The sequence below is a fragment of the Cupressus sempervirens genome, chromosome 1 (assembly GCF_028749045.1).
Source record: "Cupressus sempervirens isolate cs-2001-9-10 chromosome 1, ASM2874904v1, whole genome shotgun sequence".
NCBI classification, from domain to species: Eukaryota; Viridiplantae; Streptophyta; class Pinopsida; order Cupressales; family Cupressaceae; genus Cupressus; species Cupressus sempervirens.
The window spans coordinates 174,372,062-174,444,150 of record NC_143118.1 but is presented as its reverse complement, the minus strand read 5'-3'; the positions used below and the strand labels follow the sequence as shown (position 1 = coordinate 174,444,150).

Sequence of the window (72,089 nt, the reverse complement as noted above, 5' to 3'; positions counted from 1 at the left end):
TTTGACCCCTAGGGACATATGTCGTCATCTAATGGGTCAAAGGGGGTCATAGGTCACCCTATGAGCCCCTTTGACTGATAAGAATGATTCTACTATGTCCCTAGGGGTCCTATGACCACTAGAGACATATGTCATCATTTAATGGGTCAAAGGGGGTCATAGGTCAACCTATGACCCCCTTTGACCCATATGAAGCATTCTAATATGTCCCTCGGTGTCCTAGGACCCCTAAGGACATATGTCGTCATGTAATTGTCGAAGGGGGTCATAGTTCACCCTATGACCCCCTTCAAACTATATGAAAGATTCTAATATGTCCCTACGGGTCTTAAAACCCTTAGGGACATATTATCATCGTGCAATGTGTCGAAGGGGGTCATATGTCACCCTATGATCCCCTTCGACCCATATGAATGATTCTAATATGCCCTTCGGGGTCTTAGGACCCTAAGGAGATATGTCATCGTGGAATGTGTCAAAGGTGGTCATTGGTCACCCTATGACCCCCTTCGACTCATATGAATGATTCTAATATGTCACTAAGTGTCCTAGGACCTCTAGGGACAAATTTCGTCTTGTAATATGTCGAAAGGGTTCATAGGTCATCCTGTGACCCCCTTTGACCCATATAAACTATTCTAATATGTCCCTAGGGGTCCTAAGATCCCTTAGGGACATATGTCATCATGGAATGTGTCGAAAGGGGTGATAAGTCATCATATGAACCCTTTTGACCCATATAAATGACTCCACTAGAAATAATATAGTAAAAATAATAATAATATATATTATATTTATAGATAATAATAATAATAATAATAACATAATATATTATTATATATTAATAGATTATATATTATATCTTTACATTACGTTATATATATATATAATATTATATTATATTTTTATATAATATATAGATTATATATTATTTTATATATAATAGTTATGTTATTATACTATATATTTATAGGTTATATATTATATCTTTACACAGTTCGTAACTCAAATTAGTTATATCACTTACAAATTTATTTTTCCCTCTAATTTTTGTGCCTTTTCCCTCCAATTTTTACGCCACCGATATCCGATATGAGATCCGATATCCGATCTCAAATCGAATATCCAATAAGGCTTGGGCCTTACTTTCCAGGTTTGGTTCCTGGATAGGTGAAAAAAAGTCAAAGCGGATTTTGAAGCGCTTTTAGACGTGTTCAAACTCTATTTTTTTCACATTGCCACTTTTTTGCACACCATGATCCTGCACATACCCTCCAACCCTATTAAGAGTTGTGGAAGGCAACTAAACCCACTATCCAAATAGTTTTAGGATCAAACCAATGAACCCACTATCCAATTGATATTGATACTATTCCTTTCAAAATAATAGATGTGTGACAATCTTTTGCTTTTTCCTCTATCTAGTACATCAAACTACTTCACCTTTAGTTCATGCAATTAGATCTAGAACTATGTATCTATCAATAATAACCCTTGAGGTCACTTACATGCATTAGTAGATTTGTTTGTTCTTCTACTTCATAATTCACAAGTTCTCTCTACTTCTCAATCACAATCATGATAATTAAAACTTGGAAAACAAATTTCCTTTATACCACACTCAATATTGGTTCCTTGAGTTAGCTCCATACTTGATTTTAAGTTAATTAAATGAAATACACATTGAATTAATGTTGTCAGCCTACAGTTATACACAAAAACATTCATATGTACAACTTCCATACCTGTGCACTTGTTGATGTTAGAAGTAGTTAGTGTTCTACCTCAATTAACTGTGCAACCCTTAATTCCAAATACAATGCTCTAAACTATTTTTGCACTGCTCTATTTTCTTGCCTTTCTTTGTAAATTATCAATATCTTTCATATGCTCTGTGCACTTTCCCACATGTCAAATAAATACTATAGTATATGTTGGTAATTTCACATAGGCAGATATGCAATGTGATGTCTTTAATACATTAGTCTCAGTCATCTACTCTGATAGTCTTATACAATCTTATTGCTATCTTGTCATCAATAACAAACAATATTCTACAATGCTCCCCCATAGCAACAACAACATCATTCATGCTAACATGTATTAGTATCATGATCATATTTGGGCAATGTAATGACCTCATCTAGACTCACTAGAGTATATAGTGACTCAAACTTCTGATCCATCAACTGTGATCGAGAGGTGCTAACACTCAAAAATGATATTTGCAATTGTTTCCCCTTAGCACTTTGTCTAGGTGTTTGTTGTTCAGTGGAAGTGCTCTCCTATTGAGTAGATTTGACCTGTTGAACATGTGTAACATTTAATTTATCAATATGAACAACACTTGACAATTGAATGAGGGATTGGATAACCTCTTTTTCCTTAGGCTTCTTAGTCTCTACCAATTTGGATGGTTCAACCTACTTATTTCCTCTATAATAAGATCTAAGGCATCTTGTGCAGATTGTTCTATTTCACCTTTATCCTCTACTTTCCCTTCAATTACATGAGTGAGCTTGGGTAGCACAATAATGATCACTTTTCCTTAATGCTCGACATTCATGTCTAGAACAACTATGGCTAATTTAACTTGAAAACCATTAGTTGATGCACTATCAATTCATGAATAATCTTGCAATGTAGAAAAACTAGATTGGTTCATGGGAGAGGGGTCCCTAAGGTGTTTCTTCCTACATTCTTCCAATATTCATCAGATAAGATATTCTAATTCTGTGGTGATGAATCGGGAACATCCTCTATAGTGACAACATCTTCTTGTTCACACTCTCCTTCCTTTATACTTGTTACCACTACTAGATTATCTAGTACATCATAATCTTCTTGATTATCTATCATAATAACATCTCTCTCTCATTCCCCTTTCTCATCTACTACCGATCGAAGCAATTATCCAAAAGTTTTCTTTTATATCAAAATTCTCTCTTGTTCAATATCATCTAATTTATTCCTTAAAATTATTGTATGCCCTTACTTTTGGCACAAATTTATTTGCAAAATATCTTAGGAAAATGGACACATATGTCTTCTCTAAGTCATACATTGTTTGCACCAATATGGTTTTCCTATTCATTGTTCAGTGGATAATGCCCACACTTTGCATCTAATTTATTTTATAGATCTTTAGGAATACATTTGCCTAATTCTATAGGAATATGTGTTAATGTTTCCATCATATTTAGCATGGCCTTTTCAACTTTCTCTCAATCTTCCTTATTTAAAGAATCATATTAAATTGTTTTAAAACTAGCTATGCTAATTGAGTTTCTAATATTTGTACATACTTGATCAATTATTATAAGAGATCATCTGGGTACAATTTGAAGCTCTCTCATAGCATTAGACTCTTTTTTCACTCCTTCATTCTCACCCTCATCACGTGTGACAACCAACTTCTTTCTTGGCCTCTATTGTGGACTTTTCTCAGTTCATTTTCCTTATTTTCTCTTTGGTAGCATTTTCTTTGTCTTAGAACCTAGGAGTTGTGTTGCCATGGATATTGTGATTATCATCCTCTTAGGCTTAGGTTTAGGAGGTTTAACTCTCTTCTTTTCACTCTTCTTAAGATCCTTCTCCGCTTTAGGATCAACAAGATCACAATATTCTTCTACTTAATTTCCTTGGGCTCATCAAAAACTAACTCTTTACCCGTAGATTCTTCCTCCACTTCTTCTTCATGAGAATCTTCTATAGGAATTACAATAGGAAAGGTAAACTTCTGAGGGGGGGGGGAGTGAATCAGTAGTTTAAACTTGGACCCATAAATCTTTCACCACACATCCATTTCATGCATTCATTGAGTAAATTGAAACAACATATAAAGCATATACAGCTAAGTCATAGAAACAGGTCAACATTCACACACATAACACTAGATATGATTACCCTGAAACCCTCCAAGTGAGAAGGTAAAACTGGGGTGGGTATGACACCCACAAATCTTCACTACTATAGAAATAAAGTGTATCCAATGAAGGTTACAATGTTTTGACCATGAATCATGATCTACCCTATGAGAGGTCAGCCCTATTAAATGCTTACAAAGACTATTAGGCCTCACCTTGTTAGAGAATTTCAACACATTGCTAGAAGTACACCTTGTTAGAGGACTTCATCTTACAACTAAATAAGCACTCTATTAAAGGATTTCATATAGCCTATTAAGACTACTATATTAAAATATTTGACTAAAATTACGTGTTAAAATATCTCACCATAGATCTTGTAGTTGGCACCTGATTTCTTGATAAAAAAATCACCTCTATACAATGTATTCTTGATCCTTATTGATTAGATGTATCAATGTTGTATCCTTTTCTCTATCCTCTGTTATGCTCTAACTGATTTTGTAATTCACTCTTTCTTCATAACTTCAAAGTCACCTTGAATGCTCTATATGTGCATGCAAACTATCCTCTTTACTCCTACTCTCCTTCATTGATCATTCATCCATAAAGAATTTAGGGCATCATCCTCTTTAAGAAGACTTTGGTGGCTTAGGGTTAGGTATGAATCTATAGCTGAGATTCATCCATTTTTCTACTTAATCCTTCCCTTTTTTTATTTGTTTCATGTAATTGCATAGGGAACCTAAATGTAGATTCATCATTATCTCCAAAATATCATAATTTACCTTTAGATCAGCTCAAAAAAAGTTTAGATAGTTGTTTGTGCCATTACAAACAAATATGTCAAAATTGTGTCACTCAGCATATCACCTTTCTCTAATGCTCGATATGCACTAATATCTCTGTTGTGACTCAACATCTGCATTACTTGGCATCCACTATTTACTCAACTCTTGAATCACTTAGCATGGTCTATCTACTCAACACTTGAGTGACTCGGAACATGAGTGACTCAACACTCACTATGACTCAGCATGGTCTAATATTTACATGTTGTGCTTGACATGTATCACTATTTTGGCATGAACTAAGTAAATGGCTTAAGTGTGTTGACACTCACTTTTCAAAACCAATCTAAGATCAAAAATATTCCCCTTTGACATAAGTGTCAAAAACACTTGAATATACATTATCATCCTTGATCTCTCAAGCATAACATATCCATGACTTGGCTTATATACAGAACTTAAAAATTTCAAAATTTGCAATAACTTGTATACCTCAAATTTTGATAACTCCCCCTGAGTTGATATGATTATTTTGTAATCAAAATTGTGTGTTCCTATCTGAGTAAATATGTCTCTTCTAATACACTTTGACTTCAATGTGTTGTGTTACTGATACTCTTTCCTATGATATCTCTTGTACTTTTATGCTCTTCCCATTTCTTAGTTTCCTTATGTCTCCCCCCTTTTTTAATTCTTCCCAAAAGTATATCTCCCTCTTATCTTATTCTCCCTCAAAATGTATATCTCATTCTTCTTCCCCTTTTTGACACTTATGTCAAATGGGCTATACACTTATTGTGTGTTTGTCCAAAAAGGATTTATTGACATCCAATATGATCTTGAGGGCTACATCCTAGTTATCACATGCAACATCCAATGACTTGAGATGGATCGCAAGCTCGACAGCAAGGTGGACTAGACCATCTAAACTAGAAAGGTTGGGGTCTTTCATCAGTAAAGTTTCAACATAGTCTAGCTCCTTATGAAATATTTCTATGTGTGGGATGATAGTTGCTTGTATGCTAGTCAATTTGGCTCTTATGTTAGCCTCATCTATTGTCAATATGGGTATCTAACTCTATGTTTAAAGTAGTGTTCTAAAATGCTTCTCACTCTAAGCTAGATTCAATGGTAACCTAATGAAGAAATTTGGCTCTCCAAGCTCAAAATGTGACTCCTGGTCTCTTGGGAAAAGAGTGTTGGATTACATAATTTTGTGTACAATGAGAAGATGTTCTCAGGTACCTTCATCACATCCTCAACCTTAGTTGCTAATGCAACTTGTTGTAGTGCTATCTCACCAGATATTTTCTCATTCACTTTATTTTGGAGCTTCTTTTCTGACCATTCTAAAATTTTGGCATTTGTATCAAGATATTCATTACTAAACTTTTCCACTATATCTATTAGTTTTCCCATTAGTGGCTTGGTCTCTCTAGGAGTTGGTAGAATAAATGCACCTAGAAAGATGTCCTCAATATCTTGAAGTGCATGTTGTCCTTGTGTTGTAGGTGCAAATAAGTCTATTTTACCTATTTCTTTCTATTTTGTATTGATGTCTTATTCTTTTTTTGACTTCTCAATAGTATCAACCTTGATAGATGTAACTTTAAGAATTTGAACCAAAGATTGTACACTAGTAACTGAAGGGATGATAGAAGGTGGTTCTTGTGCGTTCACCTTTTCTCTTGTAATATTAGTTACTGACTTTTGTAGTTCTTCTACACTAACCAAAACTAGATTGCCACAAAGTTTGGCCTACAATGTAGATTGATCCAATATTTTCTTTAAATCTTCTTCAATAAGAGGATTGATATTTTGAGTTGATAGATTAGATAAATCCTTGATTGTTTTTGTTTTAGTTGTCTTGGTTGTGTCATGTGGAGGACTGGTAGTTGATAGTTGTATGTCATGCACAAGCTTAGTTGTTTCCTTCTCATCTTCTTCCATTTCTATCTCTCCTCCAACTATGTTATCTTTTTCATGATCTTCTTTATCATCATCTTTAACCTCTGAAGGTTCAACTTCTCCTTTCTTAACTATGGTTAAACCATAAATGAGTTTACATGTCTGTGTTGATTTCTCAACATCTTCAATATTGTTTTGTAAAATGCTAAAGGCTTTATATTTAGATGTGAACCTAACTACATATTCCTTTATAGCCTTTACAACTTTTCCCTTAGTAAAATTAGGCATTACTTGGGCTAGTGTTTTCTCCCTTATTTGTCTTTCCAAATTTAGAAAATAATGCCATTTTTTCTCAACTATGTCATATAGACTTTTAGGAACTAATTTGTCAAATTCTAAGCGCATTGTCCTAAATTTTGACATTATGGCATATAGGGCCTCTTCCACTTGGTTTTTCTCCTCTTTACCCAATTTATCAAACTCAACATAACTAAAACCTAATAGATCTACATTGTTCTTAAAATTTCACATAAATTCTCAATATTTGAGTGAGGATTGTGACTTACCACCTTAAATTGGTTGTTTTCATCTAACTCTACCTTCTCTTCATTAGAATCTAGTTGTGCCACATGTTGAACTTCTTTGTCTTTTCTAACTTTGACCTACTTACTCTATTTTTCTTGTCTTTTCTTTGGTCTTTTGTGTTGTAGCATGTGTGCGCTCTCTTGTTGTAGGTATAGTGGGCTTTGGTTGACTTGGTTTAACAAGTTTCTTTGTTCTTTCCATAGGCTATGCCTTGGCCTTACTTTTCTTTTTCTTGGTAGGAGGAGGTGCTTCCTTGGCACGTTTAGTCTCCTCCTCTTCTTTATCTTCTCCCATGCCATGTGTTAGTGGTAGAGGATCTTGTGCTTGAGTTCCTTCTTCCTCTTAATCCTATTCTTCTTATTTCTCTTCCTCCTTAGCACCCTCTCCAAATTTTTCTTTAAACTTCCTTACCAGCTTGTCCTTCTTCTTAATTTTAGAGGCAATCTTCAATTCCATGGAAATGTTTGATTTTACCATCTCATAGTTTCCAAAAACTTTTGTAGTCTTAACTACTTCTTTTGCTAGTAGTGTTGTTATAACTACCGAGGCTTCATCTACATTTACCTCATACCCTAAGGGACTCAACCATCTTACCCTTGGTGTGGTGGCTTGCACAAAAGTATAATCAACATCCACAAGAAAACATAATAATATCCTAAATAGTATAATGTTTCTCAACCAAAGATAATAGTATCCTAAATCTCTGCTTGATTAACTTTTTAAAATCTTAAAAGTAACTAGTCGTTAAGGATTCAAAATTTTATCCTAGCTGCTCCATGTATTTACTAATTTGTACTACAACTAATCTGTTGGTCTTCCATCCAATAGTACCAAATGAGGGGAACGCGTTTTATACATAAAAGAATATAAAAATCAATATTGAACTAAATTTAGATTGTGCACTCTAGGTTTCCCTAATTGCTCCAAGGTTCTCCATCAATTGTTGTAATTGTAGTTCTGCTAGATCGTATATATGATCTTTCTTGACAATCTTATATCCAACACCCATAGCTATGCAAGGTACATTATTCAATCTACTAGATTGATAGAACCTCTATAATATAACCCTTACAACAAAGTTAACAAGAGGATCTATAAATATTGAATCTATAGTCATACCTCTTTTATTCTGGACAACTCTAGTATTCTTCTTAATTGCTTCCTTGGAATCACTTCCTAAAGTCTTAGATCGATCTAGGGTTGGGTAGCCAGTAACTCTATGAATTATCCTCTTTGTAATTTTGATAGGTCCACTTTCCAGCCATAATGAACCATCATGTATTTAGATACATACTATTCATATCCATTCTGTCTTAAATATGTTTGGGAAAACTAGGGCTCCTGTTAAACCCTTTTTCTCAATAATTTTGCACTCTTCTTTCAAAACACCATTTTCACATAACCTATTGTATGAACCTTTGATTTACATGTCACCAATACTTCCTATCTTGAAGTTATAATATTTCCTCACATCTTGTACCATTATTATATTTGGTGGGATCATTGACAATGCGCCAGAAGGGTCTTGTTTATATGTGATGTCGGGAATGGCTTTAAACATGGGTTTTTTAACTTTATTACTCACTAAGAGAATGTTTAAAACCTCCTTCCCTTTAACATTTTTTGAAGTTATTTCCATTGTGTGAAAGTAAGGTTTATGAAAATTACAATTTTGTAGCTTGGTTCTTGATAAATACCTTTGGAAATATGACAAATTGGTGTGAGATCATTGCTAAAATCTCTTGATAATGCTTCGATGAATTTCTAGATTGTCTTCTACTCTACTCACTCTTTCTTGAATTTGAAATAATGAAAAATGATAAAAAAAAATTGTTCAAATACCCTTTAAAACCCTTGCATTTAATGTTGAGTGCGTGTACAACTGTAAGCTCGATAGCAACCAATTTTAGGCTCACTCGACATCCATTGATATTTCCATCAATTGGCAACCTATGAGTTTGGCATCAACTAGCCAAATTTGCTAGCTCAACATCTTCTAGCATTCCACTCGACATACATAGGAAATATTTCATGCTTGGCAACAACATGAAAAACTTAAAGATTTATCTTGAGTTTCTTTCAACATCTTGTATCTTTATTCATGCCAATGTAGTCTCTTTAGTAATATTTTCTTTTGGAGCTAATGCATGATATAGTCATTAAATATCAATCCCGCATACCTCTTGAGTGTTTAGTTTGATGAGGTGTGATCACATGACCCATTGGGTGAAGCGGCCCCTTCTCCATTTGATGTGCTACAATCAACTTTCTTTTTCCATGTCTTATTCATCTCATCTCTGATGTGTTCAAATTTTGCCTTGCCTTTTCCTTTATCAAATTCACAACTTGGTACCTTTGACCTAGTTGGACAATATCTATTAATGTGACTAGTCTTCAAATAGCTGAAACATGTGGTTTGGCTCAACCACCTTTTGTAATTTCCTCTAAAGTGTCCTAATACAATTCTTAGCAACATGTCCATATTCTTGACAATACTGACAATTGTATCTTGTATTATAATCCCAATTATAATAATTTTCATTGTTCTTTACCTTTTCTTGCTTGTTTGATGACCACATGGGTTTAGATCTGCATTCAAATGCTCTATGTCCATACTTCTAATAGTTGTATCAATATCCTTCAAATATTTGTGTATGCATGGTCTTCGTTCTACATTCATGTAGTTGGCGACCTTGCTTGTTACACTTATGACAATGAGTCATGTTCATAGGCTTGACATTCTAACTTCCTATCTTTTTTCTTCACACATTAGTAATATGTCCTTTCTTACCACAATTATGACAAGTAGGTTTGGAGTTCATACCTTTTTTGTTCCTTTCTTCTACACTTTTAGATGATTCTCCTTCTTTAGTGCTTGTATATATGAGTCCAGATGTATCATTCGTGAATTTAAGGGATCTCAATAATTTCTCAAAGTATTTGAAGGTTTCGTTTGGTTTTTTGAAACTTTTAGCCAATTTCTTTTCTCTCTTTAGGTCACTCTACAATTTCTCATTCTGAAACTTCAATGTAGTTGTCTCAATGTCCTTGACATTCAGTTCATAGTTGGCATTCATCATTTGACTTAGAGTATCCAATTGCATGTTGGAAATCTTGGTTAGCTTTATCAACTTCTCTTCCAATTTGTTGACTAGAATTATTTTGTCTTCTTCAATCATGGCTTTGTCTTCCATAGATTTCTTTTTTTTTTTTAGTTATGTAATATAGAAGTATGGCTTGTGATTCTTTCTCTAACTTGAGATTTTTGATTTCCTCAGCTTAGACTCTATTCTTTTCCATTAGATCTACAATTGTTGCATCAAATTCATTGGAGTCTCCATCTGCAAATAGCTCAGTAGTGTCTATCTCTTTTTTTATGTATCATTCTCCACAATAGTAATTTATTTCCTTCTCTTCAAGGATTTATATAGTTCCTCTCTTGTTTCATTTAGTTGATGTAGTATGAGATGTGTTTCAATCTCTTGGTTCTCAGTGGTCTTTCCCAACTTGTAGACTTCAATTTCAAGATCTTTCTTCAAAGTTGCAAAGATTTTCTTTTAGATAACAAGGCTTTGATACCAATTGTTGGAATTACAATAGGAAAGGTAAACTTCAAGGTTAGGGGGGGTGTGAATGAGTAGTTTAAACATGGACCCATAAAACTTTCACCACCCATCCATTTCATGCATTCAATGAGTTAACTGAAATAACATATAAAGCATATACACCTAAGTCATATAAACATGTCAACATTTACACACATAACACCATATATGATTACCCAAAAACCCTCCAAGTGAGAAGGTAAAACTGGGATGGGGATGACACCCACAAATCTTCACTACTATAGTAATAAAGTGTATCCAATGAAGGTTACAATGTTTTGACCATGAATCATGATCTACCCTATGAAAAGTTTGCCTTTTTAAAGGCTTACAAAGACTCTTAGGTCTCACTTTGTTAGAGGATTTCAACACCCTATTGGAAGTGTGACTTGTTAGTGGATTTTAACTTACATCTATGTAAGCACCCTGTTAAAGGATTTAATACAACTTGTTAGGACTACTCTCTTAAGAGATTTGACTAAAATCACCTGTTGAAATCTCTTAGCATAGATCCTATGGTTGGCACTTGATTACCTCATAATAGATCACCTCTATGCAATATCTTATTGATCCTTATTGATCAGATGTATCAATGTTGTATCCTTTTCTCTATCCTCTATTCTACTCTAACTGATTCTACAATTCACTCTTTCTTCATAACTTCTAAGTCACCTTGAATGCTCTATTTGCACATGCAAACTATCCTCTTTTCTCTTTCTAATCTCCTTCACTGATCATTCATCTACAAAGAGTTTAGGGATTCATCCTCCTTAAGAAGACTTTGGTGGCTTAGGGTTAGGTATGAATCTACGACTCAAATTCATCTATTTTTTTGCTTAATCCTTCCCTTTTTTTGATTGGCTGCATGTAATTGCATAGGGAATCCAAATATAGATTCACCCTTATCTCCAAAATATTATATAATTTACCTTTAAGTCAGCTAAAAAATGGTTTACATCGTTGTTTGTTCCACTGAAATCAAATATGTTAGAACTATGTCATTCGACATCTAAAGTCTCTAATGCTTAGCATGCACTAATCTATCTATTGTGACTTAGCACCTGCATTACTCAACATCCACTATTTACTTGGCTCCTAAATCACTCAGCATGGTCTATATGCTCAACACTTGAGTTACTCGACAAATGAGTGACTCAACACATGAGTGACTTGGCATGGTCTAATATTTACATGTTGTGCTCAACATGTAAATTACTAGTTTAGTATGAACTAAGTAAATAGCTTAAGTGTGTTGAAACTCACTTGTCAAAGCCAATCTAAGATAAACATCTTCATCCTCATTAGAATATTCATCTTCACCTTTTCCCTCTACTATATTGAGTGGTCCTTCACGAAGTTTTCCCTCAAGATATGTCATCATCTTTTTTCTTTTCTTATCCATCTTGGGCACTCTAGTTTGCATCATCATTATGATCTTGGCTAACACATAATTGATGAAGGGCTTGAAATTCTTATCCATTTCTTTAGATAAAAGTGTAGTAACTATTGTAGTGACTTCATCAACATTTACTTTATATTGCATTGGTCATAACCATGCAACCCCTAGTAACACTACATGTGTATAAGTGTAATCTATTTTTACCATAAAATGAATATCTTCATAGGAATGATCTACTATAGATTTTGGGATCCTCATTCTATTCTTCAACTTTCCCATATACTCATCATAGTAACTATTAATTATAGTCTCAAAATTTTCACCAATTTTTTCAATGAAAACATTAATTTTCTTGGTGACAAGTCTCATCCTATCCTGCACAATAGTTGCAATAGTAGAAAATTAATCGCGTACATTTTAAAATATAAAAAATAGCAAAGATCCAAACTTATAAGAAGTATTCTTGGCTTTCCTTATTGCTCCAAGATTTTCTAATAGCTATTGTAGTTGCAACTCAACCAGGTCATAACTATGATCTTTCTTTACAATTTTGTAAGCTAGGTTGACTGTGATGCATGAAATACTATTTAGGTGGCTTGAGTAATATAGGTTTTCTACAACTATATGCATTACAAATTCAACAATAGGATCCTTAATTCCATTGATCAACCTTTGGTGGCTATTCCACTTGGCCATTGTCTGATCCTTAATGATGTTCTTCACTACACATCTCACTATCTTTATCCTATCTAGGGTTGGATAACTAGTTACTCAAAAAATTATTGCTTTATTTTTACTTGACTATTCCTCCCTCTAACTATAATTTCATATCATACACTTATCTCAATAAAATATTTATCCATTCCACTTCGAATACTTTAGGAAATGCTAGGGCACAAGTAAGCCCTTTCTTGGAAACTATCTTGTACTCATCTTTTAGAATTCTACTATCACATAACTTTTCATATGTAGCTTGCAACTCATAATCTCCAATATTTGTAATTTTACACATGTAACATGATCATACATCATGAACCATCAAAAATATGTGTGGAATCAATGACAGGGCACTAGATTCATCTCCAATCATCATCTCCACTCATCACAATAATAGGGTAAGCCTTAATATTAGGTGGATGACATTGGTCATTCATCATAATTTGTGTGTTACTTTCTTTTAACATCTCTTTTTTGGTTGAAGAAATAGATGACACCATTTCAAAAATAAGGTGTTGAAACTTAACTTCAACAACTTTAAAAGCAACCAAACTTAACAATACAAACTTTACTTACTTCATTCTATAGCTTTGCCAATGGCAATCTGAGCTTCACTCATACTTTTTGTAAAATTGCCTTTGAATTTCCTAGATGCTCTAAATCACTTGGTAAATGAAATTGAGCTTTGAAAATTCAATATAAACCTTCAATTTTTCCAATTAGGTCTATAATAAATGCATTATACTCTATTTAGTACATCACAACTATCTTTACCTTTACATAATATTGTGTTCGCATTTTTTTCCTTTGATCACTCGATCTCCATTTCTTAGCTCAATCAATAAATCAACTTAGTTGTGTCTAAATGCCTAGCTCATGTGGCATTCATTAGTACCTATAGGAAATAAAAATGATGTTCAACATCTACATTGCATATGAATTCTTTTTCTCAATTATTCTTAGATCTATTCTAGTGCATCTCAATTCATGCAAATATGGACTTTTAATCACATTTCTTGTTAGGAACTAGTGTGTAATTTATCATTCAAGTGTAACTTAACAATACAAACTTTACTTGCTTTACTCTACAACTTTGCCAATGGCAATCTAAGATTCACTCATACTTTTGCTTAAATTGCCTTTGAATTGCCTAGACACTCTAAATCACTTGGTAAATGAAATTGAGCTTTGAAAATTCAATATAAACCTTCAATTTTTCCAATTAGGTCTATAATAAATGCATTATACTCTATTTAGTACATCACAACTATCTTTACCTTTACATAATATTGTGTTTGCATTTCTTTCCTTTGATCACTCAGTCTCCATTGCTTAGCTCAATCAATAAATCAACTTGGTTGTGTTTGAATGCCTAGCTCATGTGGTATTCCTTAGTACCTATAGGAAATAAAAATTATGCTCAACATCTAAATTGCATATGAATTCTTTTGCTCAATTATTTTCTCAGATCTATTCTACTGCATGTTGATTCATGCAGATATGGACTTTTAATCACATTTCTTGTTAGGAACTAGTGTGTAATTTATCATTCAAGTGTATAGTTCCTTGCATACCTTCTTTTCTTAATTAGAATTTGTGTGATCACCTAATCCATTGAATTGGGTGATCTTAGCTTCTCTTGATCCACTACTTCCAACTTCTATTTTTTCTCTTTGAGTTTCACCGATATCTTTCTTTATTTTCTCTAGGTCAATTTTTCCTTTTTCTTTGATGTCTTTATTATTTGGTATTGGTGCTTGGGTATCTGAGTTCTTACTAACATGTCCAACCTTGTGACAACTAAAGAAAACTAGACTTCCACTCAACCATTTCTTGTAATTACCTCTAAAATGTGTCCTACTACAATTTTCTATAATGTGACCATATTCTACATAATAATGACAACTATACCATGTGTTATAATCCCAATTATAAGAGTTTACTTTGTTAGGTGCATGTTCTTTCTTCTTACATGTCTAGTTAGATTTTTCTTTCAATCTAAAGTCTTGAGCTCTATACCTATACTTTTGACATATGTAGCAATATCATTCAAATCTAGGTATACTAGGTGTATCACTTGCCTTTGATTTGTATTCATGTGCTTGATGCCATTATTTCTTGCAATTAAAATAGTTACTAGTAAACTTAGGTTTAGAGTTTTTCTTACTAGCCTTGCCTTTGCAAATGTTTTCTATGCATCCCAACTTACCAAAATGATGACATGTAGGTTTTCCTTTTGGTTTAGCATTTTTTTTCTCTCCACTCTTGGATGATTCTCCTTCCTTTGTAGATGAAGAGTGCTTGATATGTCCTAGACAAAAGTATCACTAGATGACCTTGGTGGTCTCATATGAAAGTTGTTCAAAGTATCCTCACTCTACTAAGTTCCCTCCACCTATCTACTGAAACAAACTTATTGAAAGGTTTTAAAAAATGGAAGATAGGAAAAAAAAGCTCCTTAGTCTTGGTGGTAATGTTCAGTTGAAAAGGTACTTCCTTCAAAGGATCCTTGTCTTCTTACTCTCTCTACTTATTATTCATGCATCTATCATTTCCACTAATAATAAAATCCAAAAATATTTTCTCTAGTCAACCTTAGAGCTGAAAAGAAGACTTGCATGGGTTAGTTGGGGTCTATGTATCACAAGCAATAATAATATACAAAAATATCTAGTTGTTGAAGTTGGATGGAATCTTATGGAAGGAAATAAAGAACGAGATAGTATCTTAAGGTCCATGTACCTAAATTATGACAATTTAGATTCATTCCTCTTGTGTGACGATACCAATGGTTTCTCTACTTGATGGAGTCTTGAAAGAACAATTAATTTCCTAAGGATGAAGGAAACTTATTAGAAATGTTAGGCCGATTAGTTTTTGGAATGAGCTATGGACTTGGGATTCTCCTCTTTGGGATTTTCTTCCCTCCCCTTACATTAAACAACACTTTTCTAAATTTTTGGATCATAATGTGGGAAAATACCTTAGCTAGAATGAGGGAAAGGGTACATGAAAATATTTATTACATATGTTAAGTTAGGGAATATTGATATTCAAAGAAATGGTTTGCTTAAGAAAACTGATGTTGGGAGAATTTCTACTATGTTTCCTTCTATAATTTTCTTTAGCCATACTACATAGGAGAAATAAGTTTTAAAATATAAAAAGTTAAATTATTTCTCTATTAGCTCACCTTATAGGTTTATCTAAGGAGACTCTTCTCATGTCACTACTTGTGAGAATTTATAGAATCCCAAACCAATTCTAAAGATTGACTACTTCTTATACGTAGAAACACATGGATCATATTGAAGATTGACATTATTGATAAAAAAAGGACTTGAAATGTTCAAAATATGTTTTGCATATTATAACATAACAAACAAGAGAAAACTTGAATGACAATTCCTAGAAAAATGGAAAGTTTTTTTCTTACTTAAATGACCATAGGATCAAATTCAGATTTTCACTATCAAGAGATTTTATATAATATACATTGGCCCAAAATATGGAAGAGGAAAAATACCAAATGGAATCCTCTTGATGTTGGCTGGGTTGAATGGAATACTAATATCCACTTTAAGTGGAGTCATTAGAGTCTAAAAAGAAAAAAATGATATTGGGATTAGGTAAATATTTTGGATTGAAGACTAATGAATTTTCTAGATATACTAATATGTGGTCTTACATTCAAATTTTGGTAAGGATGGGGAAGAAAAAAGTGGTTGATGAAGGAGACTCAAAATTGGTTATTGATTTCCTTCGAAACAAGGCTTTTTGTACTTAGTAGATTATAGATATTCTGGAAGACTACAAAAGAATTCTAGAATTTTTTGACATTTCCATCATTCATCATTCCCTAAAAGAGGAAATAAAGTCACAAAAATTATGGTAAATTGGTAGCTTAATAAGGTAAAATTAGTTTGTATGGATCATTTGAAGAACCTTTAGGCTTAAAATCTAACGTTATTAATGATATTCAACTATTTGATGTTGGTTTGGAATACGTGGGGTTCTCTCTTATAATTAAAAGGTTTAGGTTTAAATCAACTATGGTGATAAGAAAGAAAATCTATATTTTCATCGAGAAACAGAAAAAATTAGGAAGACCTGTATCATCTTCAAATGGATGAACATGCCTTTAAAGACCTTTTAGCTTCCTCTTCATAATACCCTCTTTGGAGCATGGATATTCCTATGCTCAATGTCCCTTTCCCTTCTCTTCTTCCATCTTTTCACCTTATCTCTTTAATACCTGCCCCTTCTTTCTATGGCACCTAGGACTTGACCTCTAGAACCAGGTTGACCTAGTCCAAGTCAACCTAATCCTCCCTAACTAACCTATCCTAGACCAGGTTGACCTAGTTCCTAAAAGTTCTAGAGCTCAAGGCCCAAAAGGCCTTAGGTGTTTAATTAATGTTTTACCATTACCCAGTTGGCTTGTATTATTTTCCCATCAAAAAATTGATATACAAGGAGACAAGTAGGGGCTTTATTTTGATAATCATAATCACAATTCATTTCCAAGATTTTAATGTCTTCCTCTCAAGTGAACATTTCTTCTTTTTTCATTCAAGGAGTTCAAGTATTCAAGTCTTTCAAGCATTTAACAAAGAATATTTCTATCTAGTGTTAAAGGATCCTTTGTGAACATTTACTCTTCAAGATCTAGCTTATTGTTGGACATCAAGGGATGAGATTTACATTGAGGCATTCACCATCTTCTTCATTAATGCACTTTTATATCCATGGCACTATGATGAGATTATGATGGATCCATTGTAAAGAGTATAGCCACCCTTAATTTTTAATTCAAGATATAAAATAATTTTACATACAAAATCCTCGCAAAAAAGCATTTCAAGCAAAGTGAATCTTAACATTTATCTTCTCTTTTAGTCATTTACTTTTACATTTCTTAATTATGGTTAATTCCTTAAGCTAGGGCTTGACCAAGGAAGTCCCTCATCAAATCCCAACCACCAAACCTTTCTTTTTTGTGTTGATTTGTAGGTTGGGATTGAATATTATTATATATCTAGAACCTATTATTCATAAGATTTCTAGAGTCCTCAATTGGAGATCGCCAAACTATGCCAACCTAGTCATAAGACATCTTCCCATGTTGACCTACTCTTTCATTATCAATTTATGGAGACATTTTTGGGTTTTGTTCCTTTGTCATTTTATTTTGAGATATGCAAATGGATATTCAAATACACTTTTGATCCGCAAGTTTTGGAGTGAAAATACATCTTCCTCTATGCATTTCATATTTAATCTTTACCGTAGATCTACATCCTAATTATGCTAATTGTCTTTACATAGCATCTAGATTAATATTATTTAAGTAATTTGTTCAAATTTTCATTCATGTTATCCTATTAAGGGCCTAAGAGAGTATATTTACTCATATTGAATTCCCCTTTATATCTTAAATTTAGTATTAGCACCTTTCTTCCTTTGGGTTCTAGCTAATCTATTTTGGATCACAAGTGGAATCATATCATTTTCCTCTTTCCCTCATAATCATATTTGAATGGCTTAGTGACCCTATGAGTGGAAACTTACATTTTATTTAAATTCTTCTAGTTTACCACTAAATAGAAGGTATCTAAGAAGGAACATCAATATCATTTATGAGGGCAAGAATTCCAAATATATTCTTCTTGAATGAATATAAATCACACTTTTCCTTCAAGCTAAAGATAAATTAATGAGGACAATTTAATATGAATATATTTGTCATTCATTATGGTACAGGGGAATTATTACATGAATGAGTTCATAATAAGGAACATTATAAGTAATTATTTCAAGATAAAAATTAGAGAGGTTAAAATGAGAAATTACACTTCAAAATTCAAAAAGGGAGTTGAATGGATTTTGGTCATGCCAATAATCCTCCAAAAGGCACCATACATCTTTACAAGTACAAGATGTTAATTACCCAACAATCTTGCTCAGATTTAAAAGTCTTAACAAATGTGGTTATTTCTTAGCCTAAGTTTTTTTCATCTATTGTGTGAATATATCTATATTTTTCTATTTTTCTTATGTTGTGAACGTTTAAAATGGGGGTTTCCTAATCTACGCATGGTGAAAAGTTTATCTAACTAGGATTACAATAAAATGCATAAAATGGGTGGGTCAATAAAGAATATTGAACCTAGGGATTGTAAATATTTTTCACAAAATGATATTTGGGATATCTTTGGTGGGGTGGGCTTGTCTCTGTGTTTACTAAAAAGGAATGGTTTTAATAGCCAATTATCCATGAAATTTGTCAATTCATCACATGAAGGCCAAGTGATGATAAAAATTGTCAAATTTATGGTAACATTAGGGAAAATTAAACAAGTTAATAGTATTTAGTTTGATGGTGAGAGGGTGGAGAGAAGTAGCATGCCATATTAAAAATATTAGTGGGAGATATTCTTTGAGAAATAGACAAAACTAGTTGTGGTTCTATCGGGAGACAAGTAAGCAAGAAATTATCTTCTCCTCTCTAATCTCTTGTTTGCCTCCTTGTGATAAATTTATTTACTCTTGAAGTTTGAATCACCGAGCTCCATAGTTACCAATTTCCTATTCATAACCATACAAGAAATAAGGAAAAAATTAATCTATCCTTCTTCATATTCTTATACATTTATAATAGGACTAGAAAAGGTATAGACCCCTCTTTACAATAAGGGTTGATGTATATCCTTTATCAACATGTGTTTAACCATGATCCTTTAATAAGGATTGAGAAGAATTAAGTGATGTAGGGTTTGGTAAACAAAATAGAAAATTTGGAAAAAACCACAAATAACATGGTTATAAATTTAAAAAATCTTTCGAAGGCAATGGTCAAGAGCATGAACTAAAATTTTGGCAATGTACATTTGAATGCTAAAAATATTATGGCATTGGACCTAGATGACCCTAAGGTAGTGGAAGAGTCTCTTCATAGTAAAATAATAACCAACTTCATGATAAGAAAGATGAGCTTAAGAAAAAGGATATCAAAGAGACTATGGATAAGATCAAGGAAATGTAATAGGAGATGGCTTTGGAGCTTTCTTAATTCTTAGTTAGTTAGTGATCTTTATTACTATCATTTATTATCTTTTTTGAGTCTAGGGGGTGGGTCTATAGCTATGCTTTGATAATGTTTCTATGTTTAAGCATTGTGTTGGTTCTATGGTATATTTTTTGATGTTGGGAGATGTTCATTTTTATTTTTAGTACTATTTGAATGAGTAATATTTCATATTGTTATGTACTTATTGTTGGCATTTGGGTCCTTTGTTGTAAACCTATTTTAATCCTTAGTTGAAAACATGATCCGTACATTATTATTTTTTAAAATTCACTCACTCAAACTAAAAACCCTAAAGATAAGTGTTTACTGAGTTCTATTATCACAAAAGCTTGCACCCTTGCCTAAATATTTTACCTCAAGGAAACCTTGTCAAACATGAAAAAAATCTCTAAGTTGTGGTACTTGAACTATGAGATTAAGTCTCTAAAGAAGTTTGGCTTCTTTGCTATCAAGGTGCACCTAACTACTCTTTGAGAGGAAAAGAGAGAAGGAATGCATGAAAGAAGACTACCTAATCTAATATAAAGGGGTAATACACCAAAATAGTTGTTCAATCTTATCTCTACCTAAATTTGCACAATTCACCAACATAACCTCAAAGTATATAGGTTCAATCCTTGCTTTATCCAAGAACCCCATGCAGATCAAAAAATAAAGCTATGTTGTAAGGAAGAGACTTACTCTACATTATTTAAAGGGACAAATAGATACAATCATGTAGTTCAAGAATAAGACAATACATTAACAAAAGGCAAGAAGGTGTTGAACAATATATGATTGGAAGAAAGAGATACAATCAAAGAAATATGTCAACTTAGAGGCACTAGAAATTACAATAACAGAGTGTAGAATACAATGCTATAGAATTAGAGAAAAATGATCAACCCTTGGAAGGATTACAAAAGTTTCTTTTATAGTTTAATCATAACTCAAATAGCTTCTACCCTAAGGAAAAGCTCAACAATTTAATTTAAGGTTGCAGAGAACAATCACTGTAAATCTAGAAAGGATCTTATCCTAGTACACATTCAGATGTAAGAAAATTATATATTTCACTAAAAGAATAAGCCTTGAGAAGAAAAATATGGTGTCCATTAATGTTTGAATGAAGATAATGGTTAACCAAACAATGATGGAGTGTCACCTTTCATCTACCAAGTATGGGAACACTCAAAAGTCATTGTGGATGATCAAGAGGATTAGATCTTCCATTAAAAAAACTATTTCTTCTCCACCATTAGCATGCCAAGTCAGATATATCAGCAAGTCAACCATATTCAATTGTCACTTTGTACCTTTCATGAAATTTCATTGGTCAAAGACCCTTTTCATACTTTCTGACTTGGGCAAGCAATCACCTTTTCTTTGTCAACTTAGAGCCTTATGATCTTACGATCATTAATGAAGTCAAAAACCTTCGTAACATCTTTAGCTTGGAGACTGACCCTTATGATCTTATAATCTCCCTCATATCTCATGGTCAAAGGCACCCTTTATAAGTCTTAAAATCTTATGATTGTGGCCTTACTTCACGATCCTTTGACCACATGATCTCACGATAACACCATTAGCATAGGGCCATAAATCCTTCAATTTTCCTTTATGATATTATAGGTATAGTGAAATGACCTTACAATCTTACAATGACAGCAGTCATAACATCAACAGCATAAAAAGTCAACCTCACAATCTTATGATTGCGGTCAACCTAACCTCTTGTCATGTCCTTGATGGTCTAATATTTTACCCCTATGATCTTATGAATAATGGTTCATCATAAGATTGGAACACTATATTTCTTGTCCCTCAGAAGAAAAAATTATGGAATGAACATATCTGACCTCCTTCGATGAATTGCCCCATAGAAACTAGCACTTGTGATGCTACACCGAGAAGAACTAAAAGAACTTGGACCCACCTAGACATGTGTCTAAAGCTTGTTTCCCTACTTTGGTTGAACATTGAGCATTTTCAAAAGGTGCACAAAGGCCAATCATTGATCTTCTTTAATCTTACGGTGGGTAAATACCAACATCTACCTTATGATCACCTGTCATAGCATTGCATCCCTCTTTTTTTTTTCTCTATGATCTCACAATCATCATGTATATCATATAGTCGAGAGTCCCCTTTCTAGCTTTTACAATCGCATGATTCATATTCTAATGAAATTTCATAACATCAACTAGCCTGTTCAACATTAAGCACCTACGATCTTATGATACAAAGAGCTATCATAAGACCACAACTCATAAAATATGCACCCATGACACTAGAAACCACAAAGGCAAGCCATAAGATTGGAAGAATAAAAAACATAACACATGATACAATGATGAAGGGTATATCATAAGATCAGGACCTTGAAACTTATGATGATGATATTATGACAAGTTAACCATTTCATAAGATTTGGAGGCTAAACAATTGGCCTTATGATGACTTGCTAACCATATACATCATAACATCATAAGAGGTAGAAAGAATACATACGACAGGATGATGAAACCCTTGATTGTATGATCGTAGCTCTTGGCAAAAATATGAAAATATGATATATGGTGCAAAAAGCTAGGTTTTGGAAGATTTTGAACAATTGGACAGTTTTGAAACCATGAAAGGTATCTTTGATCAATTTTTATGATGGTATCAATCAATGAAAGGATTGGGGGGGGGGGGGGGCGGGGGGTGGAATGACTAAAAAGTTCATAAGTAGTGATACCCTTAAGTAAAACTTAGTTTACTCCTAGAAATATAGGCTAAAGTATTTAAGACTCTTACAAAGGATCATCTTCTCATGGCTATGTCCTTCAAAGAGAAACTCTTGCATATGATCCCATCAAAGTGGAAAGCCCATGTTAAATTGTATATCTATTCCAAATCTAACAAATATTACTCCAAAGAGAATTTGGCTATATAGATTTTGAACAAGAATATTCAAAGGAGAAAATAAGGAGTATAAAATATGTAACATAGTATAGGAGAGAAAAAAGGAAGGGATTTTAGGGAAAGCAGATACTCTAGGTAAAATATCAAAACAAAAACTAAGGTAGCCAATGAATAGATGATAACTGAGATGGATCAAGAGTTTTTTCCAAAAGAAGGAGAGGACAGATAAATTCGATGATAAACAATACAACAAAAAAGAGAAAGAATTGGTTGAGTCATGACCATTGTATTGAGATAGGTGTCAACCTAGGGGATATTTCTTGTTTATCCCCAACTCATGTAGATGTTGATACTAGGAATACTAGCCCTACGAGCACAAAAGAAGGATGATAAGCTATGGAGAATATTCAAGGTTGCTTAGATACTCTATATAGCATAATATCAGATCTAGAGGAAGTGGTTCCCATGATGGTCTCCCTTGACAATTTGAATAAGATGATCTAATCTAAGTGCAATAGTTTAGATGGGATTTTGTAGAACTTGGTTATGGAAATAATTAAAGGAAGAAGTAGAATTAAAAGGAAAGTCAAAAAATGGAGAAGTTTGGTGAGGTTAACTTCGACAAGAATGGGAACAAGGATGAAAGGTGGAAGAAGAAACCACATAGCCTTATGAGAAATTTAGCAACCTTTTCTAAATTTAAATGATCTGCTATTGTTTTTTCTTTTTTTAATGCTTAGCTATATTTTATTCTACCCTCTTCTAATTTGGTATATACTTAAGACTCTTTTATATGTTTGTAACTACCCTTTTGTGAATCATGGGATAAATAATTGTGCTAGTAGTTATTATAATTTTTAATTTATAATAATCATATTTGTTGTAGTACTTGGTTAACTAATCTTTAAAAGACTCTTAGTGATAGATAGAACAAGGGTTACACTTTTATTATTGTGATTTAATTTTTTTAAAGTAGGTTTTAGGTGGTTTCATGCTATTATTTTCCAATGTTGTGCTCTTCTTTTTGGTGATTGTTGTAATGTGATTCAAGACCCTTCACTGCCTACTTAATAAGAAAATATTCTTTCTAATTAAGTAAATTACCTTTATATTTTTATAAAAAGATATTAATTAATATTATAATATGAACAAAGTAATATCCATCACTTAATATCATTTTATGTTATTATTAAAAGACACATCTATAGAGGATGTAAGGTAGTAATTATTTTAATTAGAACCTAGTATAATTGATAGTAAAATTTTAAATTAGTTAATAAGGTTAATTCTAAGAGATTTATTAGTTGGTCGAATACTAATTCTCCAAATATTAAATAGTAATAATTAAAAAATTATTCAAAGAATAAAACTTAGGTTTTAACTCTTACACCACACCCAAATCTGCCATTACATTAAAAATTAACTATTTATAAATATCTAAATCATAGCATCTCCACTTCCATAGAATGGCAATTAATTTAGAAAAGTTTTAAAAGAAAACTTAAAATAGCTAGGGGAGAGGATCTAGTAGTGGAGCATCCTAGCTTTGGCACTTGTCAAAATTTTATATAGAGATTTCCAATCACTTCAATATTTTACATCAACATTCTCTACAAGTCATCTGCTTATAAATAAGATTTTAAGTCTAAAGTGAGACCAATGATAGTAAAAAACGGGTAGTCATATTTGCACAACTGATGTACTAGTATTATATGGTTGGTTTCTTGTTACAGCTAAATGTACATTTCATTTAATTTATGAATAGTCATCATTATATTACCAACTTTAAAAAGAACTACTGATATAATATTGTCAAAAAAAAAAGATATTGAATCAATATATGAATCTTAAATTAATAAATATAGATATTAAATCACCAACTCCTATAACAATATAGGAATGAGAACTTTCCCATTTTTCTTGTAAGAATGAAAATCAATTTAACGAAGAAAATGTTACCAAACTCTGGAAATCACGAGATTTGTGACTTGGGTTGTACAATAGGCATAGTACAGACAGAAATGCTGATTTCCACATCCCTCACCCACAGTAGTTTTACATCTAGAGATACTTAACGTGGATTTTAATGAATGTGTTAACCATTTAGATTGTGAGAAACTTATACAATCAATCTTAAAAATAAACTATTCCGCACCACGTTCAGTATGTGTACGCACCCACAAACCCTATTAAAGGAAGGGAGAAATTTTGTATATTTTATTTTAGCATTGGCCAATTCAAATCAAGAGGATCTCAAAAGTTTTCATGAAACCCTGCGATGCATACAAGCATTTTGTACAATTCACGGTCATCAATTTCTGTGGCATTCCGTTATCGTGATCTGATAATAAACTATTCGTCAATTCAACTTGGAATTATACTAGTCTACAATGCATTTTCAGTTCGCTTCAAGTGCACACAATAGTCCGTGTTGATGTATGGCTTTCAAAGTTATATGAGCCCAAAAGAAAAATGTTTCGTTTTACTTACAACATTTATTGACACCTCATTTTCTCAAAGTTATTGCTCAGTATTGATTGGAAGATGTTCCATCAGATATCTGATTGTGTAGATTCTGTCGTAATCAAATGCAAATCCATTCTCCCATTTGCAAATTCAGTTCCCTGATTAAAAAATGTCCAATCATCAACTTTCACTGTTTACCCGTGATTATCATCTCTCTTTAGCTTTATATAAAGCAAGCCTCGAGAATAAATCACATTGCAAGCTCTAAGTTGAAGAACAAAATGTCTTCCCAGAGAATAATATATCTTATGCTTTTTGTTATGTTTGTGTTTGGCTTAAAAAGATATAAATTCTTAGGAGTAAGGGATTTTAAAAATAAATTGGTGGTTGTCTTCTCATCACCTAATTATGACGTTGATTAATAGGTGGTAGGTGGTGGACGTTAGAGCATTGGGTGCCAAGGGTGGTGGAGTCACTGATGACACAAAGGTATTAATCTTTCTATCTATGAATCATGGTATGGTATGGAATCTTGTTATTGAAAATTAAGTAGGTGATGTGGACGAATCAGGTTTTCCAGGCGGCGTGGCAAGTAGCGTGTGAGGAGGACTCAACTACACTACTTATTCCATCTGGCTACAAATTTCTAGTTGGTCATCTCACTTTCTCGGGACCTTGCAAATTAAATATCCTCTTTAAGGTAATATGATCTTATAATTTTAATCAATTGTTAGAATTAGCGTGAAATAAAATCTTATATTAATTTCTTAAATATATATAGGTGGATGGAAATGTTGTTGCCTCGGTTAATTCAAAGGTGTGGGCTTCTAAACCATTGAATTGGATAAATTTTTCAATGCTGAATGGTATTACTAATGCTAGCGAGGGCACATTTAACGGACAAGGAACAACTTGGCGGAAGATGTCAGAGAAAGAAGATATGGTAAACTTTAAATGACATGTGATAAACCTATGATATTTATGCACAATTGAAGAAAAGATGCTGGATAAAAGAAATATCCTCCGATCAAAATGAATAACATTTGGGATTATTTGCAAATCAGGATGGCAGCAAAGGAAGAAGCAAATTACCAAGCGTCCAGCCTACGGTGGGTTCTTAGAGCGAAGTACTCTGTAACAAAAACATCAAATTTTCTTTTAGATTTTTTTAATATGCAATAATCTTAAAAAGATTTTGAGATAGATATATAAATATAATCCTTTCTCTAAGAACATGAAAATATAAATATCCTATTATGTAGTGGGTATGTTCTTTCCGTAGAAGTGGCATTGATAAATAAATGGTAATTGCATGAAGGCAATAAGATTCGACGAAAGCTATGACATGACTATAGAGGGTATTGCAATAATAAAAAGTCAACAAATTCAACTCAAGTTTGACAGTTGCAATTCTGTCAGAGTATTTAGTCTCACAATTTCCTCTTCTGCAAACAACCCAAACACCGACGGAATTCATCTGCAGAATTCTGAGGATGTCGAGATAAACCATTCCACTCTGCAATGTGGTATATTGAATAACATTCATAATGCTACGTCCCTTGATTCTTCTATCAGCTACCATTTTTGGTATTTATTATAACTTGTGTAAACGAATAAATTATAGGGGATGACTGCGTGTCAATACAAACAGTTGCTCAGGCATTCGTGTGCACAATATCAACTGCGGCCCTGGCCATGGAATCAGGTAAATTTTTTTATTAGAGATGTTTATACTTCTTTATCTGCTCACGATATCATTGACAAGACATAATTCTATTATATATTTGACTTCAGTATTGGAGGTCTTGGAAAGGATGGAACGAAGGCTTGTGTTGTAAAACATCACAAAAAATTCCAAACTGCAGAGGCAGCCGAGTCACTCGGCACGGTAAGGAGCCAAGTGACAGACAGTGCAAGTTGCTTGACAATGTAGAGTGCCAAGTTGCTCGACACCTATATGGACAGAGTTACTCAGTCATCAAAAGGGTAGCTTGGAAATGTATGGGCTTAGCAGAGGAGAGTAAGTTACTTCGTCAATACAAGCTGAGTTACACAGTTTAAGTAAAAACCAAGTAATGCGGGGAGGAAGAACAACATTCCAAAAACATGTTAGATGGAGGAAGAACAACATTCCAAAAACGTGTTAGATGGTTTTTCTTCATCTATCTCAAAACTTACTAATCATGCACATCGAAATACATTAAAGGAGACAAGAACTATAACCACAATAGATTGGAGATGGAAAATACACTTTTCTGCTTTCTATTAACTTGAAATAACTATTACAAATCTGGAGAATAAATTATTAATCCTAGATGAACAAAAATATTTAAGAACATGAATCAAACGTATAGAAATGAATGATTGCATATAATAAACCTGAAGCAATCATTTCTCATATAGGACAAAATGTTACTTTCTCAAAATACCTAGAAAGTCATCCACCCTTGCTAGTATTGCTGGATCTGATCGACCTTCTTGCCTCTGTTGTCCTACTGAACTCAAAAGCTCTCTGTCACTCTCAGACTATCTAGATCTGACTTATATAATGAAAGAAACATTCCCCTATTTTTGTGTCTTACTGTCAATTCAAAATATTCCTTTCATTTAAATATTCAAACTCATTTATGTTTTCGACTGTTGCACCTACATACTATCAAAGTTCATAGATAGACACAGGGCTCCAAGGGCAACCACTAAGATTTATTATTCTAACACTCCCCCTTTTTCTTGAGCCAACAATACTAGGATCACTATTGATCGAAATCAACTACGCCAAGACTTCCCCTTAGATACACAAAACTTTCTATACCCAATGGTTTAGTGAAAATGTCCACCAGTTGTTGCTTGGACTTACAATATTCCATTTTGATTTCTCCATTTTCCGCTAGCTCTCTTTTGAAATGATATTTGATCTCAATATGCTTGCTTCTCCCATAGAAAACTAGATTCTTTGTTATTGTGATTGAGGAGATGTTGTCACAAAAGATTGTTGTTCCATCATCTTGCTTTTCATTCAAATCTACCAAAATTCTTCTTAGCCAAATAGCTTGACATGTTGCTACATTTGCTACTATGTATTCAACCTTTTCTATGGATTGAGCAAAAAATTGTTGCTTCTTGGATGCTCATGAAATTACACCCAAACCCATATGAAACATATAACTGAAAGTTCTCTTCTTATCATCTAGACTTATAACCAAATAACTATCAGTGTAATTAGTCAGCCCAAATTCATTATCTATAGTATACAAAATGTCAAATCCCTTGGTGCCATTCACATACCTTAGGATCCTCTTTCCTATTTGCCAATTGGAATCCTTCAGAGCTTCTATGAATCTAGAAATCAAATTTACTGCATGCATCATATCAAGTTGAGTAGTTGTCAAATACATCAGGTTTCCAACCATGCTTTTGTATAATATTGGATTCAAATTTCTACTGCAATATTCCTTTCTCAATTTCAAACCTACTATTATTGATGTTGGGGTTGCCTTATTGTTTTTCATTTTGAATCTCTCTAAGATCTGATTTGCATATTTTTCTTGAGAGATAAAGATGCCATTATGTATTTATTTAGTTCTATGCCTAGAAAATATCTTAAATTCACTCTTCATGGCCTCTTTGAACTCATCAATTATGTAATTATCATTTCCAATGAAGATTAAGTCATCTACATACAAGAGAACAATCAGAGCATTACCATTTTTTGTCTTTATGTAGAGAGTGGGCTCAACATCACTTTTGTTAATGCCATTTCTCATCAAGTATGAGTCAATCCTGCTACACCATGGCCATGGAGCTTGCTTGAGCCTATAAAGAGCTCTCTTCAACCTATACACCTTGTGTTCCTCACTCGCAACTTCATAACTAGGTGGTTGCTCCACATACACCTCTTCTTGTAATACACCATTCAAGAAGGTGGACTTCACATCCATTTGATATACTTTCTATTTGTGTTGGGCTACAATTTCTATGACAGCATGCACTGTTTCCATTCTTGCAATTAGAGCATATGACTCTTCATAATCTCTACCATACTATTGCTTGTACCCCTTGACTACTAGTCATTCCTTACGCCCATTTAACTCCAATTACCTGTTCCTTGGGAGGCAAAACAATTTTCTCCCATGTTTCATTTCTCTCTATAGCATCTATTTCCTCATCCATGATATTACACCATTTATTTTCTTTCATGGCTTCTTCAAACTAGATTTGATCACTATGAGAAAATAATATAAAATTAGCTCTCTCATCATAGTCTTCATCATACCTTTCATCTTAGTAAATCTCCCTTAGACTCTTGATTTTTCTTGGCAATTTAGGGAGGTGAGAGTTGGATTATAATTTTTAGTACTACTATTGCTTCTATTATGCTTACCAATTTGGAGTTGTGTAGAGCTGCTAGGAACTGATTCTCTACATGTTTAACGATGTTTGTATTTTTGCCTCTATCTACAACTATTTATATTTAATGCTCCTTCATCTTGCTAATGATCAACTTCATCTTCCTCAATAATAGTCGACACATTACTTGAAGTTCTTAAAGATTAATCCATTGAGCCATCCATTTACTAATTTTTTAGGAAACTCCACATCTCTTGAAATGATGATCTTCTTGGTGATTGGATTATACAATCTATAGGCATTTGATTCTAAACGCTAACCTATGTGTTGAAGATAGATTGATACAAGTGTGAGAATGTGTTTCAATCATTTTTTTGTCACCAATGTCAAACTTGCTACTTCCTCGTAAGATAACCTTTTTAGATGATTTGAGTACTATCATTTGTTTGATTGATGAGGAGGTTTTGATGAAATTAGATAACAATAGTACCTAAAGGAAAAGTTGAGTTATGGTATGAAAAAGGAGCAGATAGATAAGTTGATGCAATGATGACGTAGTGGATTGATTATATACTTAATGTTGAAAAGGATGAATACAATGACAAAGTCTAGAAGAACATGTAAGAAGAATTGAGTCTACCAAGCTTGACTAAGTGGATAGTAGGTGCAGAGAAAAGTTAATGCAAGACAAGTAGAAAATTAGTTGGAGGTGATAGAAGTTAAATTTTAGTTTATGCCTAGTGATGCAATATAAGATGAGTAAAGTTTAGTTGATGCCGAGCACCAGTAAAATTTAGTATTTTTTGAGTGATCTAGTTAATGTTGAGTGGAAGAATAGTATAGAAGTAGAGTGACAACATATTAATGTCTAGTGCTAGTATTTACATTAAATTGTGGATTAAATGAATCTAAGCTGACAATTTTGTTTTATTGAATTTTTTGATGCATGTGAAAGATAACTATGATGTGCTGGGGGCACAAAATTCATGGTAAACTATTTTAAAGTGAATTCAAAGAAGATTGAAGGAGAAGTTTCTATAAGGGAATCAAATGAAAAGATGGGTAGATTCATTGAATTGTACCTAATCCTACCTAACCCTAAAATGGATGATAGAGGTTGAATGGTAAAAGATCTTGATTCTCTATTTATGCAGATGGCTAGTTAGAAGAAAAGGTTGTCATGTGCGAGAACCTAAGGAAAACAAAGAGTCTAAGGTATTGCTTCATTAGTGACAAATAGAAAAGACTGCTATTGTAAAGAAAAGAAAGAAGGCTTAAGGGTATGGGTTCTTGAAGGGTAAACAAGCTATTAGAGCTAAAGTGTGTGAAAGCCAAGCAAAATGGAGGATTGACACAAAGATCTATAATCTGCAAAATGAGTTGTAAGTTGTTATCAGATCAAACCTTACTATTACTTTCTAATCATTATATCAGTCTAGGGTAAATCCTTTGAATTAAGGTTGACCTGACAATCATTTGTAAATCTTTTAACTAGATGACATTCCATGTGAATGATCTAAAGTCCTCTAACTAGGTCATATTAAACAATGTGTATTGTAACCTTTAACAAGGTTGGCCTTTCATAGATCATCACTTTAGAACAGTGAGAATGAGTAGCATGTTACTACTAATTTTTTTCAAATTGGGTTTCTACATAAAATAGTTGTGCCAAATGTGTCATTGAATATATTATGTCTCATTCTTACAATTTTGCAAAGAGTATTTGATAGTAACCTACAAGTTTAAGTGATTACAATATAATCTAAAGGATGCATGCATGACAAATATGTTTATATATAAGGGCTCACTTATTTGTAAAAAGTTTTATTTATACATTTGGACCTTGGATAACTGATTCACCTCCCTCTTAGTTATTACAAGTAATTCTAACAATTGGTATCAGAGTCATCTACTTAAGAGGACTAGTTTGAAGGTATGACAAGGAAAAAGATCAATATATTAAAAAGAGAGGTACCTAAGCTTAATGGAGATAACTTTCCTACATGGAAAAGTTTGATGAAGCTACACTTAGAATGTCTTGGAGATCATGTACAATCTATCATTTCTCCTGAGCATGTTGATACTATTGGAGCCCTAACTGCTAAAGATCTAAAAAAGAAGAAAGAACACAACTAGCTAATATTGGAGATTGCCTCTACCCTAAGTTATGCCAAGTTTGATGATATCAAGGATTGTGATAGTGCAAAGAAGATGTGGGCTGCTCTTCACATCATCTATGGATGTGATACAAATATATTGAGAGCCAAATCTAAAAGTCTTCTAGGTAGGTTTGATGATATGAGAATGCAAGAAAGTGAGAGTGTTGCTCAATATTGGTCTAGGATAAAAGATGTTGTTAATGCCATAGGAGGATCTATTGGTAAGATAGATGATGAGACTATACTAAGAATTTTTTTGAGAACATTTATACTCATCTACGCTATTAGAGTTTCTACAATAAAAGAACTAAGATGTATACTAGGTTCTAATCTAACTCTTGAAGGTCTGGTAGTTAGGCTCATTATGTTTGAGCTATCTACTTTTGATAACTTTAAATCCAACAATATTGAATCTACTTTCAAAGCTAAGTTGTAATTGAAGGAACTTAATGAGAAGAAGAAGAAGAAGAAGGTAAAATATGTTTCTACTGACAGTGATATAGATGAGGAGGATATAGAAAAACTTGGAGGATTACTAGTAAGAAGATTTCATCGAGGTAAAGAAAAATTCAAAGGTATGTTACCTATCACGTGTTTTAATTGCAATGAGGTTTGTCATATTGCTGTGATAAGTCTAGAGAAGAAGAACTATAGAGGTGGAGACAAGTACAAAAGTAGAAGAGATGAGGAAAAAAAAGATTACAAAGACAAAGGTAAGAAATCTTACTATATTATTGAAGAGGAAACTAAAGATGGATCTAACGATAATGATGATGAAGTGGTATATGTTGCAATGAAGGATCATTTTGATGAAGATGAGGCAATTGCACTAGTGTCTTCTATGAAAATATAGATGGATCATTAAAAGTGGGTATTCACATTAGATGATTAGATATAAAAGTAAGTTCATTAACTTGAATTATTATGATGGAAATAGTGTAAGGTTTAGTAATGATGTACCTTATCTTATAAAAGGAAAAGGTTAGATATAAAACTCATAGAAAATATTTTATGTGACAAAGCTTATAATATTGAAGGACTTAATTATAATTTTTTGAGTGTGTCATAATTGAATAGTTTAGGTTGTAAGTTTGAGTTTGAGAACAAGATTTTTAAGATATATGATATTTATGGAAAACTAATGTGAAAAGGTGATCAAACTAGAGGTAATCTATTCTATCTTTATATGGATGATGCTACTTATCTAGTTGTATAATTTGAATATGTGTAGTTATGGCACAAGAGGTTATGTTATGTTAATTTTGATAACTTGTTTTGTATCAGTAACATGAGAAGAGTAAGAGATTTGCCTACGTTGAAAAAATTTGACAATATAATTTGCAAACAATGTTAGTCAGGCAAGATGACAAAGTCAAGTTTTAAGAGTAATACTCATACCTCTAAAGGAACTTTGGAGATTTTTTATACTAACTTTTGTTGACCAATTGATGTAAACAGCTACAAAGTTGATAAGAAAATTATGCTATTTGTTGATAACTATTCTAGGATGATGGCAGTTATGTTTCTTAAATAGAAACTAATGGTTTCCAAATTTTTAAGTGATACTTAGAAAGAGTTGATAAGGAAATAGGTAAAAGTATGAAATTCTTGAGATTTGATAGAGGAGTAAAATTTACATCAAATGAGTTTCAGATGTTTTGTAATGATAAAGGATTCAAAAGATAGACATTCGCCCCTAGAACCCCTCCACAAAGTGGAATTGCTAAAAGGAGAAACAAATTTGTAATGGACTATGCTAGAATGCTCATGATGAAGAAAAATGTTACTTTGAAATATTAGAGAGATTTTTTAAGTACAACTATCTATACCTTGAACTATGTGCAAATCAATAAAGGTACACATTGAACATCTTTGAACTATGGTATGGATACTCACCCAATGTAAAATATTTTAAGGTATTTAGAAGCAAGTGTTATATTCTTAAAGATTTCAAGAATGTTAAATAATAAATTAGATGCAAAAATTGAAGAAGTTATATTCCTTGGCTATTCTACAAGAAGTAAAGCTTATAAGTGCTTAAATATTAACACTAAAAAAGTTGTGGAAAGTTCATATGAGAAATTTGATGAATATACAGAAGTACATGAGGCTGAACCTATGAAGGAACTAGAGGAATACAATAATTTCTATAATTTTATGAAGGTATTCCTATTGATGAAGATATTGTAAATCAAGTTGTAAAACAATAGCAAGTTTCAATCACTACCGAGCCACATACCATGAATGTTGAGTTGCATTCAAGAACTGAGCTACAATTAGGTGTTGAATTAAGAAATGAAGTTGAGGCACATTTTGATTTTGAGATTAGTGTACATGAAAGATATGATGAACTACATAATAGAGAAGTAAATAGTTATCAAGAAGTTGAGACAAAATGAGAAAAAAAAGAGCACAACCAAGATTGTCAAAGCATGTCAAGAGACATCACCCTACTACACAAATCATTGGAGATAAAAATCCAAGACCAATGAGAAGGAACAAGTTGAGAAATGATGCATGTTTTCTTAGCACGCATGAGCCTAAAATAGTGAAAGATGCCTTAGAGGATGTGGCTAGAGTAAAGCAAATTTTTAAAAAAACTTGAACAAATTGAGAAAAATAAGACATGGACTCTAGTTCGTAGATCAAAAGATATAAAAATAATTAGCACCAAGTGGGTGTATAGAAACAAGTTAGATGAAAATGGTGAAGTCATAAGGAATAAGGAAAGATTGGTAACAAGGGGTATGCACAAGAAGAAGGGATAGAGTTTGAAGAACCATCCACTCTTGTTACAAGTTTCGAAGGAGTAAGAACTTTTCTTTCTCACTCTATATATAGAGTTTTCAAAGTTTATGAACTGAATGTTAAATCTGAATTTCTGAATGACATATTGGAAGAAGAGTTTTGTAAAGAACAACCAAATGGATTTTTTGATTCTAAGAATAAAAATATGGTATGTAGACTACACAAAGCTTTATATTGTTTGAAAAAAGCATGAAAATCATGGTATAAAAGGCTTCATAATTATTTTGTGAAGATTGGATTTGAGAGGACTAATGATAACAACAATCTGTACTTAAAGATAGGGAAAGGAAAAGGTATTTTACTATTTGAAATTTTTGTTGATGATATCATATTTGGAGGTCAAGATAATTTATGTAAAGCTTTTGCAAATGAAATGATGAAAGAATTTGAAATGTCTATGTTAAGAGAGATCAAGTTCTTTGTGGGTTTGCAAGTACATCAGATGAAATATGATATATACATCACTCAGTCAAAATATGTAAAGGATATGTTAAAAAACTTTGGATTAGAAGATTCCATGCCAATAAGCACATCTATGGTGACATAAAATAAATTGTCAAAGAATGATGACTTAGTTGAGGTAAATAAATTTTTTTATAGGTCTATGATTGGTAAATTTTAATATGTAGTACATACAAGACCTCATATTCCATTATTCATTGGGATAGTTGCAATATTCTCATTTGATCCAGGGGAGAATCATTTGATGGCTATTACAAGAATAATGAGATATCCAAATGGAATATAAGATTATGGTCTATAATACAAGAAAAATGAGAAATTTTAGTTGAGAGCCTACATTGATACTGATTCAGATGGAAATATTGATAATAGAAAGAGCACTAGTAGAGGAGTAATCTACTAGTGAATCTTAATATGTTGCTACTATAGTAAATTGTACAAAAATTTCATGGATCAAACAATTACTCAAAGGTATGAAGGAGGAAATCACTGAATCTGGGATAATTTATTTTGATAACACAAGTGCTATAAATATATTAGAGAATCCTATGATGCATACAAAGACTAAACACATTGCAATTAAGTATCATTACTTCAGAGAGTTAGTTCAAGATAAAGAGGTAAAAATGGAATATGTGAATATAAAAGATCAAATAGCTTATATCTTTACAAAAGTATTACCTAAGGATGCTCATGAGTATCTAAGAGGTAAACTAGTTATGATACCCCTATTCAAGGATATTTAAGAAGCATGAGAAGTTCCTTGCATCAAATGAGATGACTAATGGGTATGTGCACCAAGTTGTGGTGCCAAAAACATGACACATAAAGTATTTTTTGTTTTAATTCCAAAGTGTGTGCATGCTATAGTGCGTACGCACTTTGGAAAAGTAAAATTTTTTATAAATGGGCTACAAACCTATGGCCCATTTTATTCTATTTGAGTTTTTCATTTCTCCTCAATAACACACATGTGGATTGGAAAAATTAAACAATTTTGTCACCTAGCTCCTCAAAATGCCTCCTCGATGCTGAAGATCAAGATCAAGATCACGTCGTATGTTCTCTACTCTTTTTTTTTTATTGTTTTTTATGTTTTTGCATTATTTTGTATGTTTTTAGGTTTTTTTTTCAATTTTTCCTTAAATTTGTTTATTTATATAGATTACAATTGTTTTCTTATCAGGAAATGTGAATAATGAACCACCAAATCCTTAACTGGATCAACAAAATCAAAATGAAAACCCTTCACTACAAGAGTAAGAAATTCTACAACTTGCACTGATTGGAAGACATCCTCTTGGCACCTAAGACAAAATAATGAATGAAATAGAAAGAGGGAAAAATGAATTAGAAGTAGTCATTGGTAGGTTAAAAGATTGTGGACAAACCAATCTGATGAGAGCATAATTGGCATCCTTCCTTGATCCCATTATGACCCATGTGGTTTCTATTAGTGGTCAGTTGGATATTTGGCATGTTAAGAGGGATGAAAAAAGAATTGTACAAACAAATTATCATATCAAGATGCAAAAAAAGGAAATAGAAAAAGGTAGTATTTGTGAATTGTTTAAAAAACTTTAAGAACAAGATACTATTAAACATACAACTAAAAATTTCCCAATCCATTGGTGCATATATGATGGTATTATAAATAATTTTTAGGATAGATGGTGGGTGGTCTTTGATGCTCCTCCCTACAATAATCATGATGTTCCAATGTATTTCTGAAAAAAATTGTATTGTGAATTTGTCCTTGGGGAGATCCCCAATTGTTTTGATATATTAGAATCTCAAGGTAGAGGTGGGAAGTCATCATTTCAGAGGTGAAGGGCATGTCATGACCCTAATGTAGTTAGGGTACCTATTGTCAAGCCACATGGTGAGCATGTGATTATTTCTTCAGTTGTGAAGGAACATGTAGAGACTGGCACTCTAGGGACTATCAATGCTTTGACATAGACCCTCATTCATTGCACCAATCCATTAGTTGAAAAGGATCCCTCTATGCCTCATGGTCACATGTGCACATCATGTGGATCCTTATGCACATTTGGTAGTCATGCTGGAGATAGTATGGATGATGAGCTAGTCACTGATGAGTTACTGAGTGAAACATTTGGCATTGACACATAGGTAAATTAAAATTATAATAAATTAATTTGATCACATTTTATATGTATAGTGAATGATGAATTAATTAGCATGTATTGAGATTTTTTGAAATTTAGGGTAAGAGTGTTGGTGGCTCAAGTAGAGATTCCTCATGGCTCTAGTACAAATTCCTCGGCCCCATTTTTTATCCCATTGATGAGTCAAGAGGAATGCATTTATTTAATCATTTAAATTAATACATATATTTATTAAGTAATCATATGAAGGATTGACAAAAAAATTTATACATATGCATCAATTCCCTATGGATCATTGAAATTCACAAGTGACTCTGAGCCTAGGCATGATACGAGCTTCGTAGAGGAACATTTGTTTCATGTTAATTTAATTCATTTGATTATGTTTGTTTCATATTTCTTGTTACATGAAAATTGTTTTATATGACATGCAACTATTGATGTCTAAGAATCCTCCTCATCTTTGCCAATCCATCATTCATGGAGTTACTATAGTGATGGCTAGTTTAGAGCCATTGACTGATGTATGAAAGAATTTTCTTGGTTTTAGTTTTTCTTTATAATATTTAGTATCAAAATTTCTAATGTTATTTATAAGTGATTATATTGATCGAATTTTTGTAGGGCTTCATTACACCTGACCATCCATGAGCCTTTGAGGTGTACATACAAAGAGACTATTTTATGGCAGTAAGAAAATAATTAATTTTGTGTGAACATATATTTGATTTCAATATATAATAATTATTAATTCATATCTACTTTGTTTGTATCAAGTCGAGTTAGAGAAGAGCCTAAACAAGAGGATGAGTGAGCATGTGAGGAAGACCCCACCATCCCCATTATCTCCCTCCACACAATGAGTAAAGACCTCTAGGGATTTGTTTCCTTCCCCTCATGGGAAGGAGAAGATATAGTTGATAGACACACATGTATAGGCATTAGTGGACACATATGTTGGATTTTATGTTAATGGACATATTCAATATATATTTGATGTATATATGACATTTTATATTTGAAGTATGACATATATTTGATGAATGACATTATTAGACTTATGAAATTATTGGTTAATATATTTAATATTTATTCATGATTGACGTGATTGGTTATCATAATATATTATATGTTTGTTAATGTATGATATTATTGGTTATCATAATATGTTATATGTTTTTTCATGTATGACATTATTGGTTATCAAAATATATTATATGCTCTTTCATGTATGACATTATTGGTTATCATAATATATATCTTGTTTATCTTGATTATGTTTTAAGTACATTTCATGTATTTTATTTTAATGTAAATTGCATCCAAAATGATGTAGAGTTCTCACACCAAAAGTTGGTGTATTCTCAACAAGAACACTTTTAAGACAAACTACATTTCCCACCTTCCTAAGTGTCTTAGAAGACTTTTTCCAACTTGGTTACAACATTGAACAAACTTCTACCCAACTTCACAAAATTACTTGATCACTTTCACTATTCAAGACTTAGGAAGCAATATAGGAAAAATGAACAAATCTGAGAAATAGATCATAATCAACTTCTTGCTTTGAACTAACATCTTAGACACTTCAAGGAAAACATAATAACTATCTCAAAAACTTTAGTCTATCATCGATTCCATCCTTCCAAGAGATTCTTCAACATCTTATGAGTGAAAAAAATCGTTCAACATCCTATGATTGTATTTTCTTTGCAACAACATCTAATTTGCTGATTTTTGGACAACTCTTCACAAAGGGAAGTGATTATGTTTCAAACCCATTAAATAGCTATTAAGACAACCAAGAAGATCCTTAACATCTTCCACTAACTCCATTTAGTGATAACATGTAGCTAAAGTGGTGTTTCATTTTGAAAAAGTATGAGTTTGTTGTTCCAAATAGGAAGTAATGATATTTGATAATAACTCAATGATCCTATATACAAGTTTAACATCAATAGTGATTCCTTGCCATATGAGAAAAACATAATAATCACCAACACCTTATTCCTCCTCTAAATTCATAGAGGGTATTTTCAACATTCGACATCCATTCCAACCAATTACCAATTGGTTTAATTGGTTACAAGGTTAATGTCAAGGTTTTCTAAAATATTGCTAAAATCGCAATAAAAGTTGTCAACAACTTTTATTACGAAATAAAATTTTGCACTAACTCTTCCTAGAACTTAACCAAGTGGTTTTCGGTAACATATATGACCCATATAAGGTGTAATGACTCTCAAAACACTTATTGAGTTAACTTACTAACAAAAAAAATAAAAATAAAAAAATCATCAGCACTAAGGCAACTTAGCTTTATAGGTGACCTCAAGTTCCTTGACCTTACAAACAAGGATTACCTTATTACCATAAAAAAATAACATGTTCAAAATGAGGTGTATGATCACCTCTTTATCTTCTACCATGAGCCTCCATCGTTGGATGAGACGACATATCTAGTTGTCACAGTCAAAGATTGCTGCCCTATGGCATTTAGTGAATCTTAGGGCTAATTTGGTTTGGCATGTTTGAGAATGTTCGAGTGTTCAATAGGATGGGAGGATCTTGGGGCTAGTATTTACCCAGCCACTTGAAGCTAATGGAATAGATAGTTTGATCCCACAATGAAAGGTGATAGAGATTTGGCAATTGTCAACTTTGTACTGGTGAACACTACAAGTTTTAGCTTCACCCGATATGGCATCACAAAATCTAAATAGAATAAGATCTCCAAAAAGTGAGAGAATTTATTGTAGGTCTCAACAACATGATCTAGGAGCACCCAAAATCACATCTATACCTTGCATGAGCTTCGAGATATGCCTTGTCAAAGATCACTACCCTGTGGCATTTAGTGACTCTTAGGGATGATTTGGTTTAGCACACCTGAGAACATTTGAGTGCTCAACAAGATGAGAGGAGCTTTAGGCTAGTGTTTACTCAGCCACTTAGAGCTAATAGAATAGATAGTTTGATCCCATGAAAAATAGTGGGGGAGATTTGGAAATTGACAACTTTGTAATGGCCAACACTTAAAGTTTCAACATCACTCAAATGGCATCACAAAATCAAAATGGAATAAGATTTCCAAAAAGAGAGACAGGTTATTGTAGGTCTCTATAAGACGGTCTTATATCACCTAGAATTGCATCTATACCTTGCACAAGCTTTGAGATATGCCTTGTCAAAGATTGTTGCCTTGTGGCATTTAGTGACTTTTAGGGATGATTCAATTTGACATGCCCAATAATATTTGATCACTCAATAGGACAAGAGGAGCTTGAGGCTAGTGTTTACTCAGCTACTTAGAGCTAATAGAATAGATAGTTTGATCCCATGACAAATAGTGAGGCAGATTTGGTAGTTGACAACTTTGTAATGACCAACACTACAAGTTTCAACATCACTCAAGATGGTATCACAAAATAAAAATGGAATAAGATCTCCAAAAAGTGAGAGAGTTTATTTTAGGTCTCTGCAACATAGTCCTATAACACCCAAAATCACATCCATACCTCACATGAGCTCCAAGATATGCCCTATCAAAGATCATTACCCTATGGCATTTAGTGACTCTTAGGGACATTTCAGTTCAGCATGCTAGAGAACATTCAAGTGCTAAAAAAGATGGGACAATCTTGGGGTGAGGGTTTTCTTGGTCACCCAAAGCTAATGAAATAAATAGTTTGATCCTACAACGAACAGTGAGGCAAATTTGATAGTTGGTAACTTTGTACTAGCCAACACTACAAGTTTCAGCATCACCTAAGATGGGGTTGCAAAATCAAAATGGAATAAGATCTCTAAAAAGTGAGAGCAATTATTGTAGGTCTCCACAACATGGTCCTATAGCGCATAGAATTACATCTACACCTCACATGAGCTCCAAGGTATGGCCCATCAAAGATCACTGCCCTATGGCATTTAGTGACTCATAGGGGTGTTTAGGTTTTGCGTGCCCAAGAATGTTCAAGCACTTAATGGGATGGGATTATCTTAGGGATAGGTTTTATCTATCCACTTAGAGCTAACATAATAGATAGTTTTATCCTACAATGAATGATGAAGGAGATTTAGTAGTTGGTAACTTTGTACTAGCCAACACTACAACTTTTAGCATCACCCGAGATGGGGTCACAAAATGAAATTGGAATAAGATATCCAAAAGTGAGAGAGGTTATTGTAGGTCTCTGCAACATGGTCTTATAGCACCTAGAATTGCATCCATACCTTGCATGAGCTCTAAGATATGCCTAGTAAAAGATCGCTTCCCTATTGCATTTAGTGACTCTTAATGACATTTTGGTTTGACATGCCCGAGAATGTTTGAGTGCTCAATGGGATGGTAAGAGCTTGGGGATAGGGTTTATCCACCCACTTGGAGCTAATAGAATAGATAGTTTGATCCCAAATCAAACAATGAGGGAGATTTGATAATTGGAAACTTTGCATTGGCCAATACTATAAGTTTTAGCATCACCTAAGATGGGGTCGCAAAACTAAAATGGAATAAGATATCCAAAAAGTGATAGAGTTTATTGTAGGTCTCTAAAACTTAGTGCTATAGCACCTAGAATTGTATCCATACCTCACCTAAGCATTGAGATATGCCTCATCAAAGATTGTTTCCCTAAGGTATTTAGTGACTCTTACAGACATTTTGGTTGGGCATGCCTAAAAATGTTCAAGTACTCAACTAGATGGGACGAGATTAGGGCTAGGGTTTACCCAACTAACTGGAGCTAATGAAATAGATAGTTTGATCCTATGATGAATGGTGAAGGATATTCAATAGTTGGCAACTTTGTATTGGTCAACACTACAAGTTTCATCATCCCCCGAGATGGGGTTGCAAAATCAAAATGGAATAAGATCTCCAAAAAGAGAGAGAGGTTATTGTAGGTATCCACAACATGGTCGTATAGCACCTATAATTGTATCCATACCTTGCACTAGCTTTGAGGTATTCCCTATCAATGATCGTCAGCCTATGACATTTAGTAACTCTTAGGAACATTTTAGTGCGGTGTGCCTAAGAATGTTTGAGCACTCAACATGATAGATGAGATTGGGACTATGGTTTACTTGTCCACCTAGAGCTAATGGAATAGACAGTTCAATCACATGGTGATTAGTGAGGGAGATTCGACAATTGGCAACTTTGTACTGGCCAACACTACAAGTTTCAACATCACCCGAGATGGGTCACAAAACTAAAATAGAATAAGATCTCAAAAAAGTGAGAGAGTTTATTGTAGGTCTCTAAAACATAGTCCTATAGCACCTACCTTGCATGTGCTCTGAGATATGCCCCATCAAATATTGATGCGCTATGGCATTTAGCGACTCTTATGGACATTTTGGTTTGGTATGCCCAAGAACATTCGAGCATTCAATGAGATAGGACAAGTTTGGAGCTAGGGCTTACCTGACCACTCAAAGCTAATGAAATAGGTAGTTTGATCTCATGAAAAATAGTGAGGGAGATTCGGTAGTTGGCAACTTTGTATTGACCAACACTACAAGTTTCAACATCACCTTAGATGGGGTCAAAAAATCAAAACACAATAAGATCTTCAAAAAGTGAGAGAGGTTATTATGGGTCTCTAAAACATGGTCCTATAGCACCTAGAATCACATCCATACCTTGCATGAGCTCTGAGACATGCCCTGTCAAAGATTGCTACCCTATGGCATTTAGTTACTCTTGGGGATGTTTTGGTTTGGCATGCTCGAGAATGCTTGATTTGTCAATAGGATGGGATGAGCTTGGAGATAGGGTTCACCTAGCCACCCAGAGCTAATGGAATAGACAATTCTATCCCACGATGAATGGTGAGGGAGATTTGGTAGTTGGAAACTTTGTACTAGCCAATACTATGAGTTTTAGCATCACTCAAGATGGGGTCGCAAAACCAAAATGGAATAAGATCTCCAAATAGTGAGAAAGGTTATTGTAGGTCTCCAAAACATAGTCCTATAGAATCTAGAATCACATCTATACCTTGTACAAGCTTTAAGATATTGCCCATCAAAGATTGTTGCATTATGAAATTTAGTGACTCTTAGAGATGTTTCAGTTTGACATGACCAAGAACTTTTGAATGTTGAACAAGATGGGATGATCCCTAGGCTAGGGTTTACTTGGCCACTTAGAGCTAATAGAATAGATAGTTTGAACCCATGAAAAATGGTGAGGGAGATTTTATAGTTGGCAACTTTATACTAGTCAACATTACAAGTTTTAGCATCACCTAAGATGGGGTCACAAAATCAAAATAGAACAAGATCTTCAAAAAGAGAGAGAGATTATTGTAGGTATCTACAACATGGTCCTATAGCACATAGAATCACATCTATACCTCACATGATCTCCTAGATATGCCCCGTCAAAGATTGTTGCCCTATAGCATTTAGTGACTCTTAGGGATGTTTCAGTTTGGCTTGCCCAAGAATGTTTGTGCACTCAACAGGATGGAATGAGCTTGGGTCTATGTTTCACTTGGCCACTCTAAGCTATCATAATATATAGTTCAATCCCATGATGAATGGTGAGAGAGATATAAGCAAGATATGTATGCCTAGGCCACTCTGTGCAAGATATGAGAAAAAGTTTCTAATTAGGCAAAATTGGTCTTTTTGAGTTTTTGGCCAAGATAGCCTAGGATTAGGTGCTTTTATTTATTTTTTAATAGTTTACAACCTTTTCCAGGTCCTAGCAATGAAATCTAGTGAACTTTGCAAAAGTTGAACTTTTTGTGCAAAATTGGAAAAGTTGTAAAATTTTCTTTAAAATGCAAATCTGAGTGCAAACCTTCTTACCTTCCAAAATATGATTCACATGCTCATATACCAAAGCATGGATAGTTACAACTTCCCAAACTTCTATTTGCAACTTTTTTGTAAAAATTGCAAAAGTTGCTCAAGCAACTTTTTGAGCAACATTACAACTTTTGAGCAATGTTTGCTCTTTACATATTTAGGTCAAATGGGTCCATCTAGGACTATTCTAGGACCCTAGTTAAGATTCCTAGGACCTATTAGGTAACCAAATACCTTAGTTTCCCATGAATATTGAAAGGAAATGAATAAGTAATTGGCTACTAGCTACATATATTTCAAAGACATTGAAAATAATATATATATTATTCTTTCAAGAAAAATGAGGTACCAATTCTAAAAATAAGATTGAAATGATTCTCATCAATGTGGCCAAGAACTACCTTTTAATATAGTGACCAATAGTTTTCCTTAGTCCCCATGCCTTCTAATTCCTATGAAGGAAAACTTAATATACAAAGGAATATATATAGAGGAATTACAACTACATCTATTAAATATACAAAGGAAGATATAGAAAAATTTCTTAATAGAGAGATTAATCTGAGACAAAAGGACATTTTAGAAGAAAATGGTTATCTTAATGCCATCCATGGTATACCAATTTCTTAGGATGGAGAGACAAAGCCTATAGCTATTAGGAAAGAGTCCACATGTATATAGACAGAAAAATTTTAAATAGAGAAGTAACAAGTGCTATAGAATTGTCCATGGAGCAATGTGAAGTGAAGTGTCAAATTGGCTCACTAGTAGGCAAAGAATCTAATCACACACTTCATTCAAGAACCACAAATGTTTCAATTATAAATGTCTATTTATCAATGGCCTTGCATTTACAAGACTTGGGAAGCCAGGGTACTCAAGGTGGACATGATCCCTCAAAGTTTTCATCGAAATATATTAATGATCTTAATAGAACAACAAAAATCTCATTGCTAGCTTTAAATGGAGACTTGAGTTTAAATGGAGATTTTTAGTTCCCAAACATGTCCCAATCAAGTATATGAGCTGTGTAGGAGCACCCATTCTAGACTAATCAAAGAAGGCACCTAAGGATCCTAGATAGTTCACTTAGGATAGGTTATGATGAAATAGTGCACAGTTGAAGCTTCTAAAAGGAAAGCCACTAGGCAATTAGACAATGTTGGAATCCTTCAAATTTCTAAAAAGGAGGGTTTAGTGTTGGGACACTTATCAAAAGCATCAATAATGAACTTATCATTGGTTATCATAGCCCAAACAAGGTAGGGAACCTAATCACTAGGTGTGCCTAAGTTCAAAAGCACCAAAACATAAGGATTCTCCAAAAGCCTAATAAGGGAACATACCCCCAAACATGAATGAAAAGAGAAAAATGACCATGGAATCGAATAAAAACACACCTTAGACCTATTAAGATCTATATATAATAGATAAAGTGATTCTCTTCTATCCAAACAACACTAATATATAGTTATAGTAGTTTGCCATTGAAAAGGCCAGTAGCCCTTCAAACTATAAATTGAACATAATATGGAAAAACCCCACATGAAGACATAGTTTAAATTGAGATTGAAACACCTTTTTTTGGACATATAAAACATATGTAAACCTCACAAACTAGAATAGACTAGAATCCATTACTATAATAACATTTGGAAAGTGTTGTTAGGCCTAATTAGGCTACAATTACACTATCAGTACCCTTTCACACTTGCCAATTTGCAAAAAAAATATTAGAACATCTAGGGGCATGTGAAACAAGTCCAAATCCAAAGTTATAGGCTGTAGATCAGTCTATAGAAAAAGTTATAGTGACTGTGGTGAAATGTTGAATGGTGCATGTATAGAGCCATACACTTAGGGTATGGTGGCAAAATTCATTCCTTGCTTGGCCATCTATAAAACCTACAAAATCATGAAGTACACTGATAGTGATTTTATTCCACCAAGGGGCATCATATTCCCATGGTGGAAAGTGCAAAAACAACAAAGCCCTATGTGAAACCCTTGGTTTAATGTTGATTTCTAGGACCCTTTAGCAAAACTTGAATAACTTGCAAACTACAAGGGGTCTAAACATGAAACCAAGTGCAAATGAAATGAAAGTCACCCCTCTAACTCCTAGGGTCACTAGCACATGTCCCAACATCTGTACCAGTTTGGACAATGCTCTAAAACACAATTTTGTAGGAAAAATAGGTTATTTTATTGATTTCTTGCCAAAATAAGTACATCATACCTATCACCCACCTATAAGGGATAATATAGGTTTTCCCCAAAGGTTACAAGATTGGCTCAAACCAACTAGAAGTTAGGGGAAGCATTTTTGATAGTTTAACAACCTTTTAAGAAGTTCCTCAAAAGTTGTCAAGCAACCTTTTCTTAAGCAACTATGAAAAGAAAGAAAATCAAACCAAATTTCCTTAAAAAAAATTGTTTAAAACAACCCAATCTACTATGGAAACTAGTATAGTCCATAAAAACTATGTCAAAAATTCCTTAAAACTCAAAAACTCAATAATTTTACCTTCAAATATCATGCTATAGCGTGCTGACCATACAAAATGATATTAACTTCTCTCATTTTAGGGTTTGGAAAGTCTTTATATCTCTTCCCAGGTCTTTCCCCTTCATCCTTATGGTTTTCATTGGTCTCCTTCAAGTTTTAAAAGGAAAATCCAAAATTTTTTGCAAAATTAACATTTTGCGAAAATTCTAGAAGTACAATATAGCAACTTTTGAAATTTTTCTTACTTGCTCTTCTTAACACTTCTAACTTGTTATTTAGGCTATCCCTAAGAAATTCCATGATAGGGACCCTTCCCTAAGCTATTGATTCATCCCTTAGGTTACTCATTTTCTTATGGCAATGTATTCCTTGATTTTTAGGCCAAAATAGTGACTCTTCTAGGGACATTAAATGACATCCAGTACCCTAACTACCACACCTAGGTCCAATGACCCTTTATTCTACTTACAAGGCTCACTTGGAGCATAACAGAACAAAAATGAAAATGTGAGGGCCTTATGATTTAAGGTGCCCCTACACCACTCCCTCTCTCTCTCTCTCTCTCTCTCTCTCTCTCTCTCTCTCTCTCTCTCTCTCTCTCTCCCTCCCTCCCTACCTATTCAATCTAATGAACCAACTAGATCTGCTCTACATTTTAGTATTGCCGCATGGTTTGACTCATGAACTTTTGAAAGAGTCTTATTATGTGGTTTTCCACCATATTTTATCAAGTCAACATTTGATTTGACAACAAGGTTCAAATAATGAAGAATCTTCCTCTCTATTTTCCAATCCTTGAATAAACACAAGTTATGGTTTTTCAAAGAATATCATCTAAGCCATGTGTTGGTTACAACCATTGCACCGATATGGTACTCTAAACCTCCACCATCTATAACCAAGTGATCCAATTTTTATTTGGCCTGGACAAAACAACACAAATAATAATCTATCCCTTCTTCATTGTCTTTCTTCATTTTCTTTAGGTACAATAACAACAAAAACATGGTCTATAGTGATAAATGTAAAAAATGTGATCATTAATTCAAAAAATACTTCGGTAAAAGTTATAAAGTTACATATTGGAATTATATATATATTACCAAGTTGTACTAGATTAGACGACTAGTCCAAGTCAATGGACAAATCCATCTCTACCCTTTCTAATCCTTCTGGGAGATGATAGGTGTCAATTGGGTCCAAAACTCATATATCCCATTTGTCTAGCCATTCAGTCAACTCACACTCATCCTAATTTTCCTCTACACATGATGGACAATAGCATGCCATTTTTTGTGTGTGGATACTCCATGAACCTACATCAGAGCTTCTAAAAGAGTGTAACTCACTTGAACTTGTTAGTGTGCAACAATTCTCATATACTACAATGTTAGTATTATCTATCAACCAAAAAAATCTATGAACCATAGACTCACCTTCCATACCTAGACCCATTGTAGCGTTGCACCACTAGATGATTGATTTTGCATCTATCAATATTACTCCATCTTTGTACTTTAGTTCTTCACAAGCTAAGACTCTTTTGATGCATGTGCCTACACCATCATGCTCTCCCTTTCCATGAACAACCTCTGTGAAATTCAACATATATTAAATTCTAGACAACCTGTGCATCCTGCTCAACCAATAGAGCATTCATGCATTCTTGACTTGAGATATCAAATTATCTAACCAAATAATTTGCTGATGATATAGTATGCCCCTGTTAGCCAAATTTCCATAAAATAGTTGAAACCAACCATGTACAAACCTCATAGAATGTGATCGATCATCACTGATGTAAAACTGGTACTCCCTCAAAACCTTCCTATCATCCTTTTTACTTTTAGGTGAATGAATGAATTCTATGTGAAAAAATATGGAACGTATTGAGAAGTATAATAATTTTCCTACACCTCATTTTGTGGTTTTACTGTGTAGCTCTCTGCGAACTCTACAATTGAAACAGTGGTATCTAGTGGAAACGTATCCTTACACAATTTGAATTGCAAATGCATCCATCAAGCTCTATGTGTATGCCTTGCATACTCGTAAATAATTTTTTCATGAAAAATCATCATGAACTCATACACTAGATCATTTCAATGACTAAATCACATCTTTTATCCTATTTCCCATTTTTCAGAGCATGTAACTGTCTTATATTTTTTGTAATCTACTATCTCATTTCCAATTGCATGTGTACTATTCATATGTTCATAAGTTGATAAAAGCTACAAAGAACCAAAAAATAAGCATGTACCATCCCAACATAATGTCTACTAAAATTTTTGGCCATCCCCTATTTCACATTAAATGTTGGATATGAATTCCCTTGAAGATCTAGGTGGTTCATTCACATGACAATCCTACAAAAGTAACTTATAATGCAAAAACACATAAATATGTCTAACAACATCAAAATGGTTAGAAAATTCAATATGTATCCTACAACAAGAAGTTGTGCATGTGTGATTTATCTTCACATAAAAAGGTTTAACCATCTCAAAATTTTTTTGACATATTCAAATTTGAGGATACATACCAATAAATTTTGTAAAAAATTGTGTCTAAGTTGAGTCCAAAAAATATTTTTCATGTGGGTCATGATTTTGGCTACCAATCCTCCTTACAACATCTCTTTGATTAGGGGAAACATGTGTTATTTTTCTAAAAATCTTTGATTAATGATTTCAAACCTTCACTAATTTCTTTATCCTTTCGGGGTAGTCTACTACTAAATGTCTATAACTCATTTTTTGTTGGATCTTCCAATCTCTCACACCTTAGCATGGCTCTTCTTAGAGTACCTCTACTAATTTTCAATGTTTTTCTTGTCTTTCTTATGAGTCAAGCTTTCTTCATTTGGGTACTTACTATTGTCAATGTAAGTACTAATCTTGTGATATTACTATCTTTGGTGTGTGATTTAGAACACACTTTGTCATAAGCACTCATTGCATTCTCTATGATGTTTTTTTCATTTCTATCGTCCATCATTCTTAGCCTAAGAATTTTTATGATACGCCTAAATTTCAAATTCCTCTTCATTTCAAAAAATAATTGGTATTGACCTATAATATTTAATTCTTCAAAGAATAGTCTCCACATATGATTAACTTTTCTTTGACAAGTACGATTGTTAATCTTGTCAGGCACTTATTTCAAAATGTTAGTATCGATATCAATCAAACATTTTGATCTTCTAAAATGAATTCTAGATGGGTCTATGATCTCTTCCATTCCTTCAATATTTTGAATATCAACATAATGTTGAGTGTTTTACATACCTTGAACTAAAGATGATGTGCCTTGGCAATAAGATGCAAAATATGGAATATCACCTACTTGATATGTTGATGTTGTGCCTTCAACATGACATGATGGAGTGTGTACATTATCAAATCTACAAATTAGCATCACCTCAACATGAGGTGATGATATAACTCCAATATTGAAAGATGGTGTAGCTTCACAATTCAATTAACTTCTTGAGCATAAGAGTCTCATTCATTCTCTATCTTTCCAATTCTTACTTTTTTTTCTTTGTATCAATGGTTTGTGTTCATCTTCGAAAGTCAATTCTTCATTATTTCTTTGCAATTTTCTTTGTTCATATAGTAGTTTCAATTTATCTCTTTTAATTGCCAAATCTCTCCCCCTCTCTTCTGTTATTTGAGTTTTTGGTTTCTTCTTTGGCATGATGATGATTTCTATATGTCAAATTATTCAAACATTTGAATTACTTACAATTTGTAAATTACAAATTATTCAAATACAAATACAAATTATAATTATTTGAATTAATACTTAATATATATATATAACAACTTGGCAAATTTTCTAACCATTTCAAAATAACAATTCATTCAAACATACATATTTCAATGAATTCACTATATATTAAACATGTCAAATTATAATCAAATTTGCATCTATATAATAACAAAGAATATTTAAAAAGGAATACACTAACCTTTTCTATAGAAGGAATATTAAAGGAGGCTTCAAATAGTGTATCCAATGATTGAATTTGGTGTTTGCTAGCTTCAAATAGAATGAAAGAATGTTAAAAAAGCCTCCAAATAGTGTTTGCTAACTTCCAATAGCTGAAAACAATGTTTTATATCAAAACAACATAATGCACAACGGACAAAAAGTAGAATATGGATCAACAGGGACCCAAATGTTCACTATGACCATTTTTTGGTGTTTTCATATAGTGCATACACACTATAGCATGTACGCACTATGTGAAAAATAATCTCTCCCTATCCCACCATCCCCCATCCCCTACTCTCTCTCTCTCTCTCTCTCTCTCTCTCTCTCTCTCTCTCTCTCCTCTCCCTTTCCCTACTCTCTCTCACTTTCTCTCTCTCCTATTCCATCCCTTACTCTCTCTTGGGCTACTCTCTCTCTATCTATCTCCCTCTCCCACTACCTACTCCCTCTCTCTCACACTCTCTCTCTCCCATCCCCTACTCTCTCTCACTCTCTCCTCTCCCATTCCCTACTCTCTCTTGCTCTCTCTCCTCTCAAATTCCCTTCTCTCTCTCTCTCTCTCTCTCTCTCTCTCTCTCTCTCTCTATCTCCCTCTCGCACTCCATCTCCCACTACCTACTCTCTCTCACTCTCTCTCTTCCATTCCCTACTGTCTCTATCACTCTCCTATTACTATCTACACTCTCTCACTCTCTCTCCCATCCCCTACTCTCTCTAACTCTCCCTCTCCCACTACCTACTCTCTCTCCCATCCCCTACTTTCTTTGTCTCACTCTCTCCTCTCCCATGCTCTACTCTCTCTCTCATAGGAACATGCTTCCATCCCCCCTCTCTCGCTCTCCCTATCCCACTCCCTCTCCTACTGCCTACTCTCTCTCTCACTCTCTGTCTCCCATCCCCTACTCTCTTTGTTACACACACTCCCATCCCCCCTCTCTCTCTCACTCTCCCTCTCCCACTCCCACTTCCATTTCCTACTCTCTATCTCTCTCTCTCTCTCTCTCTCTCCCCCCTATCCCCTACTCTATGCCTCTTACACACAGTCCTATCCCCCCCTCTCTCTTGCTCTCCCTCTCCCTCTCCCTCTCCCACTACCTACTTTCTCTCACTCTCTCTCTCTCTCTGTCTCTCTCTGTCTCTCTCTCTCTCTCTCTCCCCCCTATCCCCTACTCTATGCCTCTTACACATAGTCCCATCCCCCCCTCTCTCTTGCTCTCCCTCTCCCTCTCCCTCTCCCACTACCTACTTTCTCTCACTCTCTCTCTCTCTCCCATCCCCTACTATCTCTTGCTCTCCCTCTCCCATTTCCTACTCTCTCTCTCCCATCCCCTACTCTCTCTCTCACTCTCCCTCTCCCATTATCTATACTCTCTCTCCCATCCCCTATTCTCTCTCTCATTCTACCACCCCCTACTCTCTCTCTCAATCTCTCTCCCGATCCCCTACTCTCTCTCTCCTCTCCCATCCCCTACTCTCTTTCTCCTATAGACACACACTCCCATTTCCATCTATCTCTCTTGCTCTCCCTCTCTCACTCCCACTCCTGCCACCTACTCTCTCTCAATTTCTCTCTCTCCCATCCCCCCTCTCTCTCTCTCTCTTACACACACTCCCATTCCCCCTCTCTCTTTCACTCTCTCTCTCCCACTCCCACTCCCACTACTACTCTCTCTCTATCTATCTCCCTCTCCTACTCCCACTCCCACCACTACTCTCTCTCTATCTATATCCATCTCCCACTCCCTCTCCCATCACCTACTCTCACTCCCATCCCCTACTCTCTCTCTCCCACTCCCTCTCCCATTTCCTCCTCTCTCTCTCACACACTCTCTCTCATATCCCCTACTTTTTCTCTCATATCCCATCCCCTACTCTCTCTCTCATAGACACACACTCCTATCCCCCCCCTCTCTCTCTCACTCTCCCTCTCCCACTCCCTCACCCACTACCTACTCTATCTTACTCTCTCTCTCTCCCATCCCCTACTCTCTCTCTTACACACACTCCCATCCCCCCTGTCTTGTTCTCCCTCTCCCACTCCCTACCCCACTACTACTCTCTCTCTCTCCCATCCCCTACTCTCTCTTTCTCGCTCTACCTCTGGCACTCCCTCTTTAACTACCTATTCTCTCTCTCACTCACTCTCCCTATGCCACTCCCTCCCCCCCTACCTACTCTGTCTCTCACTCTCACTCTCTCTCCCATCCCCTACTCTCTCTCTCTCTCACTCTCACTCTCTCCCTCTCTAATCTCTCTCTCCCATCCCCTACTCTCACTCTCTCTCTCCCATCCTATACTCTCTCTCTACCATCCCCTACTCTCTCTTACACTCTCACACTCTCTCCCATCCCCTACTCTCTCTCTATTATACACACTCTCATACCACCCTCTCTCTCTCCCTCTCCCACTCCCTCTCCCACCACCTACTCTCTCTCTCTCCCCTCTCCCATCCTCTACTCTCTCTCTTTCACACACACTCCCATTCCCCCTTTCTCTCCTCAGCCATCCCCTACTCACACAGACACACACACACACATTCCCATCCTCCTCCTCCTCCTCCTCCTCTCTCTCTCTCTCTCTCTCTCTCTCTCTCTCTCTCTCTCTCTCCCCTCTCTCTCTCCCTCTCTACTCTCTCTCTCCCATCTCCTACTCTCTATCTCCCATCTTGTACTCTCCCTCTACCACCCCCTACGCTCTCACACACTCTCACACTCTCTCTCATCCCCTACTCTCACTCTTACACACACTCCCATCACCCTCTCTCTCCCTCTACCACTCCCTCTCCCACTACCTACTCTCTCTCTCAAATCCCCTACTCTTTCTCTCCCCTCTCACATCCCCTACTCTTTCTCTTTCATACACACACACACACACTCCCATCCCTCTCTCTTTTTCTCTCTCTCCCCTCTCCCATCCCCTACAATCTCTCACTCTCACACACTCCCCTCCTCCTACTCCTCCTCCTCCTCTCTCTCTCTCTCTCTCTCTCTCTCACACACACACACACACACACACACACACACACACACACACATTCTCCCTCTCCCACTCCCTCTCCCACTACCTACTCTCTATCTCTCTCCTATCCCTTGCTGTCAGTCTCTCTTCCATCCCCTACTCTCTCTGCCACCCCATACTCTCTCTCTCACTTTGATACTCTCTCCTATCCCCTACTCTCTCTCTTACACACAGTTCCATCCCTCTCTCTCTCTCCCTCTCCTACTCCCTCTCCCACCACCTACTCTCTCTCTTACTCTCTCTCTCTCTCATCCCCAAATCTCTCTCTCTCTCTCTTGCTACTCTCTCACTCTCCCCTCTCCCATTCCCTACTCTCTCTTTCACACACACAAACACTCCCATCCCCCCTCTCTCTCTCTCACTCTCCCTCTCCCACTCCCTCTCCCACCACCTACTCTCTCTCTCTCCCTCTCTACTCTCTCTTTCCCATCCCCTACTCTCACTCTCTCTCCCATCAGATACTCTCTCTCACACTCTCACACTCTCACACTCTCTCCCATCCCCTACTCTCTCTCTTACACACTCCCATCCCCCCTCTCTCCCTCTCCCACTCCCTCTACCATTTCTTTCTCTCTCTCTCCCATCCCCTACTCTCTCTCTCCTGTCTCTCATCCCCTACTCTCTCTCTTTCACACACACACACACACACACACCTCTCTCCTCTCCCATCCCCTACTCTCTCTCTCTCTCTCACAGACACTTCCATCCCACACTCTCTCTCTCCCACTCCCTCTCCCACCACCTAATCTCTCTCTCTCTCTCTCTCTCTCTCTCTCTCTACACTCTCTCTCCCATTCCCTACTCTTTCTTTGCCACCCACTAGTCTCTCTCTCACACTTCCTCTCTCTCCTATCCCCTACTCTCTCTACCCTCTCCCATTCCCTACTTTCTCTCCCTCTCTCTCACACACATACACTCCAATATCCTCTCTCTCTCTCTCTCTCTCCCCTTCCCTCTCTACTAAAATTTAGGTATTAACAGTGTGCATGCGCTATTAAGACCCAAATTAAAAAAAACTTTAAATAGCCCATATGCACTATAGTGCACACATGCTATTTAATACATTACATTCTACCAAGCCTAAGGCTTAGTTTTTCCTTGGGAATCCAACCCAAAGGTTTAGAGTCTCTAAACTAGTTTGAGATGTGTTTTGCTACAAACATACAAAAAATGATTGATTTTTCTTGTGTGCTCTCCTTCAAGTTTCCTCATGGTTGAACATCGATAAAATCAGGTTACATGACATTGTAGGTCTTTGTGTTAGCTATACAACTATATAATTTATTTTTTATTTGAACTATTTGAAGCCTTTCAGCTATAATTTCTTTTGAATGTATGTCCATTTTTTGTGAAAAACCAACATGTACTAATTGGGCTATAGATCTTAGGTCATTCATTGAATTTCACAACTTAGTTTTTTAGAAACTAGACTCCATTCTACATACTTTGAGAAGAAGGAGTTTTTATTTTAGATTATTTTTTAATCATTTCTGGGGGAGCACATAGATATTTCATGTTTTTTGGATGTGTCCAATCGACAAATTCTTTAAAAAAATACACACTATAAAATTTCCTAAAAATCTAGGATAAACTACACAGTGTTAGGTAACTTTTGACCAGAGCAATTAAAGAATTTGAAATAAAAAAGTTAAAATTTTAGAGGGGCCACAGTTAGTAATGTGTTATGGTTTATCTAAATAAAAAGTACAACTTTTTGTGGCCCCCTTTTTTTAGGACCTAGAACTAAACCATTTTGAAAAAAAATTAGTAGTTTAGAAACTAGATTCAAAGAACTACTACTTTTTTGTTGTCATATCCTAAAATTTTGAGAGTAACTATCTTCAAATTCTTGTTGAAGTTCAAAAATTTATAATTTCAGAAAAAGGTGTCCACTTATACCCCCCTTTTGGCACCACAAATTGCTGCACTTACCCTAACATATGTTACACATTGATGCAATTAATCTTACTTTAGGAGCTACAAATCAGTCACAACCTAGGTGATAGAGGGAGAAATTGAAAATATTTATATCTACACATTAAGATTACAAGTATTTAACATTGTTGTCAAAGAGGGAGATATTGGTGGATATATTATACAGATAGAAGGAACATGGAATATCTACTCAAAGGGAGATAGTGTACCTACTAATTACTACAGAGTAAGAAATGATTACATCCACCTAACTAGTAAGAGGGAGATAGTACTAAGGGAGATATAAGTAGTGATCAAGAGGAATTCATAAGGATGAGTTGATTGTCTATTATTCAGAACATAATTTTGTAACCTATATAGAAGATAAAATTTGTTGATAGAGGAAGAGATTTCAATACAAGGAATTATTTTCTTTTTGGTATTATTGTCGGTTGAACTAGTTTTCCGTCAATGCCAAAGAGGGAGATTTTTGAAAATAAATTAATACAAGTATGAGAATGTGTTTCAATCATTGTTTTGTCATTGATGTCAAACATGCTACTTACTGATAAGTCAACTACTTAGATGATTTGAGTACTATTATTTGTTTGATTGATGAGAAGGTTTTTATCAAATTAGATAACAATAGGACCTAGAGGAAATGTTGAGTTATGGTATAAAAAATGAGTACAAAAATCAGTTGAGATAGTGATAACATAGTGGACTAATTATCTACTTAAGGTTGCAAAGAATGGATACACTAAAAAAGTCTAAAAGAACAATTAAGAAGAATTGAGTTTTCCAAGCTTGATTGAGTTGATAGTAAGTGTTGAGCAAAGTTAGTACAAGTTGAGTAGAAAATTAATTGGAACTAAGAAAAGTCAAATTTCAGTGTATGCTAAAAGTATATAGTGTAAGCCAAGTAAAGTTTAGTTGTTAATCCAGTAAACATGAGTGTTTTTTGAGTGATCTAGTTGATGCTAAGTGGAAGAATAGTATGGAAGCCAAGTGACAACATATTAATGTCAAGTGCCAACATTCATGTTAAATTATGGATTTGACAAATCTAAGTTGGCTATTTTTTTCTTGAATTTTTTGGTGCATGTGGAAGATAACTATGTGTTGAAAATAGATTGATACAAGAAAAAAAAAATGTTTCAATCATTGTTTTGTCAATGATGTCAAAGCTACTACTTGTTGGTAAGAGAATTGCTTAAATGATTTGAGTACTATTATTTGTTTGATTAATGAAGAGGATTTGATCAAATGAGGTAGCAATAGTACCTAGTAGAAATTTTGGGTTATGATATAGAAAAGGAGTACAAGGATCAATTAAGATAGTGATATTATAGTACATTGATAACCTACTTAAGGTTACAAAGGATGGATACATTGATTAAGTCTAGAAGAAAATGTTTAACAAAGTATGTCTCCTAAGCTTAACAATTTGCACAGTAGGTGTCAAGTAAAGTTAGTGTAAGTTAAGTAGTAAACTAGTTTGAGCTAAGAAAAGTAAAATTCTAGTATATGTCAAGTGATAAAGTGTAAGCAATATAAATTTTACTTGATGTGAAGCAATAGTAAACTTTAGTTTGTGCCAAGTGTTTTGATAGTGGATGTCGAGTGATGTAGTGTGTGTTGAGCATCAAAAGAAAGTTAATGTTGAGTGTCACCATTTTGAGGAAGACTATGAATTAAATGAATCTAAGCTAACAAGTTTGATCTCTTGGATTGTGTGGACCATGTGGAAGATAAGCTCGATGAGCTGATGCCACAGAATTCAAGGTGAACCATTTTGAGACAAATTCAAAGAGGATTGAAGGAGAAGTTTGTAGAAGGGATTGGAATAAAATGGTGGGTAGATTCATTGAATCCTACCTAATATAACCTAATCCTAAAATGGATGATGGAGGATGATAGACAAAAGATCCTAATTTTCTATTTATAGAGATGACTAATCAGAAGTAAGGGCTTTCATGTGGAGAACCTAAAGAAGACAAAGTGTCTAGGGTATTGCTTTATTTAGTGACCTGATAGAAGAGATCACTATTGGCGAGAAAAGCAAGAAAGCTTAAGGGTATGGATTCTAGAAGGGTGAACAAGCTTTCAAAGCTAAAGTGTGTAAAAGCCAAGTAGAATGGAGAACTAAAAATAAAGACCTATAATATGCAAAATGGAGTTGTAATTTATTATCAAATCAATCCTTACTGTTACTTTATAATAATTATATTAGCCTAGGGTAAATCCTTTGGATTAAGGTTGACCTAATAGTCATTTGTAAATCCTTTAACTAGGTTACATTCCAAGTGAATGATCTAAAGTGGTTCACTCCTAATAGGGTGATTGAAATCCTCTAACCATGTCACATTTAATAGTGTGCATTGTAAACTTTAACAGGGTTAACCTTTCATAGGGCATCACTTCAGAAGAGTGAGAATGAGTAGCATGCTACTAGTGGTTTTTTCAAAATATGGTTTCCACATTAAATCATTGTGTCAAATGTGTTATTGAATCTATTATGTTTCATGCTTACATTTTTGTAAAGTTGATTTAACAATAACCTACAAGTTTATGTGATTGTATGATCTAATAGATGCATGCATGATGAAATTTTTTTATGGATATGGGTTCACTAAGTTGTGAAAATTTTTATTTGTACATCTTGACCTTGGATAAATAATTCACCTTTCCTCTTAGTTATTCTTAAGAATTCCAACACTATAATGAGTTGGTTGCACAAAATTTATTGTAAACTGTTTGGAGGAGAATTCAAAGAAAATTGAAGGAGAAGTTTCTAGAAGGGAATAAAATGAAAATATTGGTAGATTCATTGAATCATACCTAATCCTACATAAAACTAAAATGGATTATAGAGGTCGACTGGTAAAAGATCTTAATTTTCTATTTATAGAGATGACTAGTTAGAAGCAAAGGTTGTCATGTACAAGAACTTAAGGAAGACAAGGAGTCTAAGGAATTTCTTCATCAATAACCAAATAGAAGAGACTACTATTGGTATGAAAGAAGGCTTAAGGGTGTGGATTCTTGAAGAGTGAATAAACTATCAGAGTTGAAGTGTGTGAAACTCAAGAAGAATGGAAGACTAAAACAAAGATCTGTAATCTACAAAGTGAGTTGTAAGTTATTATTAGATCAAGCCTTATTGTTACTTTTTAATCATTGTATTAGTCTAGGGTGAATCCTTTGGATTAAGGTTAACCTAATAGTCATTTGTAAATCCTTTCATTGGGTGACATTCCAAGTGAATGATCTAAAGTCTTCTAACAAGACTGACTCCTAATAGGGTGATTGAAATCCTCTAATCAAGTCACACTTAACATTATTTATTGTAACCATAAATAGGGTTGGCCTTTCACAGGGCATGACTTTAGAAGAGTAAGAATGAGTAGCATGTTACTAGTGGTTTTTCCCAAATTGGGTTTTCATGTAAAATCATTATGTCAAATGTGTTATTGAATTTTTATGTTTCATGCTTACATTTTTGCAAAGTTGATTTGATAGTAACCTACAAGTTTAAGTGATTTTATGATCTAATGGAAGCATTCATGATGAATATGTTTTATGGATATGGGTTCAATAAGCTATGAAAAGTATTGTTAGTACATCTAGACCTTGGATAACTACTTTAGCCCCTTCTTAGTTGTTCTAAAGAATTCTAACACTATAAAGATGCATTTCACACCCTTGTCATCCAAATTTTGTCTTTTCTCCTTTGGCACATGTGCATATACTACAAACATAAACACTCTCAAGTACTAAAATTTTCATCTGTGTCTTGCACATACCTCATGTAGAATCTTGTCACAAACTTCCTTTGTTGGACACCTATTTATTAGATATATTGTTGTTTCTACTACTTCTCCCCAATATTTAGTTTGGAGTCCCTTTTCTTTCATCATGCTCCTTGCCATTTAAATAATGGTTATATTCTTTCTCTTAGCCACTCCATTTTTCTATAGAGTATACCTAGCTGTAAGTTCCTTCTTGATACCATTTCTCTTGAAAAAATTTACAAAATAATTGGATGTATACTCCCCCCTCTACTAACCTTAGGAATTTTACATAATTTATCAAATGTTTTGGATTTTATTTTTCAAAAAATGCACCCATGTCTTATGACTGAAATCATCTATGAATATCATTAAATAAATAGCTCCCCAATAGAAGTGGATTGCATAGGCCCAACTAAATTAGAATGCACCAGCTCTAATGGTGCTCTTGGCCTTCTAGAATTACCATAATTAAAGGGAAGTCTATGTTTCTTACCTAATATACTTGCCTCACACTTTTCATGTGAATATAAAATGTTTATCAAACCATCTTCCATTCTTTTCTTGAAAAAATAAATTAAACCAATAAAACTAAGATGTACATACCTAAGATGCTATAGCTTTGAGGGGTCTTTAATCATGCTCTTCAAAGCTGATTGCCAATGCATTATTGTACGTGCATACTTGGGAGGTGCAACAAAAGTTTGAGAAGAGAAACAAGTATCTATCCTCAAGGTGAACATTCAATTCCTTATCATTTGGACCACTACCAAAACATTCTTACTTGCACATTTCTCATGAATGATACACTTTTTATTTTCCATCAGCACCTTATAGCCATTTTGAATGAGTTGTCTAGCACTCATCAAGTTGTGCTTCATACCCAAGGAAAAATATACATTTTGTACTTCTCTCTTCTCACCTTGCTTGGTGTGGACCATATAGATCCTTTACCCACAATGGGAAATGTTTCATTGTTTCTCATTTTGATTTTTGATTTGAAATTCTTATCAATAAAGAAAAATAGACTTTCTTTATGACTCATGTGGTTACTACAACTACTGTCCAAGTACCATACCTCGGGGATACCTTTTCACCAATGTTGCCCATGATGAAGGTTGTGGTATTTTTTACTTCACCCACATTCACATCAGGTACATTTGCATTCTCCCTTGACTGATCACCTTGGTTTTTCCAACATTCACTTACATAATGCCAAAATTTATTATAATAATAGTATTCTACATTACTCTAGTTAGAGTTGTATTTCTTCTTGCCTCCTCTAGAGTTATTTTTAGAGGTACTTGATCCCTCTTAATTGCCTGCTCATCCTGATCTTTCTCCTCCAACATTTGTATGTCTAGAGTTATCACAACCTCTCCCTCTAAAGCCTCTACCAAATCCATTTCTTCCTCCACCCTATCTCTTGAATTGGATTGAGTGTTGAAAGCTTTCTCTTGGGAAGATGTTGTTGATCTATTAATTTAGAGCTCATGGGTTTGAAGAGTACCCATCAACTCATCCATTGCCAAAGTAGTGTGGTCCTTTTCCTATTCAATGTTCATCACAAGATTATCATACTTTGGAGGTAGGATCCTTAATATCTTTTCTACTATTCTCTACTCCTCATAATCTCCTCCATTTGACTTCAACTAGTTTATCAAACGAGAGGTCCTTGAGTTGAAATTTGAAATAGACTCATTATCCATTATTTGAAGGTTCTCAAACTCCCTTCAAATCATTTGTAGCTTTAATATATGGCCTTTATCAATCCCTTTGAAATTTTTCTAAAGGATATCACATTCTTCCCTTGAATATTTAGCTACTACTATCTTACAAAATAAATTTTTGTCATGGTTCCCTAAATCAAGCATAAAGCTTTTTCATCCCTTCTTCTTGACTCCTTCAACTGATTCTTTTGATGGTTGGTGAGGGCAACATACTATGTTGGGTGAGTTACATCATTAAACCCATTCACCAAAAATTCCCATAAGTCATTAGCAACCATAATGTTTCTCATCTTCTTTGCCCAAGTGTCATAATTTTATCCATTAAATAATGATGATTGTTTCTAAGTCTTTCCTCATCTCTAGCCATGTCTCCTACACAACAATATCAAACACGTAGAAAACTATGCCCAAACTCACAATGATGTGGGGCCTTATAGTTCTAATACCATGTAAAAATTCACAAAAATTTCCAATCTATAGAGGTAACTGAGTCACTCGGCAAGGTAAGGAGCCGAGTGATAGGTAGTACCAAGTTACTCGATAATGTAGAGTACCAAATTGCAAGCAATTTTGAGTTTCTCAACACCTATATGGACTGAGTTACTTGGTCACCAAAATGTTTTCTTCGCAATTTATGTGCTCAATATATGAGATTGAGTTGCTTGGCCAATACAAGTCAAGCTAAATGGTTCAAGTAGAAACTGAGTAATGTAGGGAGGAAGAACAATATTCTAAAAATGCATTAAATGGTTTCTCCTTCTCTATCTCAAAACCTACTAATCAAGCATAGTGGAATACATTAAAGGAGACAAGATCTATAACCACAATAGATAGGAGATGCAAAATATACTTTCTTTCTTTCTATTCACTTGACATAACTTATACAAATCTAGAGAATAAACTATTAACCCTAGATAAACAAAACTATATAAGAACTTGAATCAAACTTATAGTAATTAATCATTATAGATAGTAAACCTAGAACAATCACTACTCATATAGGACAAAATATTACTTTCACAAAATACTTAGAAATTCATCTACCCTTGTTGGTGTTGCTAGATCTGATCAACTTTCCTTCCTTTGTTGTTCTTCTAAAATCACAAACTCTCTATCACTCTTAGAATATTTGGATTTAAGTTATATAATGAAAGGAACATTCCCCCCTTTTTTCCTTCCTGTTAATTTTAAAATCTCCCTCGAAGTCCAAATTCAAACTTACCTACCTACATTTATGTTTCTGACTATTGCAACTATAGATTGTCAGAGTTAGTAGGTAGACATAGGGCTCTAGGGACAACCAATAAGATTTAATATTCCAACTTGTGTTTCCAATGTGAGTGTTTATGATAGAAACATCCATGATGCTTCAATGACGTTTGGATCAAAACATGGCAGCTAAATAATAAAATTTAATTAGTTTCTTTTAGCTTTAATTTGTTTTTAGCATTTAATGTTTTTTTTTTTTTTTTTCAATTTATAACAATCTATTCAATATTCAAATAAAAGGATATCATATTATGAACTTAATCATTTTTGTGAGTAATTGTATCCTTCCTTCATGTCTTTAGGGAGAGGTCAGGTAGGTGAAAAGTGTGTCTTCTCTGACATAGAAGTTTCTAATATAGAAGTGCCTATTGATGTTAATCAATTTTACTATGACAAAGAGGCCTACAAAAACTAGACTTTGGGAGTATTTATATCAAATGTGACCTATGAAAATATTAGAGGCACATATTCTCAAGCTCCAATTTACTTGGCTTGTAGTGACAACAAGTTATGCATTGATTTGAAGTTAATAAACATTGAGCTGAAGGCAATTGGTAAAACTAAAAATGATTCATTCTACTGGAATAGCTATGGAGATGAGGAGAATGACATAGATTACCTACAACCTAGAACACCCACCAATGACCCATCCCATACTCAATAACCTAATGATAAGTGTTAATCACAACTACTAACCCTTCCCCTATGAATCCAAATCTACTCTACTTCCATCTAAACTAATAGTGAGTCTTTGTTACATACGACTTGATTGAATTTACTTTGAACTATATGTTGTATAAATTCAACCAATATTTATGCCCATATTGGGAAAGATTTTTATAAATTCCCATCTCACCTAAGATATGGACGTGAAAAGCAATTCTACTTCCCTTCATATAGATGTGCTAAACTATGCAATCACCTCTCATTTGAAAATTTATTATTACCGATATTGAACATTCCAAACAAAGTGTTGTAACATTTCAAATAAGTATGAATCTAATCATTACATAGTCTAGTTCTATCAGGAATCAATCTATGATCACCTATTTCTCAAGACATTTTCTATATTTTGACTATTGGTCAAGTTCCTCAAGTCAACCTATATTTCTAGCTCTACTATGCTATTTAAATGAGTGCCTTTATCTTTCATAATTTATATGCAAAAATGTCAAATGACCCCTAAGTTTTTATCTTGGATTATAGTAGGACATATGCTCTATTTTAATCATTTTAATAAAAAATCAATGTATACTAAATCTTGAAAAAATTAATATTTTTGAGACACTACTCTAGATTTGGATACATAATATTAATATAGATGGGTTACAGTTACCTTGTTTAATCCTTTTACCAAAATGTTGAATTAGTGGAGTAGGAAATGATTCTCTTGAACTAGTCATTATGTTTTCAAAATTAAAAGTAGCCTTAAAATGGGGGCTTATCCAATAGAAAATTTTTTTATAGAACATCTACAAGTAAGAAGAGACTAAACTTAGCCTACCTCTTTTTAATTCCAAAAATTCCCCAATTAAACTAGTCATCTTGTTCTAGAAAGGAAATATTATAATTCCTTTTGTGTTCAACTTTGTATTTTGTGTTATAACTTAGTGGCAAATTAGTAAGGTTTTTGGTATTGAGTGTCCACTTGAGCATCTTTTCTGTTAGACTTTTTGAAGTTCATAATTTATTTTTAAATCATAGAGAAGAAAATGCTAGACTAGATGGGAATATATGTGCTAGAGAAAATTAGAGAGTGAGTTGTTAGATGAAGATTACCTATGTTAGAAATAGATAATACTGAGGGGGGTGGTGGTGAATCAGTATTTTACAAACTTTTGCCCACAACTAAATATTGTAAATTACTTTATAACTTGCATATGAAAGTAAACCAACAATGTTGGATAGTAAATATAATCATACACACAGAGAACTCATAACACCATTATTTGGTAACTAGGGAAAACTTGGCCAAGGGAAAACCTCAGTGGGGATGATACCCACTAGATGATTCAGTTAAGGATATTGACCCTGATAGGAGTCTATGAAGTACATATAGTGTCTTGAGTCCTTATTAAAGGACTAGGCCTTGTTAGAAGCCTCAACCCTATTAGGATTTGGTAGATCAATGATAATGTATGCAAGAATAATCCACTACCCTAACATACAATTATACAATCTAGCTATTTCACAAGATAGATATACATACAATACTTGAGTGTTGCTATAACTCACACTTTCTATGATCTTTACATTAGATTTTGAATCACATAAGGCTCATAAAAAATTGTCACAATAGTTCACATGTCATATCTAATCATGTGCAACTTTCACAATATCTATGCATTACACACATTCATTGTACAACTTTCATTCTCCTTATCTACACAACATAAGATCTTTACTTATATCTTGAACATTCACAAATTATTGTTCAATCGGCTTCCATGTATTCACACACTTGACATAATATAAAATAATATCCACATAGTTATCTTAACATGACTTGGTAATTATTTTTAAACCAAAATAATTTGTAAATTCATATAGCTGTGTTTTCTTCTATCATTTGTTCTATAGTGTTAAATACCAACACAATTAAACTTACTATAACTTGTATTGTATAGACTGTACACACATGGACATTGGTACACATCATCATGAAAATGTCAAAAACCTTTCTTGAACTATACATAAGCTAACTCTTTGTACATCGTCCATATTATTAATATTTATTCATTGTACTATTGTAAATTGTCTAATACTTAGACAATTTTCTATCTCTAAATGCATAAATGAAATGTTGAGTCTATTTTGTCATAAATGAAAACCATCAAGAAATCTATTTGACCATATTTCCAGCAATCTCCCCCTTTTTAATTGATGGGAACATTTGGAAAAGTTACTAAGTCCCAAAATGATGTCATACATAACAAAACAAATAAATATAACTACACAAAAATTTCCTTCAAAACATAATAATTTTATTCTTGTTTTGATGAATCATTACATTCCTTATCACTACTTTACATTTATGCATACATAAGACCCCCCTTACATATATATTTACATCTATACAATTTTCCTCTACATAATAAAACAATACTCCCCCTTTGACATCAATGGAAAAGGTGTCAAAAATTGTGTCTCAAAAACTTGTTGTCTATTGTTGAACAACTTGTCATTTTGGATATACAATCTACAAAAATAATCTTTAGTCTATCAAAGTTATTGTTCTAGTTTCCTTTTAATGTTTCTAATATACTGATGAGTACACAATGTACATAATATGCCACATCAATTGTGCTCAAGTGACCAATATAGGAAAATTTGTCAAAGGAATTCTTTGCTAAAAGATATTTCTTGAATTGCCTCCACAAAATTACAATTTTAAGTGCCAGATATCTATGAGAATACAGAATATTCTTATTACCTTCTCCTTGTCACATTCAATGCTTCTAGAAATATTGTAGATCTTCTCAATCTCATTGTCAGAATCTTCAATTCTAATCTTTGGTTGCTACAATCTTGTAGTGAGTGACCAAAGCTCACTCATATGACCTTTGATCTTTGAATCAAAATTAGATAAGTAAGTGTAAGGCATTGTGAACTGTTCATACAACTTCTTAGCTTTTGCAATACACTTTCTATGTTCCTTGATATTTCCATCAAGTGCCTTAAAATCATTGTGCACATTGGTGTACACTATGTTGAATAGGGTTGCATCATGATTATTGTGTGCTTGTGCTACTACTAATTTAGCTAAGGTTGTGAATTCCCCATCAAAGGTCTTCAACTCTTTTGACTTAGCTTGAAAGTTTGAATTTTCTATAGTTGTGGAGACTATCTTCTATGTGTGCTCCAAGACTTTAGCAAGGGTCTTATCCAAAAATATTTTAGATTTGTTTTTCTCAAACAATTTTCTCAAATTTCCCATTAGCCCTTTTTGATCTTCATCATATGATGGAATAGGTAATATTACTAATGTTCTAGCTACTAATACTACTAAAGATATAGTAGTGTTTATCTTATGTTCCTCTTTTCCTTGGCCTCTTTCTTCTTTTGCTTTTCTTCTTCTATCTTTTTTGTTTCCTCTTCTTCATCCTTTTTCTTCTTTTCCTCTTCTCCCTTCTTTTTTCCCTTCTTCATCTTTCTACTTCTTTTATTCTTTATTTCTCTTCTATTCTTCTTCTTCCTTCTTTTTCTATTCCTTTTCATCATCAAAATTGGTATAGGTAGTGATATTGCCAACAATATTTGCCCCAAACACTACGAATGGATTCCTTTGTATCCACTGTTGAAAATAGATTGATACAAGCATGATAATTCTATCTCAATCAATATTTTGTCACTTATGTCAAACCTACTTTTTTTTGGTAATAAAACTACTTATATGACTTAAGTACTATCACTTGTTTGAATGATGAATAGGATTCAATCAAAACATGTAACAAAAGCACCTAGAGAGAAGGTTGAGTTACGGTATACAAAGAAGTAAAAGAATCAGCTAAGACAATGATATCATAGTGCATTGATAATCTACTTAAGGTTGGTTACAATAAGAAAATTTAAAAGAGCAAGTTAAAGTAAGTTTGTCTACAAAGCTTGATTGAATGGATAGTAGGTGCCAAGCAAAGTCAGTGCAAGCTAAGTAGAAAATTAGTTAGAGTTGAGTAAAAGTTCATTTTACTGAATGCCAAGAAAAACAATGGATGTCAAGTAAATTTTAGTTGATGCTGAGCACTAGGTGGAAGATAACATTGATGAGCTAGTGGCACAGAATTCATCGTAAACCATTTTGAGGAGAATTCAAAGAGGATTAAGGAGAAGTTTCTAGAAGTAATATCAAATTAGGGGTAGATTCATTGAATCCTACATAATCTGTCCTAACCCTAAATTGGATGATGGATAATGAATGACAAAAGATCTTAATTCTCTATTTATGGGGATGGTTATGTAGAAGAAAGGATTTTCATGCATGAGAACCTAAAGAAGACAAGGAGTCAAGGGTATTGCTTCATCAAGTGACCTAAGTGAAGAGTCTACATTGGCATGTTAAGCAAGAAGTCTTAAGGGTATGAATGCTTGAAGGGTGAACAAGCTATCAGGATTGAAGTGTGTGAAAGCCAAATAGAATGGAGGACTGAAACAAAGATCTATAATCTACAAATGGAGTTGTAAGTTTTATCAGATCAAGCCTTACTACTACTCTCTAATAATTGTATCATCCTAGGGTAAATCCTTTAGATTAACGTTGACCTTACAGCCATTTGTAAAACCTTTAACCAAGTGACAATCCAAGTGAATGGTCTAAAGTCCTCTAACAAGGCTCAATCCTAATAGGGTGATTGAAATCCTTTAATAGGGTCAAATTTAATAGTGTGCATTTTAGCCTTTAACAGGGTTGGCCTTTCATAACACATCACTTTAGAAGAGTGAAAAGGAGTAGCATGTTACTGGTATTTTTTGCCAAATTGGGTTTTCATGTAAATCATTGTGTGAAATGTGTTGTTGAATCTGTTATGTTTCATGTTTACATTTTTGCAATTTTATTTGACAATATCCCACAAATTTTAAGTGATTACATGATCTTATGGATGTATAGATGATGATAAATGTTTTATGGGTTCACCAAGCTAAGAAAGGTTTACTTTTACATCTAGACCTTGAATAACTGATTCACCCCCCTCTCAATTATTATAAATAATTCCAGCATTCAAAGTTATTTATCTACTATCCACTTGTATGGATTTAGTACCCATAACAACGTGAGGTGGAGATAGTGCTTGTTGTGTTTTCTCTACTTCTTCCTCTTTCTTGGAAGGTGTATCTTCTTGTACATATACTAGACTATTAGCCTTTTCTTGTGCACTCTCCTTAGGCACTAAGGACATGTAATTTAATATAGTCTCCTCTATTCCTTTGCTAACCTCTTCATAATCTCCTCCTATCAGAAGAATATCTCTTCTTTTGTTCCTCAACAAGGACTCAATACCCTTCAAAACTTTGTCAAATTCCTCTTTTGATCCAAGATCACATAACTTATTTATGGATGTGATCTTCATATTCAAATCGTCTTTTACTACCCTTCTCTTCCTATTGATCAACCTATTGTATAGGTCTTTAGGAATCTTATTCTAAATGATATCAAATTTCTTATTCCTCAAAATCATATTTCTTATTATATCATTCTCTAATTTCCTCCTATAAATACTGCTATACATTCTATAAAATTTATTCAACTAAAAAAAATTGTTATCAATTATAATCTACATATTTAGATTCTCTACCTTTGGTTTCCATGCCTTCTTGCTCATGACTGTCTTGGCTTCCTATGAATCTTTCTCAACAAGTTTATCTTCATCATCATCTGAGCTATTAGAGCTGCTCACTTGCATGGTTTTCCTCCATTTTTTACGTCTGTTGCTAATTTTTTTTCACTCTTTTCTTTACTTGAGGTGCACATTCTTTCTCAACCTTCACCAATCTCCCTGACTTCCTCTACACAATAGGTGCTTCAACCTCTGACTACCTCCTTGATTGCTCATAATTGACTCTTATTGGTTGTACTTGTGTAACTACTACATATGGTGTAATAGGAGCTTGTGCACATGGCTATATCACCATTATAGCTTCTAAAGGTCTTGCCATTGCAATATGTGTTGCTGCCAACACTTTTGTTTGGCCACTGGCCTTCATTTGTAGTGCAATTCCCTTAGGCTCATTGAATTCCTATCTTGACATGCTAGATTCCTTGAGTTTTGAATCTATCTCCTTCTCTACTTTCTTCTTATTCTACTTGTTGTGGAGCTTAGATTCTACAATCCTTAATCTTTCATCATATGTCCCCCATCTAGGACATTCTATGTCCTATTCAAATGTGAGTATTATTTTCACATACTCTACAATTAGTTTTGCATTCATCTCATAACCCATAAGCTCAATTAACTTCACTCTAGGTATCACTTCTTCCATGCATCTGTTATTAGTTTCCACCATGAAGAAAAAATAATCCTTATACTTCTCTACCATACAGGGAGGTATTCTATACCTCAATTTCATCTCAGACTGAAAACTCTTCATTATTATGTTAATATCAATGTCTTTAATATTCTCAGGTTTAGATCTATAGCTTTGAGTCACAATATTTAGTTCACACTCACTGCTATCCCAATTAATTACTCTAGGAAACTTCTTTGTAACATTAAAGGACAAATGAGTCAATAGGGACTCAAATCTTAAAAGTGCCCTCTTTTTTTTCTTTATCTATGCAATATTATCTTATAGTTGCACTTTGACAATGTCGCAAAAAAATAATTTTCTCCTTTTAGTGGCCATCACATATGTTTTATGATGGAATCCAACTAGTACATATTTTACCCTTGATCCATGGTTCAACTTGTACCCTAAAATTTTGGTCAACAATTTTACTCTATCCTAAATAGGATCAACCCTTATATTCCTTTTGTCAAACTTGGTTTTTAGGTTTGTCTTGAATATTTTCCTGACACTTTTCTCATTAATGGGATTACAACCTTCATTTCTAAATCCTGTGACTATGTGGATTAGGTCATTGTCAACGACAATCTATGCATCACCTAACTAGAACATATTATCATGTATGATGTTCAATATATTTTGGTCCACTCATGATTGTCAAATTTTATGTAGAACATATACTTCACCAAATTCAAATCTTTAAGGGATAAGTCATTATTAAACATGACTCCTAGGTCCTTGTGAATTTTCTCATCACCTATACTCTCAATTTTGCAATATATATGACTCCTTATGTCTTCTACATGTAACACATTTTTTAGAACTTGCAAAAATGCACTTATAGGATCATCTAATAAAGAAACAAATGGGTTTTACTTGAACTCATACCTTAGTCTTTCACTAACATCATGCACTCTTTAACTAGTTGTTCATTTATAACTATAAATACTACAAGAAACTAGATTCAATACTCCATAAAATACCTCAAAATTGCAATTTTAGGGATTTTTCAACTTTTATCTTCACAAGCTTTCTTCACACTTCAATTGGTGTGAAATCACTCTTCAATTCATTCAAGATAGTTTGCACAAAAAAATGGTACATCAAATCTTGTTCGTGATCCTTAAATCATTTCTAATCACACTGCACAATAAATGTATATCTACCACAACCTTAGAATAATGTCTTTGTTTTCTAGAGGCCTTGATCTTACAATTCTTGCTTATTATGATCACATCAAGACTTGCACACTGAACCATAGCTTTCTTTTTGTGTCCTGTACCTATTGTTAACTACACAATCTCTAACTCACTCTCTATCATCAGTTCTAACCACTGATGCTCTACTACTTCTTCAATAGCTTAATTCAAATAGGTTGAGTCACAAACAATCTATGACTTCAACTTCCCATCATGTGCATGTCAAAGAGTTGCTCTTCTAATACTCTATATTAACTCTCTGGATTACTAGCTTTCACAAATGCTTCTTTGAATTCCTTAACATGTTCCTGGAATGCTTCTTTCTAATAGTTATTTCCTCCATTTTCATTCCTTCTATCATTCCTATTTTTATTCCTTCTATGATTAGGGTTCCTATTAAAGTTCCCCCTTTCCATTTTACAAAATCTTGTTGTGTGTCCTAAGTTATTGCCTAACTGACATACACATGCACTACTCTCATTGTTTATATTCCAACTTTTAGGTGCTTTGCAATTCCTTGAAATATGTCTAGGATTGTTAATCTACTTCTTCCATTACCTACAAGGTTATTATTCCTAAATATTGTGCTATTCTCATTATCATTAAAAACATAGGTTTCTTACATTCCACTGCCTTATGTCCATAACCATGAGAATTATAACAATAGAAATTCGTAATAGGTCTAAGAGACTTACCTATACAATCTCTCTTCATATGGACAATTTCATTGCATATGTAGCATCTATCTCTGAATTCATGTCTCACCTCATATGGAAAATTTCTTAGCTAGGTTCTTCAACTTGCTCTATTCTTCTAGGTTCATGTAATTTTTCTATCAATTTAGTTTTCTCAACTTCATCAAACCACTTGAACTTTTCTTTAGAGATTTTGATTATAGGATCTAGTTCTATCCTAATCTCATCTTTCTTTGCTGACTTCTCTCCAAGAAGATATCCAAGGCCCACCTTCTCATAAGAAGGTCTTTGATGAAATATTTGTTCATCAATTTTATTAGAACTTGTGTAAATTTTCTCTAATTGTTGTTTAGCATGTGTCAACTCTCCTTTCATGATATTGTTGTATTTTTTGAACTCTACATGCTCTATCCTAATAGAATCTAATTCAAATGTCACTTGACTTAACTAGGATCTAAGGTTTGCATTCTCAAATTTTAGATTAGGTTCACTCTTATTGCCACTAGTCTTAAGACTCAACTCTAGTTCAATAATTTTCAACTCATGTTTCAAAATCTCATTCTATTTCATGAGATCTATCTTTTAGGTTATCTCTTTCATTAGTAAGAAGGTCAATCTATTCAAGGGCTTCTTCAAGATTCTTCTTCAACTATTCCATATTCACTACTTAAGCTATTAAACCTCTTCAAAGTAACTATGCTCTGATACTAATTGTTAGAAATAGATAATATTGAGGAGGGGTGTGAATCAGTATTTTATAATCTTTTGCCCACAACTGAATATTGTAAATTACTTTATAACTTGCATATGAAAGTAAACCAATAATGATGAAAATTAAATATAACCATACATATAGAGAACTCATAACATAATTATTTATTAACTAGGGAAACCATGACCAAGGGAAAACCCTA

The 72,089-nt window shown here is 33.8% G+C and overlaps 1 pseudogene; it reads left to right on the top strand.

Moving 5' to 3' along the window:
• Nucleotides 1-25,597: 25,597 nt before the first annotated feature.
• Nucleotides 25,598-62,946, top strand: LOC149576703 (polygalacturonase At1g48100-like; annotated as a pseudogene).
• The last annotated feature ends 9,143 nt before the right edge of the window (nucleotides 62,947-72,089 follow it).